The sequence below is a fragment of the Eschrichtius robustus genome, chromosome 20, assembly GCF_028021215.1.
Source record: "Eschrichtius robustus isolate mEscRob2 chromosome 20, mEscRob2.pri, whole genome shotgun sequence".
In the NCBI taxonomy this organism is placed as follows: domain Eukaryota; kingdom Metazoa; phylum Chordata; class Mammalia; order Artiodactyla; family Eschrichtiidae; genus Eschrichtius; species Eschrichtius robustus.
Window position 1 is genome coordinate 45,799,795 of NC_090843.1, and position 70,390 is coordinate 45,870,184.

General features: G+C 46.8%; 4 protein-coding genes and 1 pseudogene across 4 annotated transcripts in view; all 5 read left to right on the forward strand.

Annotated features, from left to right (window-relative positions):
- Positions 1-5,923: 5,923 nt before the first annotated feature.
- On the forward strand, positions 5,924-9,603 carry LOC137754846 (C-C motif chemokine 15-like). Its single transcript, XM_068530751.1, has 4 exons — positions 5,924-6,086; positions 8,113-8,160; positions 8,657-8,768; positions 9,174-9,603. Exons 1-4 carry the CDS (start codon positions 6,029-6,031, stop codon positions 9,367-9,369), a joined length of 414 nt encoding a protein of 137 aa, XP_068386852.1. The 5' UTR covers positions 5,924-6,028; the 3' UTR covers positions 9,370-9,603.
- Positions 9,604-22,505: 12,902 nt separating this feature from the next.
- LOC137755323 (C-C motif chemokine 14-like) lies at positions 22,506-26,219 on the forward strand. Its single transcript, XM_068531434.1, has 3 exons — positions 22,506-22,691; positions 25,235-25,349; positions 25,784-26,219. The coding sequence occupies exons 1-3, from the start codon at positions 22,607-22,609 to the stop codon at positions 25,884-25,886; spliced, it is 303 nt and encodes a 100-aa protein (XP_068387535.1). The 5' UTR covers positions 22,506-22,606; the 3' UTR covers positions 25,887-26,219.
- Positions 26,220-28,268: 2,049 nt separating this feature from the next.
- Positions 28,269-32,179, forward strand: CCL16 (C-C motif chemokine ligand 16). Its single transcript, XM_068531432.1, has 3 exons — positions 28,269-28,440; positions 30,729-30,849; positions 31,278-32,179. Exons 1-3 carry the CDS (start codon positions 28,305-28,307, stop codon positions 31,387-31,389), a joined length of 369 nt encoding a protein of 122 aa, XP_068387533.1. The 5' UTR covers positions 28,269-28,304; the 3' UTR covers positions 31,390-32,179.
- Positions 32,180-51,067: 18,888 nt separating this feature from the next.
- LOC137755137 (glycine cleavage system H protein, mitochondrial-like) lies at positions 51,068-51,590 on the forward strand (annotated as a pseudogene).
- A 15,141-nt stretch (positions 51,591-66,731) lies between these two features.
- The window catches only part of CCL5 (C-C motif chemokine ligand 5), a 6,208-nt gene continuing 2,549 nt past the window's right edge, over positions 66,732-70,390 (forward strand). Inside the window, exons 1-2 of the mRNA XM_068530683.1 lie at positions 66,732-66,917; positions 68,327-68,438. Coding sequence (XP_068386784.1) covers positions 66,842-66,917; positions 68,327-68,438 — 188 coding nt within the window. The 5' untranslated portion in view covers positions 66,732-66,841. The remainder of the gene's footprint in view (positions 66,918-68,326; positions 68,439-70,390) is intronic.

The window sequence follows — 70,390 nt, forward strand, 5'->3', positions numbered from 1 at the left end:
GCAAGGAAAGATTCTGACAAGCTAGCTGGCTTATCTTTTCTCCTACCTAAAGGCTTCTGCGGTTCAGATCTTCCCCGCGGTCCGAAGGGCTGTCGGCCTCCAGTGCTGGCAGTGGCAACCCATCAGCCTTCACAGCCTTTGGACTCACAGCCTTTCAGAGACATAGGGCAGGGCTTCCCTGGTGGCGCAGTGGTTGAGAATCTGCCTGCCAATGCAGGGACACGGGTTCGAGCCCTGCTCTAGGAAGATCCCACATGCCGCGGAGCAACTGGGCCCGTGAGCCACAACTACTGAGCCTGCGCGTCTGGAGCCTGTGCTCCGCAACAAGAGAGGCCGTGACAGTGAGAGGCCCACGCACCGCGATGAAGAGTGGCCCCCGCTTGCCACAACTAGAGAAAGCCCTCGCACAGAAACGAAGACCCAACACAGCCATAAATTAATTAATTAATTAATTTTAAAAACAAAAAAACAAAGACATAGGGCAGGAGAGGTGGAAAAGCATTTTTCCCTTGAGGCATGAACTGTGTTTGTCACAAGAGTAGATGTTTAGTATTGAAGGTCATGCCAGGCCAGCCCTGAGTACCACATCCCAAGAGACAGAGGTTCCTTTGTGTTCTCTGATGAATTTATTTAGTGTGTGTTTGCGATATGAAGAATGCTCCGAAGCATGGGGTCCAGGCATAGTCCCCTCCTGTCTGGGTCTTAAAGGAGTACCAGTCCTGGCACTTTGAAAGTTGGGACGTGTTAGGCAGGTGATATAACTGTTGTCTGCCACCAGGAGCAGCCGTCCCAGGATGTCACCCTACGGCATGGTTTGTGCCAGAGTTGCCACAAAGGACACAACTTACACAGGCGCTGGATGGAACACTTTACTCACATAGAGAAGAGACAGAGCAAGATCAGCTTCAACAGTGAGTGTCGGTCCTCCCCACAGGCAGTGGGTACCATCTTGCAGCCAACTTAGGAGAATGATCTGCACGCATCCCTCTTGGGCTACAAGTGAAGGGTCCCATTCCCTCCCCACTGGGAACAGGTAGTAGGAGGGTTGGCCTGGTGCCCTATGTCGTACAAGCTTAGGCAAAACAAAGGAGCACACGTTGAGTCCAGAACACAGAAAGATAATCCCACATAAGGCAATAAACCCAGCACAGCTGTGCAGCGCTTTATCTCTTGGGAAGGAAGTGTTCCAGCCCCAAGGCCTCTCTTCTGTGGCCCTGAAGGGGTTGAAAGATCGCGTACCCCAGAATGCCTTTCCCAGTGGGATGTGCATCTGGCCTGAGAGAGAACTAGATCGCTACCTCACCTTTGCTTGGGACAACAACCTGAACGCAAGGGACCTTCCTTACTCACCACACATCCATCAGATGAGGCCAGACACCTGGGATGGTTTCACTTGGAAACTCAAGGAACAGCAGGGAAGAACCACAACTTCAGGCCTCTCTCCTGAAAAGGGACCTGTGCATGGAACGCCATCCAGATTTCAAGACCTGCCCAGCATGCAGACACATAACACATGGAGTGATGAGATAGGAGTGAGGGGAAAGGTGAAAATAACAGCAGAAAATTCCCGTAGACTAAGTGCAGGTCTGAGAAAGAAGATGAGCTAACCCCAGCGAGGGGGCATCTTAGCTCAAATATGCTAACTTTGTAACAGGAGAGGGCAGCTCAGGTTATGCTGGACAAACGTATTGTGCAAGTGCAGATGGTGGAATGTGGCAAGAGCAGTGTTTACAGGCAGAGATGACAGGATATTTGGTATCTCTAATGGAAGAAGCTAGCGGGCGTGCTAAGCAGTATTGTGAAATAATTATAGTAAGTGCTTCATGTAGCAAACGCCTCGTCTCAAAGGAACTGCCCAAAGCACAGTTCCTGGAGCGTAGTAAGTGTTCAGGAAGCATTGGCTGTTGTTATCATCAGCTCTGGAAGACCGCCTAGGCTGGAGCAGCTTATGCGGAGATGCACAGCCCGCTCCCTCGGCTATGCCAAGCTAAGTAGCAAATAGAGCTGATGTGATTCTTAAATGTCACCAATGATGCTTGGTGGTGGAGGGGAGGAAAATCAATAAAAGACTCAGGAAGTACACAAAAACCACTCACAAAATGTTTTCTACACCAGCGAGGTCAAGAAACGGCAGTATATTGTGAAATTGGACATTTGCGCCTTCATTGTTTCTTTTGCTGAACAAACATGCGTTCGGTACTGTGTCAGACACCTCTGCACACACCACTTTAGTCCGTCAGTGCCATCTCTTACTCTGGCCACCACTACAGCAACCAGTCCTGCACAGCAGGCCTTGTCCAGCTCCACATAGGTATAATCTGACAACACCTCACCTTGCCATCACGCATACCCCTCTTTTCCTGTATCAGGGACTCTCTGTTGCTGAAATAGAGAACCTGAAGGAATCTGTTCGGTACTCAGGCGTGTGCAACTTAGAGGTACTGGGCAAGGACTCATGACTACAGGGACTTGGAAGTCACTGGGTAACATCTACAACAAAGGAGAAAGTCAGCAAGTGGATAGAATGACTTGTCCCATGGAAGCCAGCCAGCCTCTTCCCTCAGCCATGACAGTGCTAGTGCAACAAGCCCTTGGCTGTGGTGGCAAGGACGGTGGCTATGCGTGGGCCCAACAGTGTGGGCTCTCTCTCGTCAAGACCCATTTAACTATCGCCACTGCTGAATGCCTAACCTTCCAGCAGCAGAAGTAGATGTCAAGTCTCAATATGGCACCCACCTCCAAGGAGAAAATACAGCCATACGGTGACCTGTTGATTATCTTGGACCTCTGCCACCCTGCAAGGGAGAACAATCCAACCTTTGCAGGACTGACACGTACTCCAGATGTGGGTTTTTTTTTTCCCTACCAGCAGTACCTCTGCCAATGGTCCAAGCACTTACAGAATGTCTGATCACTCAGTATGGTATTTGTACAAGATGGCTCAAGTCAAGGGATCCATATTATAGCAAATGGTGTGAGTCAGTGGGTATATGGGATCCACTGGTATTACCATATACTTAATCACCCAGAAGCAGCCAGATCAAGAGAATGGTGGGCTGTTAATAATTTAGCTGAGGCAACAACAAACTTCAGGGTTGGGACCTTCCCAGAATGCAGTATATGCACTGAATCAAAGGCTGTCAGATGATGCTATGTCACCAGTGGCTAAAACACTCAGGAACCAAGGGGTTGGCCCCTCTCTCCATAATTCCCAGTCATCTATTTGTGGTTCCCATCCCTGCAACATTAGGCTCTGCTGGATTCCTGGGGAGAAGGCAGGGGTGGGGAGTAGAGATGTACTAGTATGAGTACACAGTATGGGTTCTTTTGAACCTGAAAGAACTAATACAACCATCTTGAAGGAGGCTTTGTGACGGATTAGACATAATAAAAGCACAAACACACTGGAGGGAAGCAAAGGGTGGACCATATTGTGTATTACTTCACATCTTTGCAACCTCACCCTTTTACTCAGCCACTGCTCAGTCATCACTTTTCTTAGATTTACACAAGCTTCATGCAGGTCTCTTGCCTCATAACTCTAGCTTCCTGCCCTGGGGCTTCTCTGATCCTTAGCTGTGGAAATCATGATAGAATATAACACACATGCATTAGCACACCAGAAGTGTGAAGATTTTAATATTTGTGATCCACCACTGGCCAGTGAAGGGTTGTCCCCACCATCTGTTGCTGTGTAACAAACCACCCAAAGCTTAGTGGAATAAAATGACTACGATTGTATTCTGCTCACAAATTCTATGGGTCAGAAATTCATACAGGGCACAGCCCAGATGGCTTATCTCTGCTGATGATGCCTGGGGCATGCTTGGGAAGACACAATTAGCAAGAAATGACTCAAAGGGTTGGGGAACCATCTAGAGCAGTGCTGTCCAATAAAAATACAATGCAAGTCACATATGTAAATTTAAATTTTTTAGTAGCCGTATTTAAAAAGGAAAACAGGGGAATTCCCTGGCAGTCCAGTGGTTAGGACTCGGCACTTTCACTGCCTTGGCCCAGGTTCAATCCCTGGTTGGGGAATTAAGAGCCTGCAAGCCACGTGGCATGGCTTAAAAAAAAAAAAAAAAAGGTAAAACAGATGAAATAATTTTCATAATGTATTTTCTTTAATCCAATATATCCCAAACCTTATCATTTCCACATGTAATCGATATAAAAAATTATTGAGTTTTTTTATATTTTGGGGGGTACTAAATCTTTGAAACCCAGTGTATAGTTTATACTTTCAGAATATCTCAATTTAGATTAACCCCATTTAAAGTGCTCAGTAGCCACATGTGGCTAGTAGTTGCTATATTGGACAGTGCAGATCTACAGGCTTCCTCACTCCCATGTCTGGCACTTAGGCTGGGATGACTTGAAGACTATGCTCATTTGGGACTGTCTACCAGAACACCTGCATGTAGTTTGGGCTTCCTCACAGCATGGCAGCCTCAAGCTAGTCACTCTTCTTAAATGGTGGCTCAGGGCTCCAAGAGTAAGTGTCCCCAGTGATCAAGGTTGAAGCCCCATGGTTTTTCACACCCTAGCTTCAGAGGTCACATGGCATGCTCCATTGATGGAACCAGTCAAAGCCCCCTCTGCTTCAAGGGGAGAAAACAGACCCCACTGTTTGATGAGAAGCATGTCAACGAATATGTGGCCATATTTTAAAATGCCACAGGGATGAAAGCCAGGAGATAAATGTTTCTCCTTTCTTCCTCCAGGCAAAATATTCTGCAATGCATTCATAAGGCACTTCAAAAAGTCCCAGCAGAATCAAATGCTAATCCCCACCAACTGGGCCAGGCTCTCATTCCTGCTCCTAGGAATACTTCCCAAATTATCAAGCTTCACCCCATAGTTCTCATGCTCTGCTTTCAGGGGAATCTAAACTAGGAACAAAGATACAAAAATCCCTGCTCTCATGGAGTTTATGTTCTAGAAGAAGAGACAGATACTAAAAGATTTACAAGTAAAGTATATAGTATATTAGATAGTGTTAAGTGCACAGGAGAAAAAATTAAGACAAGAAATTTGGGCAGAGGGAGGTTATAATTTTAGATAGAGTGTCCCAGAAAGACTAACCAGAAAAATAACATTTGAGTAAGGAGCTGAAGGAAGTTGGGGAGAAAGTAATACAGTAATTTAAGGCAAGAGTAACGAAGGCAGAGGGAACAAAAGTCTCTGAACCAGCCTGTATAACTGAAGCAGAATGAGTGAGGGGAAGTAATAGGGCCTGAAAACAGAGAGAAAACAGGGACCAGAGCACATAGGGGCTTGTAGGCTATTAGAAGGATTGGGCTTTACACTGGGGAGATTAAAAAGCCATCGGCAGCGGCGTTTAAACAGGATTGACTTGATCTGATTTATATTTTAACAGGATCACTCTGGCTGCAAAGTTGAGAATGAAGTGAAACAGGGCAAGGGCAGAGGAAGGAAACAAATTAGGAGGTTTTGCAAGAATCCTGGTGAGAGATAAGGTTGGCTCGGACAAGATGGAGAGGGTAGATGTGGTGAAAAATAATAAGATTCTGGACACATTTTTGAAAGTAGACCCAATCGTATTTATTAATGGATTGGATGTGGGGGTGAAACAAAGAGAGGAGTCACATGACTGGGTTCACACGTTAGAGCGTCCTCTCTGGTCACCCCTGATAACAGGCTGTTCATGCCCTTGAATGGGGTTAACTCCCGAGGAAAAAGTTCTGATTAAAGTATTCAGTGAACCTCCTAGAGGAAGTATCCTTCATAAACTAGTCCCTCCCTTTGCCTGTGTCCATTGGGCAGTTGGGAAAGCCTCAAGTCATCCTTGCCCTCTACTTCCTGTTGCCTTCCCAGCCTCGTTCCCTTTTTTAGAAATAGTGTGTTGTCTGTTATTCAGCCAAAGAACAGCATTCTGACCTCTGCCCTGTGACTTCCTGGTCCCCCTCTTCTTATAAATACAAGGGCAGAGCTGGGGTCTGGGGGAGTCAGAGAGCAGAGAGCCCAAGAGTTCTCAGGCTGGTACTGGCTGTGCACGGGGAAGATGAAGACCTCAATAGCTGCCCTCTCCTGCCTCATCCTTGCTGCCCAGGCTGCAGTTGGTGAGTTCAGTGAGCCTTCTCACAGGTGGGCAGGTTGATGGTAACGCGCAGTCCAGGGAGGAGACGCAGAGGGACACCTTTGTCCCAACAGGGATGTGATACTTGGTTAAAAGCAGCAGCAGTAGGTATAGACCTCTCCCTGCAGCCTTCGATCCCTGGGGAAAACTGTATACAGGTGACTGGTCCCACCTGGGGAAACAATTCTCTCCCTTTCATGGCCAGAATTATCTGACACTTTCTCTTAGCTGATATAGGACCATTATGGGCTAGATCAAGAGAATTGTAGTCAAATTGTAAATGTGTAGAAAGAGGTATAGAATTCTATGATGTTAGAGCTATTATATACCCTCTGGTGTAAAACTATCATTTCAGGGAGGAAATTGGACAAGCCAGGCAAGTGACTCACCCAAGTCTACTTAATCATATTTATTTATCTAACAAATAAATATCTAGTACTTCCTACGTGAAAGCAAGCACTGTTCTAAGCATCTTATAGATATTAATACATTGGATCCTCCTAACAATGCTGTGGGGTAGACTATCAGCAAATTATATGGTTTTGCTTATTATTATTATTATTCTCATTTTACAAATGAGAAAGCTGAGGCATAGAAACCCTAGATAACTTGCTCAAGATCACACAGCCGTAAGTGGTGGCGTTAGGATACAAGCTAGTTAACAAGCTGTTATGGAAAGACATGTCATTTAAGACTTTTGCAAGCCCCCCACACATCATATCAAGCATGTTGAAGTGTGTGCACATGCCTCATTTAATATAATTCATATGTAACTATATAAGAAATGAGCTAAAAGTTTAGTTGTGTTTGCCTAATTAGCATAGTACAGGTCTACAACCCCTGATCAAAATCTCTGGGGCTAGATGTATTTTGGAATGCAGAATTTTTCAGGTTTTAAAAAGATAATAAAATATGACCCAGCAATTCCTTTTCTTGATATACCCAAAAAACTGAAAGCAGATACATGAAGAGATACCTGTACAACCATGCTAACAGCAGCATGAATTTTAATCGCCAAAAGGGGGAAGCAACCCAAGTGTCCATTGACAAACAAATGGATTGAAAAACAGGGTATATACATACAATGGAATATTATTCAGCCTGAAAAAATATGGAAATTCTGATACATGCTACAACATGGATGAATATTGAAGACATAATGATAAGTGAGATAAGCCAGTCACAAAAGGACAAATAGTATAATTCCACTCATATGAGGTACTTCAAGCAGTTAAATTCAGAGACAGAAAGTCGAATGGCGGTGGCCCAGGGGATGGGGTAGGGGCAAATGGGGAGTTATTGTTTAATGGGTACAGAGTTTCAGTTTTGCAAGATGAAAGAAGTTCCATGGATGGATTGTGATGAGTTGCACAATATGCGAATGTACTTAATGTTACTGAACTGTACACTTAGAGATGATTAAAATTGTATGCTTTATATTATGTACATTTTATCACATTCTGAAAATATATATTTTTAAAAAGGTAACACATACCTGGACATTACTTAACATCCCTGACAGAGTCTGAGAGACACATTAACCAAACACAGTAATATTTCTGCAGCAAACACATTTACTCCTATGTTAAAGGAGTAAATAAAGCCTGTAGATAGCCTCACTTCACTTTGGGTGACATTGTGCCACCAAATCATTTAATGAAAAATTTGTCTGCTTCCAGAGTCCTGTGAATTCCAAAAATGTGTAGAAAGCTTTGTGGACTGTATCACATTATGCAGCTAATCAACTGATTTATTTGTGTTGGATTTGCAATTTGCTTTTTGTATTCAAGTCAATAGAATGTTTTCATGTCTCAAACTTTTTCAAAAGTTCCCTGAGAAGTCTCAGGGCCTTGATAGAGAAAATGGGCCTGGAGGCAGGTCTGGTCCAGTGTTCCAGCATCCTTGCCTCCCTACCAGGGGATGGGGTTGAGGAATGAGATAGATGGAGATGTTGAAACAACTGCTTCCCAGTAATTTTTCTTCCCTTCTCTACTGTTTCTCTCAAATAGAACACCTGATGCCGAACCTGAAGAATGAACACTCAATAACTCAAGGAGGTAAAATTTTGTTACGGTATATATTTAAAAACAGCCAGCAGGTACAGATCTGCTCAATGGCTTCAGTCTACCTCGTTTACAGGGCCTGGGGGGAGAGGAGGGTCCTGTGGGTGGTGAACATCTCCAAGGAAGTTCAGGATGGGCCATGGGTCCATAGATGGCCTCTTCTGTAGATGACTTCTATTCCACCTGGCTGTGGCTCATCTGGGGGAGGGGGGAGGGGTGCTCTCTGGTGCCCCCTGCAGGCCTCAGACCCTTCCTCTTCTGGGAGGAATGGTCCTGCTCTGTTGTGGCCCTGCCTGGATGCCCTCAGACACACAGCTCAACCCTGGGGAGAGTGAAGCAAGGAGACACCAGCAAGTGCCGGCAGACAAGGAAAACATCCCTTTCGAGTCCTGCACCTTCTTACCCTTCCCAGTACTCAGGAGCAAAGGGGGAAATGATCTAGTTTTCCTCAGACTCAGTCCTTAAGAAGTGACCCTTTCTCTTGCTGTAGGCTTTCACCGTCCCACTGACTGCTGCATGTCTTACACCTCACGAAAGATCCGATGTGTATTCATGAAAGATTATGTAGAAACGACCAGTGCGTGTTCCCGGCCTGCCGTCATGTAAGTGCCAAGCTCACTGGCCATGTCTGGGGGTGTTGGGGGAGGCACCTGATGGATGGATGTCCAGAAAAGTCCCACCTTCTGGATCCTGCCAGGTCAGCTGAGGCTTATGTCCTCATAAGCCTGCAGGGCATCAGGTATGAGATGTTCCCGGGGAAGAGGGAAGCTAGGGAAGGAAGGAGAGAGCAGGAGCGACGCCGCCCAAGGAAACTCCATGAGTCACTAAGGGAGTCTCGGAGGCTGAGGGAGGGTCTCAGAGAGGGGCCACTCTGAGCTCCTGCAGCAGAGCAAGGAAAGAACAGGCTGGGCCGAGTGGGGAATCTGAGGGGCAGGGAGGATGGGCCTCCCCATCCCCATTTGCTGAACCCTCCTCTGTTTGTAATCTTTCCCTCCTTTGCTTCCCAGCTTCATCACCAAGAGGGAGCAGCATGTCTGTGCTAACCCCAAAGATGAGCGAGTTCAGAAATGCGTGTTGCACCTGAAGCTAAAATCAGCAATCAAGGACCTGAGAACGCTATTTCTTGAGAAGGGATACTTGGAGTCGGCCCCCTCACCTCCATCTCTCTTTCCCCGACTACCTCCTAGGTGGGCCCTGGCCTGAATTATTTTTTAAAAAGCAACAATTACTGTTCTGTTCTGTTCTGGTTACAAAAGCAGTGCATTAATATAGAGTATCCAATTTAACTTTAAGAGGAAAAAGAATCTGTCGGAATTGCTGAACTTTGGATTTGTGTTTTTGTCAAAACAAGACATCATAGTATAATTTTTTAAAAGCTAAAAACATGACATTCAAATATAGATTGAATGTGTGTCAAAGATGTATTTAACCCATTAATGAAGGAACAATTAAACTGATTCAAAGATCATCTGAGGAACAGAGGTTTATATAGTTATTGGGGATGGCATTCTGAAATGTTAAGTTAGAGACAAACAAATTAATATCCTATAGGGCAGGGGTCCCCAACTCCTGGGCTGTGGACCGGTACCAGTCCGCAGCCTGTTAGGAACCTGGCTGCACAGCAGGAGGCAAGTGGCAGGTGAGCAAGAGAGCGAAGCTTCTGCCGCTCCCCATCGCTCCCCAGTGCACGCATTGCCACCTGAACCATCTCCCCCGCACCCCATCTGTAGAAAAACTGTCTTCCACAAAACCGGTCCATGGTGCCAAAAAGGTTGGGGACCGCTGCTATAGGGCAATAGATCTGTAACTTTGGGGATTCTCTTTTCGACTAGACAAAAATCCCTTGCATCTGTGCTTGGTAAAAAGCTACAAGTTACAAGACATAAAGAAGGAACCACAATAAGACATGTAGGGGGGCAGACTTATGATACAGTCAAGTCCCATACTCCCTGGTAGGTGACCCACAGACTGGAGAATAATTCCATTGCAGAGGTTTTCCCACAGGAGTGAGCGGTTTGAGCCCCACATCAGGCTCCCCAGCCCAGGGGTCCTGAACCAGGAAGACAAGCCCCCAGAGCATTTGGCTTTGAAGGCCAGCAGGGCTTAATTTTGGCAGTCCCAGAGAACTGGGGGAAATAGAGACTTTACTCTTTAAGGGCACACACAAAATCTCACAGGCCTTGGGACCCAGAGCAAAAGCAAACATTTGATAGGAGCCTGGGTCAGACCTACCTGCTGATCTTGGGGAGCCTCCCAGAGAGGCAGGAGGCAACTGAAGCTCACCCTGGGGACATAGACACTGGTAGCAGCTATTCTTGGGAGCTCCTTCTACCACGTGGACACTGGTGCTGGGGGGCACCACTGTGGAATCTTCCCTCTAGCTTATTGCTCCAGGATCCAGCCCTGCCCTGGCCCAACAGCTTGTAGGCACCACTGCTGGCACACCTCAGGCCAAGCAAGTCACTGGGTGGGAACACAGCCTCATCATCAGCAGACAGGCTGCCTTAAGACCCCCTGAGCCTACAGCCACCTCTGGACATGGCCTCACCCACCAGAGTTCCAGAACCCAGCTCCACTCACCAGTGGGCAGGCACCAGCCCCAGAATCCTCAGGGCCCCAGCTCTGCGCTACAGGAAGCCTGCTTTAGCCTCTGGACAAGCCTCACCCACCAGGGGGCAGACACTACATGCAAGAAAACCACAATCCCACAGCCTACAAAACCAGCCTGCCCACCAGCAGGCCAGATCCTACCTTGGGACCAGCTGGGCCTCAATCTTGCCCACTAGCAGGCCAATACAAGCTTTGGGACAACCCGGACATCATCATAGCCACTTGTATCAGGAACTGCTCACCCCCACCACCAGTGATCTGACACCAGCTCTGGGACCCCTGAGCCCTGCAACCAGACTCCAGGATCCAGCTCTGCCTGCCAGTAGTCTGGCACTAACTCCAAGACCTGGCTTCGCCCACCAGTAGGCAGATAACACCCTGGAGTCTTCTAGATTCTGACTCTGCCCACCAGTGAGCCAGCACTAGCCCTGGGGCTCCCTGGAGTTCTGCAGTCAGCAGCCCTGTGACCAGGCCCTACTAACCAGCAGCCAACAGCTCCATACAATGCAGAACCTGGCAAACAAACAGACCAGGGCCAACCAAGTCTATCAGACACCCACATAGCCCGCCACAACAGAAGGAAGCACACAGCCCTCATAGGGGGAACCCCTAGAGCATACAGCTTGGATGATGAGAGGGGCATGTACTGCTGGGATGCTGGGACGTCTCCTGCAGAAGGCCACTTCTCCAAGGTTAAGAAATATAACTCGGGCTTCCCTGGTGGTGCAGTGGTTGAGAATCTGCCTGCCAATGCAGGGGACACGGGTTCGAGCCCTGGTCTGGGAAGATCCCACATGCCGCGGAGCGACTAGGCCCGTGAGCCACAACCACTGAGCCTGCGCGTCTGGAGCCTGTGCTCCGCAACAAGAGAGGCCGCGACAGTGAGAGGCCCGCGCACCACGATGAAGAGTGGACCCCGCTTGCCGCAACTAGAGAAAGCCCTTCCACAGAAACGAAGACCCAACACAGCCAAAAATTAATTAATTAATTAATTAATTTAAAAAAAAAAAAAAAGAAATATAACTCATGTACCAGATACATAAAAATACAAACAGCAACTTAGGCAAAATGAGGTGACAGAGGAAGATGCACCAGACAAAGCAACAAGATTAAACCTCAGAAGAAGAACTAAGTGAAGTGGAGATAGGCAATCTACCCAAGAAAGAGTAGGGTAGCGACTGTAAAGATGACCAAAGAACCTGGGAGAAGAATGAATGCACAGAGCAAGAAGTGAGAAGTCTTTCACAATGAGTTAGAAAATATAAAGTAAACCCAAAAAGAGATGAAGAATACAACAACAGAAATGAAAAACACACTAGAAGGCGTCAACAGTAGACTAAATGATACAGAGGAATGGATCAGCCAGCTGGAAGAGAGTAGTGGAAATAACTGATGCCAAACAGAAAAAAAGAAAAAGAATTAGAGAAATGAGGACAGTTTAAGAGAACTCTGGGACAATATCAAACACACAAATATTCACATTACAGGGGTCCCAGAAGAAGAAAAGCAAGAGAAAGCGGATGAGAACATATTTGAAGACATAGTAGCTGAAAATGTCCCTAACCTGGGAAAGGAAACAAATACCCAAGTCCAGGAAGCACAGAGAGTCCCACACAGGATTAACCAAAGAGGAACACACCAAGACACATTGTATCAATAATTAAAATTTAAAGATAAACAGAAAATATTAAAAGCAGCAAAGGGGGGCTTTTCTGGCAGTCCAGGGGTTAAGACTCCACTCTTCCACTGCAGAGGGAGCAGGTTTGATCCCTGGTCAGGAAACTAAGATCCCACATGCTGCACGGTGTGGCCAAAAAAAAGAAAAAAAGAGAGAGAGAGAGAGTGCATTGGAATAGTCGAGGGTGGAATTTCAACCAGGATGTTCAGGGAGAAATAAATTGACACCTGAAAATTACAAAAACAAAATAAACATCATGAAAATAAACTTTAAAAATATATTTAAAAAAATAAAGACAACAAAGGAAAAGCAAAAAACGACATACAAGGGAACCCCCATAAGGCTATTCGCTGACTTTTCAGCAGACACTCTACAGGCCAGAAGGGAGTGACACAATATATTCAAAGTAATGAAAGGGAAATACTTACAAAAAAGAATACTCTACCCAGAAAGACTCTCATTCAGATTTGACGGAAAGACCAGTACGTTTACAGACAAGCAGAAACTAAAAGAGTTCAGCACCACCAAACCACCTTTACAAGAAATGTTAAAGGGACATCTCCAAGTGAAAAAGAAAAGGCCGCAATTAGAAACATGAAAATTATGACCTGCTCCGTTTCCGACCTGGGCCGGTTCACCCCTCCTTAGGCAACCTGGTGGTCCCCCGCTCCCGGGAGGTCACCATATTGATGCCGAACTTAGTGCGGACACCCGATCGGCATAGCGCACTACAGCCCAAAACTCCTGGGCTCAAGCGATCCTCCTGCCTCAGCCTCCCGAGTAGCTGGGACTACAGGCGCGCGCCACCGCGCCCGGCGAAACATGAAAATTATGAAAGGAAATAGTTCATCATTAAATGCAAATATATAGTAAAGAATCAACCATGTACAAAACTAGTCAGAAGGTTAAAAGACAAAACTAGAAAAATCATCTATATCCACAATTAGCAATTAAGGGATAAACAAAACTGTTAGATGTAAAATATGATATCAAAATCAGTAATCATGGGGGTGGAGAGTACAAATGCAGGGTTGTTAAAATGCATTTGAAATGAGAGATCAGCAACTTAAAACAATCATGTATACATATATACATTGCTATATAAAAACCTCATAGTAACCACAAACCAAAAATCTATAATAAGTATACACACACACAAATGAAAAAGGAATCCAAACATAACAATAAAGATAGTCATCAAATCACAAGGAAAGAGAACAAAGCCAGAAGAAAGGAACAAAAAAGGCCAACAAAACAACTCCAAAACAATTAACAAAATGGAAATAAGAAGATACATATCAATAATTACTTTAAATGTAAATGGACTAAATGCTCCAATCAAAACACATAGAGTGGCCCAATAGACACAAAAACAAGATCCATACATACGCTGCCTACAAGAGACCCACTTCAGATCTAAAGACACACACGGACTGAAAGTGAGGGTATGGGAAAAGGTATTCCACACAAATGGAAATCAAAAGAAAGCCAGGGTAGCAATACTTATATCATACAAAATAGACTTTAAAATAAAGACTCTTACAAGAGACAAAGAAGGACATTATCCAATGATCAAGGGATTAAGTCAAGAAGAAGATATAAACAATCGTAAAAATATATGCACCCAATATAGGAGCACCTAAATAGATAAAGCAAATGTTAATGGACATAAAGGGAGAAATTGACAGTAACACAATAATAGTAGGAAACTTTAACATCCCAATTACATGAACAGAGAGACCCTCCAAACAGAAAATCAACAAGGAAACACTGGCCATAAATGACACATTAGACCTAATAGATATATAGATAGATAGATAGATATAGATATAGGTATAGAACATTCCATCCAATTGCAGCAGAACACATTCTTTTCAAGTGCACACAGAACATTCTCCAGGATAGATCACATGCTAGGCCACAAAATAAGCCTTGGTAAATTTAAGAAAACTGAAATCATATCAACCATCTTTTCCAACCACAACGCTATGAGACTAGAAATCAACTACAAGAAAAAAGCCCCAAAAAACACAAAACGTGGAGACCAAAAAACATGCTACTAAACAGTCAATGGATTACTGAAGAAATCAAGAGGAAATCAAAAAATACCTAGAGACAAATGAAAATGAAAACACGACGATCTAGAACCTATGAGACACAGCAAAAGCAGTTCTAAGAGGGAAGTTTATAGCAATACAAGCTTACCTTAGGAAACAAGAAAAAATATCACATAAACAACCTAACCTTACAATTAAAGAAAATAAAAAAGAAGAACAAACAAAGGTAGTAGAAAGAAAGAAATCATAATGATCACAGCAGAAATAAGTGAAATAGAGACTAAAAAAATAGAAAAGATTAATGAAACAAAGAGCTAGTTCTTTGAAAAGATTTTTAAAAATGATAAACCTTTAGCCAGATTCTTCAAGAAAAAAAGGGAGAGGGCCCAAATCAATAAAATCAGAAACTAAAAAGGAGAAGTTACAACTGAAACTATAGAAATACAAAGGATCATAAGAAACTACTATGAAAAACTATATGCTGTTAAAATGGACAACCTAGAAAAAATGGACAAATTCTTAGGAATGTACAAACTCCCAAGACTGAATCAGGAAGAAGTAGAAAATATGAACAGACAAATTATCAGTAATGAAGTTGAATCAGTAATTTTTAAACTCCCAACAAACAAAAGTCCAAGACCAGGTGAATTCTACCAAACATTTAGAGAAGAGTTAACATCTCTCCATCTCAAACTATTCCAAAAAGTTGCAGAGGGAGGAACACTCCCAAACTCATTCTATGAGGCCAGCATTACCCTGATACCAAAACCAAAGGCATCACAAAGAAAGAAAATTACAGGCCAATATCACTGATGAACATAGATGCAAAAATTGTCAACAAAATCCTAGCAAACCAAAATCAACAATACCCACTCCTGGGTATATATCCGAAAAAATTAAAACACTAGTTTGAAAAGATACTTGCATCCTAATGTTCCACAGCATTATTTACAATTGCCAAGATATGAAATCAGCCTAAGTGTCCATCAACAGATGAATGGATTATGAAGATGTCATATAGGGACTTCCCTGGTGGTCCAGTGGTCAGGACTCTGTGCTCCAAATGTGGGGGTCTTGAGTTCAATCCCTGGTCGGGAAACTAGATCCCACAGGCCACAACTAAAAAAAAAAGCCCACATGCCACAACTAAAAGATCCCACATGCTGCAACTAAGGAGCCTGCATGCTGCAACTAAAAAAGATCCCACATGCCACAATGAGGATCCCATGTGCTGCAACTGAGACCTGGCACAGCCAAATAAATAAATAAATATTTTTTTTAAAAGATGTGGTATATATATATACAAAGGAACACTATTCAGCCTTAGAAGAAGAATGAAATTTTGACGTTTGCAACAACATGGGTGAACTTGGAGGGTATTATGCTAAGTGAAATAAGTCAGAGAGAGAAAGACAAATACTGTGATATCACTTATATGTGGAATATAAAAAATACAACAAACTTGTGAATATAAGAAAAAAAAATAAACTCACAGATGGAGAGAACAAATTAGTGGTTACCAGTGGGGTGAGTGAAGCGAGGAGGGGCAATATAGGCATAGAGGTTTAACAGGTACAAACTATCATGCATAAAATAATCTACAAGGGGACTTCCATGGCAGTCCAGTGGTTAAGACTCCGTGTTCCCAAGGCAGGGGGCACGAGTTCAATCCCTGGTCGGGGAACTAAGATCCCACATGCCAAACGGTGCAGCCTAAAAAATTAAAAATAAAAATAAAATTAAAATAAGCTGTAAGGATACATTGTACAACACAGGGAATATAGCCAATGTCTTAAAACAACCATAAATGGAGTATAACCTTTAAAAATTGTGAATCACTACATTGTACTCCTATAGCTTATATAATGTTGTACATCATCTATACTACAATCAACAAAAATCTCAAAAAAATATTTAAAAACCCACAGATTCATAGTTCGTCTCATCTTATCCTCCCTACTAAAATAGCTAACCTTTGACTACAGTTTAGAACATTTTCTTTTACTCCATCATTTGGGAGATGATTGGGGGGGTGGTCAGGGGTAAAGCACAGATGCATACAATTTAAATAAGCATTACAGGTGATTCGTATGCAGGTGGTCCTAGAACCTCACTTAGAGATACCATTTTAGGAGGTATGGGTAAGCAGGTTGGAAGGCTAGCTGGTGGACCAGTGAAGGGGAAGAGTGCCTTAGTGTATTTTACTCCTTCAGGGATACCTTTCTTTTTTCCCAGCATAAGTGGAAACCCCTAGTTCCCTAGTGGTAAATGCAGATTCTAATTATTATTATTATTATTATATTATTATATTATTATTATTATTATTATTATTATTATTACTTCACTTGCCACTGGCTGTGGCGAGTGAAAAGGAAGGAGGGGTGCGACCAGTCGGGCTTTCAGAGGTTGTCAGAGAGCTTCATTTCTAAGGGGCAGAGAGAGGTGGGGCTTCTTGTCTTTGACCAGAAGTTATCCAGGTCACAGCCCAATTCTCTCTCTGGCCCATAATCTCCTCTGGAAGACTCCCACAGCAGATACCCTTCTTTATTATTTTTTTTAATTTTTATTGGGGTATAATTGATTTACAATGTTGTGTTAGTTTCAGGTGTACAGCAAAGTGAATCTGTTATACATATACACGTATCCACTCTTTTTTAGATTCTTTTCCCATATAGACCTTTACAGAGGATATCCTTCTTTAGTTAGAGAACCGTGCTTGCAGCTTTATCCTGGGGGCAAACCCCTGACTGTCCTAAAGCGGGGACTGGCAAGGTCCTAGCTTGTTCTTTGGACCCAAGCTTCTTCTCCTAATACCCCCCAACTCCGATTTTTGGGTTACCCGGGGTCCTGTTGGAAAAATATTTTCTCAATGATCTTCTCCATCACCTATGTGAGGATACAAGTTTTTCAGCCGCCTTGTGTTTTGCCATTGAGTTGACAAATGTCCTTTATATAGAACAGAAATTTCTCACCTTATGGTCAGTTTTCTGTCATCTTTTCTGATTCTCTGCTACTACTATGAATTCATTTTTAATAAATTTTTTATTTTCATACTTATTCTGTCATTTCAGTGGGATTGGGGGAGGTAAAAGAAGCAAACACAGATGCTCAGGGTTCTGGCCTGTATTTTGACCCAATTATGATCTTTCCTGTTGCTCTCATTACTTGTGGTGGCAACAGCAGCTTTTGGCTTCTCCGTTGAGATTTTGTTTCAGAGGCTTGAAGATCTCAAAGAGTTACTGGATTTAAAAATGCTAGGCCTAAGGGCAATGTGTGTGGTTTCTTTGGTCGAGTTGTTAGCTCAGTAGAATGAATGGCGAGCACAGGCCACCTGAGCAGTGTGGACAGCAGAGGGCCAGGTATCCCCTGATCGAGGCTTTTGGTCACGACACTAGCAGCTGGAAAGAAATGAGGGGTGGAAACTGAGAATTTCCTTTCTGACCAAGCATCTGGTCAATCACAACAGTTCTCCGAGCTCTTTGAGGAGAAAATGGCATGTTATGTTAGGTCAATTATGTAATACTCTCTTTTCAGAGTTCCTCAAAAAAAAAATGTTCTCTTTCGCTTCCTTGATTTCTGTGGTGCTTCTTCCAGAAATGCTCCTCCTCTCAGCCTTCTCAGAAAAACTCAACCCATCCTGCATGGCTCAGTTTAGATGCCACCAGAAAACCTTCCCCTACTATCCCAGCCAGAGCAGCTCTCTCCCTTTCTCTGGAATCCTGAAACAGATATTTATCGTCACTCAAACAGATAATGATTGAGCGACTACTTTATGTTATACATTATGGTAGGCATTAGGAAAACCATGAGACCAAAACAAACTACATTCCTGCCCTTCAAGTATATTTCAGTGTATAAGAGGAGAATATGATACAGTGACTTTCATAAAGTTAGAATATTTATTCAGAAATTGGTTCTGAACTCCTATTATATGTCAAGTACTCTTTTAGGCACTGGGGAGATGTATGGTGAAAAGGACAGAATCACTGTCTTGCATGAGCTTGCAGTGTTATTCAACTGTCATTAACCCCCTTTGTCCAATGACTTATTCAATGACTTTAATAAAATTCCATCAACAAAGTAAAAAAAAAAAGACTATTTCAGGGTATAGAGAAGACTGAAAATAAGACTAAGATATGATATCTGTGTGCAAAAATCATATCTAATTCATCACTAAATCTCTAAATTATTATGCAACACTGGATTACAATGATGAGTTTTTTTGTACTGGGGGCAACCAGCCTGGGACTCTGGCCTACCCCGCCCCAGTCAGGAGGCCCAAAGGCTGAAGAGACCAGTACAGTAAAGTACACCAGTTAGGAAGCTGTGCTATAGTTCAGGGCTTCTGAAATTTTGCATGCATAAGAATCACCTGGAGGGCTTTTTAAAACACAGAAATTCTGATTCAGTAGGACTAGGTGGGGCAAGGAATCAGCATTTCCACCAAGTTCCCAGGTAATGCTGATGCTGCAGGAGTGGAAATTTGAAGAGGAACTCTCACTCTCAACTCTGTAACTTCAGCATTGTTTGCAACTTTTTTGTTGTTTTTAATTTATTTATTTATTATATTTTATTTTTGGCTGTGTTGGGTCTTCATTTCTGTGCGAGGGCTTTCTCCAGTTGCGGAGAGCGGGGGCCGCTCCTCATCACCGTGCACGGGCCTCTCAGTGTCACGGCCTCTCCTGTTGCAGAGCACAGGCTCCAGACGCGCGGGCTCAGTAGTTGTGGCTCACGGGCCCAGCTGCTCCGCGGCATGTGGGATCTTCCCAGACCAGGGCTCGAACCCGTGTCCCCTGCATTGGCAGGCGGATTCTTAACCACTGTGCCACCAGGGAAGCCCCTGCAACTTTTATATAAAGCACATATTTCTTTAGTAACCAAAAAATAATTTCAAAGAATTGAAAAAAAAAATGAATCTTCATTGTCTTTTCAAGGACAAACAACAAAATGGGCCGGCTTTTGACTTGTGTTAATTCTTGATTTTTTTCATGATGAAGCTTATCAAAGCTACTTAATTATAAAAGAAATATACAATTGGGAAAAGTTTAAATATGGCTAAATAAGTCTGACAACCAATTTTGAATTTTTAAAAGTAAAAATCTTAGAAGTGCAAAATAGCTAGAAAAATATGTGCTTTAAAGTTGTAAAAAAAAAAAACCCATATTTTTACTATTTCACTTTTAGAACCACAGACAAGATTTTTAAAGTAAAGAAAAAAAGATTTTAAAAGTAATATAGCTCATTCCCTTTTCTCTTGGTGTGAGCCAGTGCTTGGACAGAGGGCATGACCCACTTGGTTGAGGCCAGTGGGGCTGGAAGACTTCTCACACACAGGCAATGAAGCAAAGAAGTAAACATATTAAGGGTCCCACACACCCTTTCCATATTATTCAATTTTTTTAAATCAGTGCATATGTGTTGCTCTGAAAAACATTTTTAACATTTTTTTAAATAATTTTATTTCTTTATTTTTGGCTGCATTGGGTCTGCATTGCTGAGCGCTGGCTTTCTCTAGTTGTGGCGAGCGGGGGCTACTCTTCATAGCAGTGCGTGGGCTTCTCATTGCGGTGGCTTCTCTTGTTGTGGAGCACGGGTTCTAGACACATAGGCTTCAGTAGCTGTGGCATGTGGGCTCAGTAGTTGTGGTGCACGGGCTTAGTTGCTCCACGGCATGTGGGATCTTCACGGACCAGGGCTTGAACCCATGTCCCCTGCACTGGCAAGCAGAGTCTTAACCACTGCACCACCAGGGAAATCCGATTTTTTAACATTTTTTAAAGAGGCACTGCATACTCACCAGTGGGGAACAGGAGAACCTTTAAGGTCTCTGATTATGTTGCCACCGAAGGCCATTCACCCCATTGTTTTGCAATTTTCATTTACTTTTTTGAGTCCCTCTTCAAGCTATGAGTCCTCTGAGGTCAGGGTCACCTCCAAGCCTAGCCCATGATATTATGGCAAAGAAGTGATGTGGTCACTAAACGCATTCTCTCTTCTCCCTGGGCACACAGATGATCTATATTTTACTTACCTTTGTCATTAAGTTGGAGCCAGGTGACTTCATTCTGGCCATGGAGTGTAAGTGAAAGTAACTTATACTATTTCCAGAACTAGGTCATAAAAATCTGCCCATCCCTCTCTGCTTCTCCCCTTTTGTAGTAAACTTGGAGGCCTCTTGTGGAAAATGGCGGCATTCTAAGATAGAGGAAGACTTTGTCCCTGAATGGGTGCATGAAACAGCCTTCTCCAACACACTCACCCTCGTCCCACTGCTGGCCCACACTGGACTGTGGCATGAGCAAGAAATAAACCTTCATTTAATGAATCCCCTGAGATTTAGGGGTTGTTCATTATAGCAGTGAGCGTAACCAGACTAATGCGGGTAGGAATTCAATAACTGCTTGAAAAATAAAGGACTTTCCTGTAAAGATCCTAGCCACAACTTGGCAAGCAGGCTAGTCTCCACAAAAACAAAGAAGTAATCATTCTTTCTTCCCAACTCATATTCTTCCCAGAAACATCTCGTTTCCTTAGATTGTTCCTAACGACAATCGTTATCACTTGACTTGAGGAGTTTAAATAGTGTTATTATTGATAACAAATACAGAACATTTCAAATAAATTACTGTCTTGGCACCTAAGCATGAGAATTCGGCTGTTTCCTGTGAGATATACATACTTGGACCAGCTCAATTCACCCTTCTTCTAAAACATATACTTACAGATCACTTGCTATCTGCTAGGCCTGCCCTGCCCTGATGAGTGGAGGAGAGAAGATGGAAACAGCCTTCTAACCACAACAGCAAGAAGAATAGGGCAAGTTCCCCCAGGAAGGGCACGGTCAAGGCCACTGGACGGAGAGTGTGAAGAGGTGGGTCTGTCCTGCATCCAAATCATTCTGTGAACATGAGCAAGTCTCTGGCCCTTCCCGAGCTCCAATTCCTCCTCAGTAAATAGCCTGTTTAGACAAATCTAAGGATGACGCAAGCTGCACCTTCACAGAAAGCACATCAGTCACATGATGCATGGACATGGCCTCAGAACCATTTCCAACACTGAGCGCCAGCCCAGCACTAATCAATGAAACCTGCGAGCCATCCCTGAATGAAGCATTTTCTAGGTTCCCATCAAGCTTTTCTGTAATGAAAGTCAGAAACTGGGAGAAGGTCCCAAAGGGATCCACCCCCTGAACTCAGAAAGGTCTCAGAATAAAGGTTTTCTAGAGAAGCCAAGCCAGGCAGGACAGTTTTAGAGACAGCTCGTTGGGGGCTCCCGTGTTTCTTCTCCACAGCAGAGTGATTAAGGACACAGACTTGGGAGCCAGACTGCCTGAGTTTGAAGCCCGATTCCACTTATCAACTGTCAAATCTCGGGGGAGTAATGGATGCTTTTTGTGCCTCAGTTTCCTCAACTACTGATAAAAGGCTTAAAAGGGCTAATATTCATGAAGCGTTTGGGACAGCAGCTATTGTGTATAGCAACCCTTAAAGTATAATGCTTGTTAAATAAATGATCTGCTGAGCACCATGACACTTCTTCACCCCAGGGGACAGTGAAAGGACGGGGATGAGGTAGGGAGCCAATGGTTCTGCTGAAGAGCTTAAGTGAGGATTTCTTAGACCTGATGTGGGGGCTCCAGACCTCATCCTGTTACCCCAGATCCCCTCCAATCTCCAGCCCCCATACGGCCTTGTTCTGAGGCCAGGAACCAGAATTGGCACAGGACACATCCCAGCCTTTGAGATCTTTCACTAAATCTGAGACAGTCTCCTCTACCCCCTGTGCTCATGGTCGTCCTACGACTAAAGAAGAGCTTATATCAAAGGGTTAAACGTATTCGCACTGGGGATGGAGGTCAATTTCCTCCCTGAAATCTCGGCTCTCTGTGCTTCCTTCACTCCACCCTCAACAAATGTGCAGGATATGAAATTGCTGAGGAATCTACTGCTTCCTACTTCCCTTTGAAATCTTAGTTCCCTTATTTTAAAAAAATATTTTGCCTCAATGAACATTTCTCAAAACTTCCTCAGCCCAGGAGCCTCCAAAGCCCCTACCAGGCCAGCTCTCCTCCTGCAGCCACTCCCTTCACAGGAGGATGAAGGTCTCCACGGCAGCCATCTCCCTCCTCCTCCTCGTCGTCATTACCGTCACCCTGGGGTCCAAGACTGAATCATATTCAGGTGAGTGCAATACCTTCCAACCTGGTTCTTGTGGGGAAACAAGCACGAGTAGGGCTGCCGGGGATACAGGGAGAAAGGGGCTCTAGAAGGAGGTCTGGTGTCTTCTTTTTTGTGTTATTGAAGTATAGTTGCTGTACAATGTTATGTGACTTACAGGTGTACGATAGAGTGATTCACAATGTTTAAAGGTTATACTCCATTTATAGTTATAAAATATTGACTGTATTCCCCATGTTGTGAAATATATCCTTGTAGCTTGTCTTATACCTAATAGTTTGTACCTCTTAACCCCCTACCTCTACCTTTCCCCTCCCCACTTCTCTCTCCCCACTGGTAACCACTAGTTTGTTCTCTGTATCTGTGAGTCTGCTTCTTTTTTGTTATATTTACTAGTTTGTTATATTTTTTAGATTCCACATATAAGAGATATCCTACAGTTATTTTTCTTTCTCTGTCTGACTTATTTCACTTAGCGTAATGCCCTCCAAGTCCATCCATGTTGCTGCAAATGTCAAATTTTCATTCTTTTTTATGGCTGAGTAGTATTCCATTGTATGTATATAAGGTCTGGTGTCTTCTTAAACTGGTTTCATCCTCATCCTGCCCGGGATGAGTCCCCTTCCTGTCAATGCCATGCAGTCATGCCAGGCTATCTCTTCACTCCCTCGATTCACCTCTCTTCGCCATTAAGCAAAAGACTGGCCCATCCCATTTGGGGTCATTATCCCCAGGGAGACTGGGGAACAGTATTTGGAGCCTCTCGAGGCCACTGTGTCCATTTACCTCCTGGGATTTGGACCCAGGCTGCTTCCAGGGTCCGCCCTACCCCACGAGTGCAGTATCGCTTAGTTATGTGGTAGGGGGAAATGCGACAGTAGGGGGCGTCCCCAGGCCACCTTTTCTCAGCTTACTTCTCAGGATGAGCTGCCTTTACAGACAGCCAAAACTATTCCTCACTCTGCAATTTTACTTTATTTCCTTTTCAGAAACTGAAGGGAAACATAGAACGTTGTTGAAATAAAACTAGACTAAAGTTGACGGAATCTGGACAGTTTGATTTGCCTCTCTGAGAATTCACTCAGACAGCTCAGAGGAATGCAGTGGCAGTGGTTCCCGGGGACCAGCGGGCCCCTTGTTTCACTCTTTGGGGAGTGAGGATGCTGCTGGCAATGGTGCTGGATGAGAGGACCAGCCCTTCCCTTTCCACCCAAGCACCCGGTCACCGTCGGTGACCCCGAGGTCATCGCTGTGCACACCCACATTTCTGTCCAGGTTGGTCACGTAACATGCACAGCCCCAATCACTGCACCCGATAACTGCAGGGCCCTTGATCTGAAACGCCCTTCCTGCTACCCCCATAATTCAATCTTGGTGTGACTTTGCTGTCACCCCCTTGCACCTCCTGTAAGAGCCATGAAATTTCAGAATGAAAAAATAACTGAAAAATAGTGATTTTTTAAAAAGTGTTTTAGGTCAGGAAACCTTCTCTTCAAGCAAAATCTTACACAGGAGGCCCAAAATGTAAAACAGACAAAAAGGCTGATGGGGTCTTATACCCAAGACTGAACTCCCAAGTGCATCAGTGCCTCCAGGAAACTTCATGTAAAACCACCAATCCAGTTAACCACCTCTTCACAGATGAGGAGACTGAGGAGGGAACGAGGGGTGATGGGTGCAAAGCCAGCAGAGGCGAGGTGGGGTGTCCTGCAGATCTGGGTGTCCTGGCTCCCGGGCCATTGTCCTTGGGGCTTGGTATGGGCATCCTGCCCTCTTTGCAGTGCACGGGCAGGATGGGGACACTGGGAGGGGCAGGGTCTGCATTCCCAAGTGGCATGCATCCCAATCCCTGTTGGGATTTCTTCCCATATCCCTCCTTTTTGGAGCATCTCTGCCAGCTGCCCCCAGGGATGGCCTGTGCTCGCTGAGATCTGGGCTTTGCTGCTCTTGCATCCGGAGTTCAAAGTCATCAGACAGTCCTTCTGGGGTGGGGATGGGGGTGGAGAATGGAAAGCAGAGTGATCACTAATGAAGGAGGAGGGAAAGGGGAGCCCCGGGAAGAGTCTGAAAGGGAGACCAGAGGACTGAGTTTTTTCTACAGCCCTCTCTTGGAATTCTGGGGGCTGTCCCCTCCTTCCTTCCCTCTTCCACCGGCTCGGGGGCAGAGGCAGCCAGCAGCTGTCACCTTTAACAAGTGTCCTGATCTGGGACTTCCCTGGTGGCACAGTGGTTAAGAATCCGCCTGCCAATGCAGGGGACACGGGTTCGAGCCCTGGTCTGGGAAGATCCCACATGCCGCAGAGTAATAAGCCCGTGCGCCACAACTACTGAAGCCCACGCGCCTAGAGCCTGTGCTCCGCAACAAGAGAAGCCCCCGCTCACCGCAACTAGAGAAAGCCCGCGTGCAGCTTTCTCTAGTTTCTCTTTCTTCTCATTGTGAAGACCCAACGCAGCCAAAAAGAAACAAATAAAATAAATAAATTTAGGAAAAAAAAACAAACAAACAAGTGCCCTGATCTCAGCTTCCCTCCATGCTTTCTCCTCAGGAGGACCTTACCACCCCACCGAGTGCTGCTTCAAATACGTGATCCGGCCAGTCAGGCGACAGTGGATTTCAGGCTATTATGAGACCAGCAGCCAGTGCTCCAAGCCTGGAATTGTGTAGGTGGCACCCATACACCACACTGGGGGAGGGGGAGCCAGCAGGGCCCGCGTAGGGGAGAGGGGGGCAGGGAGAACACAGAATGGGGGCTCCCCAGGGTACTTCTCAGGTATGTCCACGCAGGGAGAGGCAGCCGGGAGGCAACCTGGGGGCTTCTGGGCTGTCTGGGGCCCGCTGGGGCCAGGAGGAAGCTGGTGCCATGGATGGGGAGGTGTGGGGGAGGGGAAGGGGAGGCAAGGGGCACTTCCTGGGTGGGGACACTGAGGGGCTGAAGGGCATGCCTCAGAAAGGACGCTGGCCCTGGGCTACCTCTCCCTAAGGAAGGAGAACCAGTCTGGGTTGGATGAGGAATTCGTGAGGAAGGGAGGATGGGCTCTTGCTTCCTGGCTGCCGGACCCTTGGTTTGTCATCCTTCTCCCCTCTTGTTTCACAGCTTCATCACCAGAAAGGGCCATCACATCTGTGCCAACCCCAGCGATGATTGGGTCCAGGACTGTATCAAGGCGCTGGAGGAGATCGGAGTGACCCGGAAGTAGTGGAGAAGGACACAGCTCAGAATTTAAAGAGACGGGGCTGAACCCCACTCCCAACTCAGCCCCAGACACCTCCTGGGAGCTGCCCTGCCTTGAATTAAAGAGCATCGTGCCCTTCCCTGCCCTCGTTCATTTCTACTAAATTGCCCGTTGGCAGTAGACTTGAGGACACTGGTGAGCCCAGCTCAGGGTGGCACTCTCAGCCTCAAGCTTCACTCTGCAAAAGTTTGGCCAGAGCCTGGTGCCAAAAAATGGGTCAGGCCTGCGATGGAGGTAGAGGAAAACTGAGCAGAAGATGAGGAAGACAGTGTAAAAGCTACCTTTACACAATAATAACCACAATAATAACAGATACCATTTTTGTAGCGCTTTCTATATTCTAAGCACTCTGCTAAGCAGTTTATGTACATTATCTTATTTAAGCTTCACAAGTGTAAAGCTAAGAATTATCACCTGATTTTGCAGGTAAATCTTCATAAAGGCCTCTCTATAGCAAACTCCATAGTCTTTTCCTGGGCTGGTCTCAAGACCTCTGTTCCCTGCTGACTGGGATAGGAATGACTCATGGACATATTTTATCCAATTCTTCCCCATCCACTTACATACATCAGGTTGCACTCTACTGTTTTACTCAGTTTTGTGTCCTGCACAAGGCATAGCAAAAAGCCCACACCAGGTGCTCAGGAAATGGATAGATGGATGGATGGATGGATGGATGGATGGATGGATGGATGGATGGTGGATGCATAGACAGATGGGTAGATGGATGGATGGGTGGGTGGATAGATGGATGGGTGGATGGATGGATGGATGGGTGGGTGGATAGATGGATGGGTGGATGGATGGATGGATGGGTGGGTGGATAGATGGGTAGATGGATGGATGAATGGATGGTGGATGGATGGGTGGATGGATGGGTAGATGGATGGATGCGTGGATAGATGGAATGATTCAGGAGTCAAGAGGAAGCTTATGCTCCAGGAATAACACTCAGCTGCCCCCAAAGGGTGAGATGCCCCCAACTTCCAGGTTCAAGAAGGAGCTCTGCATACAAAGAGGAAGAGCACATCCAGTGTAGGCACTATGACCACCCTTCCTGGCCTCCAGCCCTCCACAGACAAGGGCCAAGAGGGTGCCTGCACAGTAAAGGTATAGCAGACTTCCTCAGACCCTCTCTCCTCCATAAACAGAGGTCAATGGGGTATCTCAGTACGTACCCTCCCTAGCTTCATAAAAAGCCACAGCTTCACCACCACAGACTGCCTTGAACACACCAGGACTAATTGCATTGTATGTTTTTTTCCTGTTTATAAGCAGTCATGCCAAACAGCAAGCCCCACAGGGATCTTCGTAGTCCTTGTTTTTCCCCTGCCTCCCTCTACTCCCACCTCCTGAAACACTCCCTCAGGTCTCTAAAACTCACAGGCCATCAAAGGCAAAATCCCCTCTATCTTTCATTTCTTCTCTGAACGCTGCCTTCAGCCTGGAGCAGGGTTCTGAGGCAGTCTGAAGAGCTAAGATGCTGAGGGGCAGGTCCAGGCTTAGCCAAAGTGGGGGTGGGCCGCAGCTGGAATGCCGGACCCAGAAGCAGGTTGTCAGGTTCATGATGTTGGGATGCCCTCTGCTGGCCATGATTGGCCATGGTGGCAGATTGGATTAATCCACACTGAGGGCACCCAGAAGGGATCAGCCAATTAGACGTAAAACTGGTTCCGGGTCCAAGGTCCAAAGAGATAAATGAGAACATTGACAAATAAGCCAAACATTTCAGCAACAAACAGGGACCCAAGGATCAGGCACTTTGGGGGCTGGGGGGGTATTAGCAGCATAATCTGTGACAAGAAAGGGTGTGAGCTCAATCATGTGTCCTTGGCTGGGGGGGCTTGGACACCCATCCTTTTCCGAGGGCACTAACCCTACCCTTGCCTCGGTCTGTGCTCTCTCTAATCCTGCTTTCTGTTTGCCCTCCCAAAGACTGATCACCTGGGGAAATAGTCGGTTCAACCCTCCTCCCTCCTCTTTCCCCAACATAGAGATGGGGGCAGGGAACATGGTGAAACCACACGGATCTGGTTTTCAGGACTGCCTATCTGCCTCCTACCCATGTGACCTTGGACAATTTATTTAACCTCTCTAAGCCTCAGTGGCTTCATCTGCAAAATGGGAGTGAAAATCTCTACTCCCCGTTGAGAGGATTAGGTGAAATAGGGCATGCGAGGTGCTGACACATGGCACGTTCTCCACACTTTCCCTTTCTCTCTTTTTTCCTTCACACGGATCCAAACCTTACCGAATTCAACTCTGCTCCAGACCCCACCCTCCACCGCCCTCCCTTTCAGCAAACACTGAGGGAGGTCCGTTGTCTCTCCTCCTCCACCCGCTGAAGTGGTCAGAGTCCAGAGAGCTGAGGGCCCAGCGTGGATGACCAGAAAGGAGACTGTCTCCGTTCAGCCTCCGAAGCCTAACTGCCCCACTGAGAGGATGAAAGTCTCCGTGGTTGCCCTCTCTCTCCTCATCCTCATCCTCACCATTACTTCTGCTGTTCACAGCCAGCCAAGTGAGTGCACCTGTCCTCGTAGGGCGGCAGTGAGAAAAGCGAACGGGGCAGCAGGCAGCGAGGTGGTGCTAGGAGTGCTGTCATCAGCCCTGGGGCCTCTCCCCTCCTGCACACAGAGCTGCTGTCCTCAAACTCTTCCCTTTGTAAGTAGAGCTGAGCTGTGGTCCAGATCCTTCTGGGGTTGGGCAGTTTCAGGAAGCTGGGTCAGGGTTACATCAGGAATCCCAAAGACAGACAGCAGGAATGATCATTTAGGAGGAATAGCCAAGGAAGAAGCAGAAGAGATAATAATAAATGTATGCGATGAGGAGGAAGGCAAGGCAAGTGGATGAAAAAAGCCATAGATCCTCTGGGGGGGCAGGATGAAGGGAGTCAGGGACGAGTAATGTTTGGGGCTAAGCCCGGGAACAGGGAGTCTGAACCTAGACACCCCTTGCTGGCAGGGTCTGTTGTAGTTTGCTGGGACTATCACGGCAGCCAAAAGAAGTCCTGGTGGGATGCCCACGTGTACCATTTGCAGATTTCTGGGCCCCTATCTCCATCCCCCAGCCTAGAGCTAAATAAAGTCTGTAGAAAAGAGAAAAGGGGTTGAAGGAAGTTGAGAGGTTTTGGAACTATGGGATGCTTGGGACCTATGGAGAATGGGGTTTGTTTTGCCCACTCCCTACCCCTGCCTCTACCATCATTTATGAGGGTTGGTGACAGGGAAGGGACCAAGACACTCAGGCCTTCTACATACCCGCCTCCAACTGCCCCAGCCCTTCCCTTGTCCCTAAGGCTGCCCTTGGCATATAGTCTGGCCGGATTCTGCCTGTGTAAACACTCAGGGGAGCGAGGGTCACACACACCATGTAATCTGCCCACACGCTCTCAGGGTGCCCCTGGTCTTTGTAAACGTTGCCTTGAGAACCAGGGTCACTGTGGGTAGAGGTGCCTCTGGTGGGTGGGAGGGGGCAACAGTGCCCTTCGGGAAGGTCAAGCAGGAAGAGAAAATGGCCCACCCAAAGCATGGATCAGCCAAATGGTTCTCTCAAGAAGTCTCAGGCTTTGCCACCAGCTGGAAGCAAGGGTCAGGGATTTGCACTCTGCAGGTTTGGGGGCCGGGTGAGGTGATATCCCCAACTGATGAGCAATCAGGGGAGCCCAAGGGAGACACAATGATAACCTAGCCGAGTCTCGTATCCTGCGAGCATCAAAGAGAGGGGGAAAGAGCCATTTCCAGGCCAGAAGAGTGGCCATTACAACCATTAGCTCTTAATTACAGCAAGCACTGAGTCTTTCTGTGCCAGACTCTGAGTTAAGGGCTTTACAAGCATTCTCTCAACTAATCCTCACCACGATCCTAGGACGTAATTTTTTACCCTCGTTTAACGGGTAAAGACACCCAGAGAGATTAAGAAATTTGCCCATGATTCAAGCCACTTAGTCGAGACTCCAACCCAAGCTGTCTGACTCTGAAGCCTAAATATAAGCCTTTTCCTCCTGCCCTGACTTCTCCTGCTCATCTCTCCATCTCAACCTCCTCCCTGACCTCAGCCTCTCTGGTGCTTCTAGCACAGAATCCAGTCTCCCTATCACAGCTCAGAAGAGGTGTGGCCCTCCCCTCCCTCTTCAATATCCTCTCTTCCTACGTCTTCCTTCCCACCCTGCATTGCAGCCTCCTGGAACTGTTCCGTGCCCCCCAGACACACTGGGCTTCCCCCACCTCAGGCCTCCATACATTTCTTTTTTCCAGATCCCACAACCCCTCTGTCTGCCTAAATCCTACTCATCCTTCAGGAATCAACTCAGGCACCACCTGCTGTGGGACTTCTTCCTCAACCACCCAGGCAGGGTTAGGTACCCCTCATTCTGTTCCCATAGCATCTTGTGTCAAATTCTACTCTACCCCAGACCACGTTCTATTGTAGCGTTTATCTTTTCACTTTCCCTTTTTACCCAGACTTGTCTGTAAGGTACACAAGAGTAGTGACTGTGTCTTCCTCATGTTCTGAACCCCATAGAGCCTGGCATGTAATAGGAGCTCAATATGTGTTTGCCAAGTCAAGTTCATCAGCAAATGTGATTACCCCAGTCCTCTGTACTTGGTGACACTCAGTCCAGAGGCTGAAGGTTCTACAGAAGGTTCATCTTTTTCACTTTCTCTATTATCCATCAAGCTACCATCAGTCCCTGCTGATAGATGGCTTTGCCATCAGAAAAACGGAATGCAAGAGATGGGACATGGAAGTGGGCAGCCATGGGCTCCCTCTACCTCCTTGGCTCAGCTTTCAATGTCATTCCCTCAGAAATTCCTGAGTCGGTGAACCCTCCACCCACCTGCTGCCTGAAGTATCATGAGAAAGTATTGCCAAGAAAAATGGTGGTGAGATACAGAAAGGCCCTCAACTGTTACCTGCCAGCAATCATGTAAGCACCGCTCTGCAGACATTTCTATGGAGAGGGAAGGGGAGCCCAAGGCTGGAGTGGGGTGCACAGAACCAAGTCTCCATGCTAGAACAGGAGAACAGTGGTTAAGGGCCTGGGCTTTGACTCTCACGGGACAGGCCTGGGTTTCGTTCTTGATTTTTGCCACTTACAGTTGTGTGGCCCAAGAAAGGGTGGCCATAATGAAACCCAAGCCTGAGGGTCTAGGCTGAGTGGGGAAGGGGCTGAATGAAGAGATGATGAGGTCTAGAGGCCAGAGAGGGAGGTCTTCTGAGGGGACCCAGATGGGGGAGGCCTAGGGAGGTGCTACAGGGCATGAGGCAAGCCCGCTGTGAGCTAGAAATGGGGGAGTGTGGACTGGACCCCCAACATACTCTATGACCCATGACAGTCTAACTCTGCCCCCACAGCTTCATCACCAGAAGGAAACGAGAGATCTGTACCAACCCCAAAGACGAATGGGTCCAAGAATACATCAAGGATCCCAGACTACCTTTGCATCCTTCCAGGAAGTTGGTCTAGGTTAACATTATTCAATCTGAGAAAGGTCAACCCCAGATCCTCAACTCCCCATGGCGGTCAGGCCTCAGCGGGAGCCCAAGTTTGGGGGAAAAAAAGGTGTAACCCTGTGAAAATGCAGACAGCCTTGTGGTCTGAATGACAGAGTTACATTCAGAGAAGCAGGCCAGTGATCCCACAACGTAATTTAAAGTGTTTCAAATATATTCTCAATCTCTGGAGGAAATGCCAAAGTTAAGGGAGGAGAGCAGGGATACATTCTTAATGCACAGGAAAGCATCTTTCACATCCCCTCCTTGCTCTGCTTTCAGAGCCTCACATCACTCCAGCCATTCTAAATGATCAGACCACCTCTGGCCTCTCACTCATTGAGACCCAGAGGACTCTAGACTTTTCCTGTCCACCCTTACCCCTTTTCTAGGTCTCTTTTTTCTTCTATTATCTTTTCTTTTAAAACATAACTTTTTTCTTTGCAGGCCAGGGTGGGAATATTCAAATACTAGTGATTTTTGTCGCTGTTGCAGAGGTTTTGCTGGATCCCCTGATATTGGGTCTTTCCCAGGGTGACGTGTGTACAGACAGTGCCAAAACAGAAAAGGAGGTGTGAATCCCTAGCTCCCACTCTAAGCTTTGCATGGCAAGGGAAGGGCATTAGACCAGGTTGGGGATAAAAATCTTGATCTAAAACGCAACCATTCAATAAATAAAATTTCCTTTATTGCCAACTTGATTTCTAATTTCCTGCCTGCTTTCTGCTAGGGTGGCAGAAACTTAATCACAGTTTTTTCAGGGGCTTCTCCACATTCCCCTGAGAAATTTGTCAATTTGGGGGACTGGAAAGTTTACATGGTACCAAGGCCAGACATATATACTCAATCTCCCCTTCTCCCTACCCCTCTGTCCCCAGCTCAACAACAGGGAGGGGGCTCAAACAAAATCCAACATTCCCCCAAAACGGTGTTATGCAGGCAAAGCAAAATCAGGCAACTAAAGCTATTTAATTAGAGAAACAAATAAATTTGCTGAAGTGATCATTCTGAGGACTGGCCATCCAATGACTTGGATTCTGATAAACTGACCCATGCCTGCCCCCAGTGGCCCGTAGTGGTACTGCATCATCCTGCCTCCCTGCCTCCCCACCACAACTGAAGCTAATCTATCCAGATGGCCACCTGACTCCAGATGGCCAGTGAGACTCTCTCTTAGAAAGATGAAATTTGGACCAGAGAAACGAGTACTGGTTGCTGTTCGAGCATCGTCCCAAGGGAAGTTCATTGTCCCTGTGAACTCATCCACTGAAGCCCCTGGAGCTGCCCTACTTCCTGTCCCCACTCCAGGCTTGGAGATTTGGTTAATCTCAGTTCCATGAGATGCCCCAGCATTCTTCCCACTATTCCTGTTTTGTTTTAATTCCTAAAGGGCCATGGTGGCATTTAGCACCTCTGGAATAACTTTTTGTTGGTTTAGGTCAGTTCTGGCTTGTGTGTGTTAAAACATACGCAACATTTTTACCATGTTTAAGTGTACAATTCAGTGGCACTAAGTACTTTCACACTGCTGTGCAACCATCACCACTAGCCATCTCCAGAACGTTTTCATCATCCCAAGCTGAAACTCTGTACCAGTAAACAACAACTTCCCACTCCTCCCTTCCCAGAGCCCTTAGGAACCACTATTCTACTTTCTGTCTCTATGAACCTGACTCCTCTAGGTACCTCATATAAGTGGAATCATACAGTATTTGACGTTTTGTGACTGGCTTATTTCACTTAGCGTAATGTTTTCCAAATTTATCCATGTTGTCAGGATTTCATTCCTTTCTAGGCCTGAATAATATTTCATTGTATGTATCTACCCTGTTTTGTTCATTCATTAATCTGTCCACGGGTATCTGAGTATCCCCTTTTCTTTACATGGGACAGAGTTAGCAGGTCTTGGGTTCTGTTACTTGTGCCAAAATCACTTTAACTTGTGCAGTGACCTGTCAATCACCACACTGACCAGGCAGGGGCTCGGGGCAGGTAAGGGACCAAGGCTCTGACCTTCCCCTTGTTGCCCCACAGGGGTCAGTGCTACCTGCTCTAATCCCTCCCAGGCTGTGAGCTCCTGCTCCTGGATCCAGGGATTTCTCTCCACCCTCCCTGCGATCAAAGCTGAGAGCTTACAGCTGACTGTGACCAAACATCCTCCAGGAGCTCACATCCCAGGGATGACAGAATCACCAACAAATACAATATAGCCAGGCTGGACCTTTGCTTGCAGGGGCCAGAGTGAACATAGAGGGGTGGCAGGGCTTGGACTGACACAGGAGCCAGACTAAGTTCAGTGTGTACACCCAAGCAGGAGGTTTCAAAGTCCTTAGCCAGCGCGAGGGTCAAAATCAGGGAACCCGAGTTCAAAGGCCTAAGGGACAAACTGAGGCTGCAAACAAGATACAAAGGCCAGGGCCAGGATTCTGGCAAGCTGGAACGGAAATGTCATTATTTGTCTTTTTTATTTTTTGCTTTTTTGGTCTATCAGAGGAGTTCAGGGTTGAGATGTCAGTCCAAAAACCTAATTGAAAATCTATATACAAAGTCAAATTCTTATCCTAGCACATAATATAAAGCTTGCCAGAAACTCCTAATAGTTCAGGACCAAAAGGACTTATCTCAGGTGCATTCAATTGTTTCTTGTTGGGTTTTTTTCTTTGTTTTTATTTTTTGGCCGCTCCGCTCTGCATGTGGGATCTTAGTTCCCCCACCAGGGATCGAACCTGTGCCCCCTGCAGTGGAAGCACGGAGCCCTAACCACTGGACCACCAGGGAAGTCCCTCAATTGTTTTTAAAGAGGGCTATTCCTAGGCTTTTCAAGGTAGATACATGCCTGGCTTTAAACATTCACGTGCATGAACACAGACACACACACAGGAAGGACCTCCTCGTTCTGACACATAGGGGTCTCCCAGCCCTGATCATCCTAAAGTGAAGACCTCACCCACATTAGCCTATGCCCAGACAGCTTACGTGACTGTCAGCCTTGTGGATGAAGGTGATCGACTGGAAGCGGGTGGGCAATAAGGCCTGAATAGTGGGGTTTCCACTCCTTTGCCAGAGAAAGGGGTAGTAAGGGGTGAAGGCCACACACAGCAACGTGAGGAACCAGTGGGTGGGACAGGAAGGGAAGAAAGTGAGGAAGCAGCTCTGGGCAGTACAAAGAGCATTCTACCTGGCACCGAGAGGTCTGGCCGCATGCCCCCTCCCGTGCATCGATCTAGTGCAAGTGAGGATTTGCACGGGACAACCAGACGTCCCGCGGCTAGCTCTGGCTGGCCTGTAAGAAATGCTATTCGGCCTTCGGAGCAGCCTCCTGAGACGGGCCAGACGAGCAAGCATTTCCCCTGCAGAAAGTACCCGTGTGCCTGCACCTGTATGTGAGTAACCACTGAAAGTCACCAGCCGCCTCAATGAGGATATGGGGGACACGGTTGATGCAATGGTTTAAAAGCACTGGCTCCACACTCAGCAGACAAATCCAGGTTCAGATCCCAACTCTGCCTCTTACCGTGACAGTAAAATGCTGTTAGTCTTTTAGCAGATAGAACAAGAATCCCTCCCGTGGAGGAAACAACCATTGTTTAGAAAATGTGTCTGTAACCCCAGTGAAGGCAGGAAACTCTCCCAGGACATAGACTGGGACCAAGATTTCAGGGGAAGGGATGAAATTGCTCTGCGTGAACCAAGAAAAGTGACTGTTTTGCCTTTGAAAGCCAGAGGTGTGAGACAGGGCCAGCACCTCTAGACCAGAGATTGGAAAATGTGAAGTAAGTCACTGGGGATTCACAGAAGTCTTCTGGAAGCTTTGGATTCCCCTAGACTGTAAGAACTGGAGAAGTGGAAAGACTCCCAAAGCAGCTCTCAAGATCCAGGGACATGACTGGATGGCTACTTTAGGTGGGGTGGTGAGGAAAGGCCTTACTTTGGGGGTGACATGCTCCTTGAAAGCTAAATGACCAGAGCAAATCAGCCACGTGAGGACCGGGGGAAGAAAACTTTCCAGGCAGAAGGCACAACCAGTGCAAAAGCCCTAGGCAGGAGCCAGCTTGGCCCAGGGGACAGTGTGGCTGGAGCACAGAGGTGAGAAGGAGACCAGCATGAGCAGTGACACAGGCAAAGGCAGGGCAGTGGTGCTTTGTAAGCCAGGGTAAGGAGCATGCAATTTATTCCAAGGGTGCTGGAAAGCCATCCGGGACTTTTTTAAGCAGCCAAGTGAGATCGTCTGATTTACATTTGAAGAATCACCAGCAGCTGCACAGACACAGATTCCTGGGGGGCGAGGGAGACCCCTGCAGCAGTCCAGGCTACAGGCGACAGTGGCTTGGGCCAGGGAGGAAGTGATGGTGGCAGAGGACATTAGGGACATCTTTGGGAGACAGAACTGAAAAGACATACTGAGAAAGATGGGCTTGAGCAACTGGGTAGCTGTTGGTGCAATTTATAGAAATGGGGAAGAGTAAATGTGGTGGCAGGGGGGAGATCAAGAGCTCTGTTTGGCCCATGTTAATTTTAAGATGCTGGTCAAGTGTCCATGAGGCTGTGTTGAGGAGGGAGTTGGCTGTGTGAGTCTGGAAGGCCAGGGAAAGGTCGAGCTGGAGATATAAAACCATGGGACCGGGCAGGGTCATCTGGGGAGAGTGGGTAGTGGGTAGTGAGTAATGGGCTCAGGGGCGTTCAAACATTTAGCGAGAGAACAGAGCAGAAGTAACACATAAATGGACTGGAGGAATGGCCAGTGAAATGGCAGGAAACCCCAGGTCGTGTGGTAACCTGTCAGCCAAGAGAATAAAATAATTCAATCAAGAGGAAGTCATCGAAGGTGCTGAGTGCTGCCAAGAGATAAAGGAAGCGCAGAGAAAAGGCCTTTGGAGTTGACCTTTGAAGATCATCAGTGAGCTCGATGAGAAGAATCAGTGGAAAACAGTGATAGAAGCCCACCAAAAGGGGTAGAGGGAGTGTGGGAAATGGGGCCCAGGACTCTACAGAGGCAGCTCTTCTAAGGACTTTTTTATGAAGGGAAGCCAAATTTAGGGCAAGAGCCAGAAGGAGGAATGGGTTCAAGGGAGGATTTTTAAAGATGTGAGCATTTAGAGCATGTTTGTGTGTTGATGTGTGAAGTATTCAACCTCCCTGAGCTTCAGTTTTCTTTGCTATAAAACGGAGACCAAAACACCCACGACTGCAGGTTATTAGAAGAATCACACCAGTTCATATAATACATTAAAAGGCCCCGTGCCATGCCTGGTCTCACAGCAGAGACTCAGCACTTGTGGGCTCTCCTCCTGGAGCCAGAATGCTTGAGCCCAGCAGGTTCTCCCTGGTGGAGGCAAGACGACTGCTCTCAGTTTTCACATTGCCGATTACAACAGAGGAGAAGCTGGTGGGAAAACAGCCATGTTGTGAATGGAGGATCAAGAAATCGTGTGTGGGTGGGCCCAGCTATGTTCACCCTAAACATACACTCAGAGCTTTCTCTTCTCCCACTGGCATTCCTCCCAGAAAGGAGCCTTCCCCTCCAGACTCTACAACATGGAGTTTCTCGTCTGAACCACAGAACACGGACAACTTGAGTGACTGTTTTCTCAATTTTCCAAGAATGATGCAAACGATCATCACCATTCTAGATGCAAAGGAGAGACGTTCATCCTCTACATCCAATGCATGTCTTTGAGCCCAGCTGAAAGGGCTGCCTTAGAGGGCAGGGACCACCACTTCTAATTCACCCTGTTCCTACCAGGGAGGGTCCTTGGCCCCTGTTGGGCTTCCCTAAATGTCTACTCATGAAGTTAACAGAGGACTGGGGGCGGGGGCAACACGTGTTTAGAAGTCAGTGTGATGGACCCCTTCTGGCTGCCAGTCAGGGAGTGAGGGCAGGAACCGGTCACCATGGAGATGGCATTTTAAACAAGGGTCCTGGAGGGTGAGGGTTTGCAGCCACTGAAAAGGAGTTCTACTCTGACCTGATCTTGGGAAAATTAGTGGACAGCGTCACCCAGCGGTTAAAAATCACAATGACTAGCCATTGTGTATTCTTAAAGGGCTAGCACACGTGGTTGTGTCTAGGAAGGAAAACCCACCTGCGCGTCAGCCCAGCTGCTGATAAGGCCCCTCCTCGTGCCCACACCTTCCCATCTCTCCCAGATTTCTCCCCTTTTACAGGGAGCTGAGGCTTTCGGTCCACGCCAAGGCAGAACAGATAAAGATCCTGCTCTCATAGAACTTACATTTTAATGGGGAGAAGGAGAGACTACACACAAATATAGACAACATCAGGCAGTGATAGTTCTATAAGAAGAAGAAAGCAGAGTAAAGATGATGGTAAGAGGTACAAAAGACAACTTGGTGCTATTTGATAGGACCCACCAAGAACAATTTGACTTAAACTTGTCACCCTAGAGAATGTTCTGCTTCCAGCCTGGAGAATTGAGCATCTAACACACCCAACAAACGGATCAATCTGCAAATAGGTGCTATGAACTCAGGAAAAAATTTTTTAAATACAGTTGAGAGCACAAGAGATTGTATAAAAGAAGGCAGGTTTTGGAGGGATGTTGAAAATTGGAACAAGCAACAGGCATGGAGTGAGTCCCTAATTTTTGTGGCTTTGGCCTGAGGTCAACTGCAGTTGCTCCAACTGCAGTGGAGGATGCCGCAGGGTTGGCTAAAACTCTGGTAAGAAAGTCTGTGGTCTTTTTGGCCAAGTGAACCAGGGGAAGGCAACAGTGACCACTAGAGAGTGAGGAGGAACCCCAGAAGGAAAAAAAGTCAGGAAAAGGGAATCCCAAATTCTTTATATAAAATTAGCCCAAGTTTTTAACCCTGACCCCTGAACCATACTTACTTGGGGAAAACTGAAAGCAGCTTGCAGCTAAAACTTAAAGAACTAAACTAAGATCTGAGTCACCATCCACTGCAGGCATAAAAGATCGCAGTTTGAATCTAACTAAGTGAATTGCCTGATGAAATAAAAATAGTAACACTCTTCAGAGCAGTACAACAGAAGTCAGTCTCGACAACATAACATCCACAATGCCCAAGATATAATCCAAAATCGTTCAACACATGAAAAGCCAGGGTGTGACCCAGTCTCAAGAGAATAGGCAATCAATAGATGCCAGCCCTAAGATGAACCAGATAATGGAATTATCAGACAAGGATTTTAAGGGAGCTATAATAACTATATTTAGTGAGGTAAAGAAAAACATGTTCATTATGAATGCAACGATAGGAAATCTCAGCAGAGAAACAGAAAATATTTTTTAAAACAAGTGGAAATTTTAGAGCGAAATAGCTCTTTAAAAATAGCATGAAAATATATGTGAAGTTTAAAAATTCACTGGGTGAACTTAATAGTAGAATGGTGATGACAGAGGCGTAAGAGACACGATCTCAACAGTACATGCACTTTTCAAGCCTTTCTTGGTCTCCTCTGCTAAGAGCTCATTGTCCAAATCAAGTTCCATGGCTGAGCCTCGAGTCAAGAGGTGAAAAAATACACCACAAAGTCACATGGTAAAGATGTATTCACCAATTCCTGGAAAAGAGTGAACAACTGGAACAATCATCCATTTACCCTGGGCAAAGTATGACCCTGAGCAAGTCCGTTACATTCTTGGCTTCGTTTTCCTCTATCTGTGTAATAGTCCCTAGATTGCAAAGGATTAAATAAATTAATATAAAGAACATATTTCTCTGGGGCTTCCCTGGTGGCGCAGTGGTTGAGAGTCTGCCTGCCAATGCAGGGGACACGGGTTCGAGCCCTGGTCTGGGAAGATCCCACGTGCCGCGGAGCAACTAGGCCCTTGAGCCACAACTACTGAGCCTGCGCGTCTGGAGCCTGTGCTCCGCAACAAGAGAGGCCGCGATAGTGAGAGGCCCACGCACCGCGATGAAGAGTGGCTCCCGCTTGCCGCAACTAGAGAAAGCCCTCGCACAGAAACGAAGACCCAACACAGCCAAAAATAAATAAATAAATAAATAAATTTATGAAAAAACCCCACAAAAAACAGCCATTACCATCTCCAACCACAAAGAGGCAACTCTGAGGCTTTCTCAGCATGGCTGGGTTCTGTCATATCTGGATCCCAAATTATAGCCTTATAGCAAACCCCCTATATGAGGCTCTAAAGGGAGAAGAAAGGGAACCCCTTCAATGGAATAAGGACCACCAGCGGGCCTTTGAGACTCTAAAGCCTGAGTTGAGTAGAGCACCAGAACTGGGGCTTCCACATTTGGACAAGCCCTTTGCCCTATACATTCACGAGAGGTCAGGGACAGCACTAGGAGTCCTGACCCAAAAGCTGGGACAGGATCAGAGACCAGGGGCTTACTTTTCAAAACAACTGGACTCAGTGGCCCTGGGATGGCCAAGCTGCCTGCGGGCAGTAACAGCCACAGCCCTGTTGGTTAATGAGGCTTCCAAGCTCACCCTGGGACAACATTTAGATGTGTTAACCCCTCATCAGGTACAACCTGTACTGGAAGTCAAAGGACATCATTGGTTGACTGGAGGAAGGTTAACAAGATATCAGGCCCTCCTAATGGACACCCCCGACGTTACCTTAAAGGTGTGCCAAACCCTGAACCCAGCAACTCTGCTTCCAGAGGTCGAGAGTGGAGACATTGCATCAGTGTAAAGAGACCAGAGAACGAACTTACTCCAGCAGGCCTGATCTTCTAGACGAGCCTCTCGACAGTCCTGAGGTCGAATGGTTTACTGACGGGAGCAGTTCTGTAGAAATGGGAGCCCAAAAGGCGGAGTATGCCATAGTTAGTCTAGATGAAGTCACAGAAGCCAAGGCCCTGCCACCCCAGACATCAGCCCAGAAGGCTGAACTAATTGCAGGAATGAGAGCTTTGCAATTAGGGAAGGAAAAGAAATTAAATATTTTTACTGACTCTAAGTATGCGTTCCACGTGCTACATGCCCATGCTGCCATTTGGAAAGAAAGAGGAATGTTAACCACTAGAAATTCCCCCATAAAACATAAAGATTTGATTCTGGCTCTTTTAGAAGCAGTGCAGCTTCCGACCCAGGTAGCAGTAATCCACTGTAGGGGCCATCAGAGGGATGGATCTTTTGTGAGCCAAGGGAACAGCAAAGCTGATCAACTTGCAAAACAGGCAGCTTGATTGCAGGAACCTGAACAAGTTATGGCTCTAGTGATTGGCCCCCCTGAACTCCCTAGCCTTCCCCAGTATTCCCCACAGGAAAAAGAAAATGCTGAGAAATGGGGCTATGAGAAGGGAAGCACAGACTGGTATAAAAAGGAGGATAAGTTTCTAATCCCTGAGGCCCAAAAATGGAAACTCACTAAGAGCTTACATAATGCCACCCATTATGGGAGGGATGCGCTACGGAACTTGATGCAAAAGGCTTTTTCAGGGAAGGGGCTTAAAAGAACAGTAAAACAAGTAACACTTGCCTGTGATTTATGTGCCCATAATAACCCACAGGCTCATCCAATCCTCCTGTCATTACTCAGGCCAATTCAACACCGAGGGACATACCCGGGGGAAGACTGGCAGTTAGATTTCACCCAAATGCCCCCATGATCAGGATATAATTATCTTCTGGTGTTTGTTGATACTTTCACAGGATGAGTTGAAGTCTTCCACACCTGATCTGAAAAGGCTATGGACTTCTGTAAGTCCCTTTTAAAAGAAATAATTCCTCGGTTTGGACTTCCAAAGTCCCTCCAGAACGATAATGGGCCCTCTTTTATAGCCAGAATCACACAGGGGCTCACAACAGCTCTAGGGATAGACTACAAACTACACACCTCTTGGCATCCCCAGTCTTCAGGGAAGGTAGAGAAAGTGAACCACCCTTTAAAGAAAACCTTAGCAAAGCTCTGCCAAGAGACTCATGACCCTGGACCAACTTGCTCCCTATTGCACTCCTCAGGGTCTGTGTAGCCCCCCAGGGGTGGTCTGAGACTCAGCCCATTTGAAATGACCTATGGGAGACCTTTTCTTACTACTGACATTCTACTGGATGAGGACATGAACTAGGCCCTGAGATATATTATGAATCCAGGACAAGTTCAAAAGGCAATCCAGGACTAGGCCCACAAGGCACTGCCGGCTCCCACTAAAAATACAGAGGAAGGAGCAGTTCCTTCACAAATAAACCCAAGTTCTTCTTAAAACCTGGAAAGAGGAGTTCCCCACAAGACCAACTATTGCCAAAATGGAAGGGCCCCTAGAAAGTAATTTTAGCCACCCCTACTGCTGTCAAACTGCAAGGGGTATCTAGTTGGGTACATTTGTCCAGACTAAAGCTTTTACCTCCAGGTCACAACAGAAAAACAATACACCTGTGAGCTAGTGAAAGATCTGAGATACCTATTCAAAAGACAGGCACCATCAACAGGTAAGTAAAATGATGTAGTGTGTTGGCTCCTATCTGAAGCCTTAACGGGACTTGGGACCTCTCTTATTTCCTTGGCTGATATGGTTCTTGACAACTGTCTGACCCTTGAGTACCTTCTGGCAGAACAAGGCAGAGTTTGTGTAACAACTAATACTTCCTGCTGTGCTTGGATCAATGTGACAGGACAGGTAAAAGTTAATATTAAGGAAATATACGCCCAGGCAGAGTGGCTTCACAATTTCGGCAAGGGGCAATATCGCCTCCCTTGTCTGGTCAGCAATTAAGGAAGCCCAAAGTTAACGTGGTTCCTTCCCTTTCTAAGCCCTTTAATGGCTATTGTTGTTCTTCTTTTTAGCCCTTCTTTGTTTAACCTTTTGGTTAAGTTTGTGTCTTTTAGGCTCCAACAGTTTGAAGTAAGACTCACGATGGCTCAAGGAATTTAGCCCATTCCAGTGGAAAGTGGCCCAGGTCTCTACAGGTCCTTGGAACAGTCAGCGAGGGACTTCTACACCTCTAGGGTAGGCTAGAGTCTGAGACCCCTGTCCAGCAGGAAGCAGTTTCAGAAGAAGAGAACTTCGGCCCCTTACCCCTTAAGAATAAGGGTGTAGAGTCTCTCGGGGGGAATGAGACAGGTTGGGACCTGGGACCCTTTGCTGCAGTGCTGCAATGCTTGTACCTGGACACACCTCTCCTCCAGCAACAAAATACAAAGAAACTGTATGGGACTGAAAATAACTACATTCCTGCGCAGTTGGGGCAAATTCTGGACAAAAGATACAAAGAGACCAAAAAACCCAACTGCCAATTTTGAAGAGCCTGGAGCAAAAGCAGGGTACTGCGCATGCCCCCTGCACACAACACTACCTAAGGGGTGGGTAAAACACCTAAGCCACCCCTCCGGCCCGACACCTGGACACACCCATACCCTCACCCGCTGTAAGGAACAAGCTACATCCCCCCCGGCCCCGCCCACCCAGGAGCGAGCAAGCAAGGGAAACTGTTGTTTGTTCTGGCTCCCCCCTGCTGCAGCAGGGGCCCCAATAAAGCCTTGCGGGGGGGTGGGGGGGGATGGGGGACAATACTCAAAGAGATTGAGTGACTCACCCAGGGTCACATACCTGGTAAGAGGGGGAATGTACCCGACTCACCCCACTCCACATTTCTCAGTGAAGTCACAGGTTGGTATGATAGAGTTTGGCTTGAAAAGATAGTTTGGGGTCAGATTGTCAAGACTTTGAATGCCACAAAGAGAGGTCTGAATTTTATTTTCTTATGAAATGAGTTATTGAATAAAATTTATTGAAGAAAAATCTGGTTTCAAATCATGTTCCAGTAATTCATTGCTGTATAACAAATCACCCCAAAACTTGGTGGTTGAAAACAACATGACTTATTATCTCTAATAGTTTTTGCGGGTTAGGAATTCAAGAAAGGCTTAGCTAGGAGGTTCTGGTTTGGGGTCTCTCTTGTGGTTACAATCAGATATCCTCTCTCTCTCTCTCTCTCTCTCTCTCTGTCTCTCTTCTTCTCCCTCTATATCTATCTATCTATCTATCTATCTATCATCTATCTTTCTGTCTCTCTCTCCACATGGTCTCTCCGGCATGGCAGCCTCAGAGTAGCTACACTTCAAAGGTTGCCAGAGTGAGTATCTCAAAACGAACAGCAAGAAGCTGCATAATCTTTCTCTAATCTAACCTTGATTCACTCATATCTACCTGTTGATACCATCACAAAGGTCCACCCAGATTCAAGGACAGAGGGCATACGCCTCCTCTTGATGGGAGAAACATCAAAGAACTTACGGACATGTTTTTAAACCACCACCTCTATATATCAGGAAGAATAATAACAATAGCTATCTCAGGAGGGCTGGTGTGAGACTTATATAAAGTATACCTGGTAAACAGTATATTATCATAACTCCAGCTCTATGTGACTTACAGGCAATTTGATTAGCCTCACTGCACCCCAGTGCCCTCACCTATAACATGAAACTAGTACTTGTAACTGGAATGAGACCAGAAGCCCAGTCCTGCAAAATGGTATATGCCCTTGGTGGATGGATGGGGAGACACCAAGGAAAGACGCAGGCTTAGAATTCAGAGCAAGACAGGACCTCAGTCCTCTCAGAGAACAAGTAACAGGAACTCAAAACCAAGGTCAAAGTAGGAGCCATGTTCTTTTAACTGGATCCTGTAGCAAGAAACAGGTGAACACAGGGAGTAGTAATAATTGCTATTTACTGAGCATCTTTTATGTGCCAAACGTGGTACTAGGTACCTGGGGGTGAGGCGTGTGACTTGGAGCCCAGGGACCTGTGCTGGGGCATTGCATCTAGGGTCTGACTTTAAAAAGCACCCCCCCCCAGGCCCTAGGTATCCTCAAGTCAGCCTTGATTTGCTCACCAAGGAGCAAATGAGCCTGCAGGTAGAAATCAGCTAGTCCAGCTGTGGGAAGCCAGGGTGAAAAGTGGAGCTGGGGGACGGTTCCTCTCGCTGCCCCTCATACTACACTTTATATTTGGCTGTGACTTTGCATCTCCACAAGGGCTATGTCTGTAATGAAAACATAAAAACAAAATTTTTCCTGGGGTCACCTTTAAATTACATTTGCAGAGCATTCAGGTGTTAGAGAAATGTAATAACTTTCAGCATCAAGATGGGTATAATTTAAACTCCAGCTGTATCAATAGCACATTGCCAGTCGTCTGACAAGTAGATGTTCAATTTGGATACAACCAGTGTTGACACTCAGCCAGCTCCCCTCTGGAGCTGCTGGAGCTTTGACACATAGTAATAAATTAAAATGTAACCAGCTCCTTCTCCCCAGTGAATTCCATTAACTCACAGCAAGTCTGCCCACAGAGTCCCCATTGATCCAGGTTCTGGCCTAGGGCTGGCCTCATCTGAAGGTGATACAGTAAAATGAAAACACCAGTTATCCTGTAGGCTGGCACCAGAGTTGTTCTTTAAAAAGGAATTGCTTTCGTTTAGGAAATTACCTTGAAAAGTCAATTAAAGAGTGAATGGGGGGCTTCCCTAGTGGCTCAGTGGTTGAGAATCTGCCTGCCGATGCGGGGGACATGGGTTCAAGCCCTGGTCTGGGAGGCTCCTACATGCCGCGGAGGGATTAGGCCCGTGAGCCACAATTGCTGAGCCTGCGCGTCTGGAGCCTGTGCTCCGCAACAAGAGAGGCCGCGATAGTGAGAGGCCCACGCACCGCGACTAAGAGTGGCCCCCGCTTGCCACAACTAGAGAAGGTGCTCGCACAGAAACGAAGACCCAACACAGCTATAAATAAATAAATATTTTAAGAAAATAGTGAATGGAAGGAAGGTGGGAGTCATTGCACATGGGTTGGAAGGGAGAAAAGACACAAAAGTGAAAGCTAAGCTATTCTACATACAAAGTGGACAGGAAGTTGAGAGGAAAGCAGAGAAAAGAGGAGAGAAAAGATCAGACAGCACAGGAGACTGATTAGCAGAAAGGAAGTCTAAGCGACAGGGAGACAAGAGGACATCTAAGACCAAGGCTGTCTATTCCATTCTCGGTTGTTTGCATCGCTGCAATGTAAACCGCTCAACGCCTCCCCAAAACGCTCAGGGAAGTCTGATATGTCCCTACACCCTTGCTGGTAGTATTATGGGAAGTAAAGCGTCAGGATAGTAAAGTGTGTCCTACCCTACTTTCACCCCTGACAGTGAAGATGGACAGTTTTGTGTCTGCCCACCACGTGGTCCTAATGGCATTGTCTGTCTCCAGGGTCCCTCCCACACCTAACCATAAAGATTGGTCCACGAGGTGGACATACAACCCACACAGGGCCAGACCAAGTCCCTCCCCCACCCCCCACCCCCAGAGATTGGTAATGAATACTTGGAAAAAGAAGCTTGCTCTTTTCTGGGGTTGGCTGAGCTAGAATGACAAAAGGTTCGAACAACGTTGGTATGGCTTTGTCCCTTTCTCCCATCTCTCCATAAAGGAAGCCCATCGGGCGACATGCAGAAGAAGCAGAGATGAAAAGTGGAGTGCAAGAAACCCCTGATGACACTGAGCCTATGGATCAAGCCAGACCTGAAGCCTGGAACTTCTTGCACTTTCCAGTTCCATGAGTCATTAAGTTTCCTTTTTGATTAAGCTCATTTAAACTAGATTTCTGCCACTTTAAATCAAAAATTAATAACTCCTCCACTGATGCCCAGGTAGAGGTAGGAGGATCCTCATGAGAGAGAAGGAGGCAAAGAATCACACACTGGACCAGCAGCAGAGCGAATGGTGGCCCTTCGCATTCCCAAAAGGACAGAGGTGCAGCTGCACTTGAAGGTGACACAAAAGCAGAGGTGGGACAGACCACTTTTCCCAAACCTACTATAGGAAGGTTAACTTCGAAAGAAAAAAGTTTGACTAGGAATTGGCAAGGCTGAATCATTGCTCAGGCAAATTGTGAGCTGGGTTACAGTGTAATGGTATAATCTGGGCTGCAGCAGGATTGCCTGGGAGGAGAGGGGTTGGCATGGAACTTGAAGTCATGTTGAGGAGCCCCATGCCCATACCTCACCAGGGTCATATCGACTTGTCATGTGCCTGTCATCCATCTATTGGCACTTCAGTTTGGGGGCCAGGTATACTGTTTTTAAATGCTAGCACCTTTAGGAAACGAATACACTTGCTGGTGCTGTCCATTAACACCATGCTTAGAGATGGAAAGTTTTGGAAAATAGGAAGTGAGAGTAATTATGGATTATGGGGGATTTCCTGGAGAGGTCAGGCTTAAATTAGGCATTTAAATGAGGGTTCCTGGAAACAGAAAGTTTCCGAGGGAGAGGTATCCATATCTGCCACAGTCCGGTTCTCATCCTGACCTCTGCAGACAAACTCGTCCCTTCCCAGTGTTGCCTGGGGGGTATCAGTGAGATGTGTCCTACTGCTCAGTGGGGTCCAGAAATAGTCGTCTGCTCAGAAGCTCTCTAATACCCCCAGAAGGCCATCCTAGCCTTTGGCTAGGGCCTCCTGGGGACAGGGATCTCCCAAGTGAAGACCTGTTCTCCCATCCAGCAGCCATAGCCCGCTTCCCCAGCTCAGTCCTGCCAGCCTTTTCCAAGTCCTTTCTGAGTCAGTCCTCCTTGCCCTGCTTTGACAGGCTAGGAACCAAGGTGACCCCTGTTCTTGAGCATCCTTGTACGCAAAAAGACTCCAGCTCGAGGTCCCCAACCTCTGGGAGAGCTGATTAAACTTGGTGCAACCCCAATGCCACAGCCTTGTGGAAGTTCAGGACCACCCCCTCCACTGCCAAGATTTCCTTCTGTTCCTTTGGCCTGTTTTCTCCCTCTCCAATCTCCCTCCCCAATCAGGAGTCCCACACAAGCTCAGCAGCAGGTATCACCTTGCTGGATCTCCTCCTTGGTAAACCAGTTTCTCTCCCTGCCCAAGAAAGAAGGTAGGGCCAGTGCCTCCTCAGAAGGAGGAAGGCATGATGTAGAGACAGGCGGAGAACCTAGAAACCCTGCCCCTTCCACCCCAAGAGGAGTGGCAGAGGAGTAGAGGGTGAGAGCTCAAGACAAACAACCAGAGAGCAGTGTATCATGAAATTCTCCCTTCAGACCAGAGGTTGGAGGGAAACCTGAATTCAGAGAACCTTGTGTCCAGCCTTAGTAATTGTGGTGCATCCATACAATGGGATACTACACAGCAAACCACTGATAAATGCAATATGAAAGGATTTCACAGATGTGATTTGGACCAGAAGAGTCAGACCCATAAGAGTAAATACTATGTGTCCATTTACATGAAATTCAAGGACAGCCAAGTCATAGACATCAAATAGTGGTTACCTTTGGGGGATGGATATTCCCTACAAGAGAACGTGAGGGGGGGATTTCCCTGGTGGTCCAGTGGTTAGGACTCTGCACTTCTACTGCCAGGGGCCCAGTTCAGGGAACTAAGATCCCACAAGCCCTGTGGCGTGGCCAAAAAGAAAAAGAGAGAGAGAGCGAGAACATGAGAGAAACTTCTGGGATGCTGAAAATGAGTCTGGGTGATGGCTGCACAAGTATTGATATATCCATGTGCCAAAATTCATCAAGCTGTAAGAGTTATGCACTTTGCTCTATGCAACTTACACCTCAATAATCTTTTTAATAAGGAGTTGGGGGAGTGGTAAAGCAGAGACAGCAGTTTTGTACTCTGCTCCCTTGGGAGCTGCACATCTATCAAGATAAAAACAGCTGGGATTGTGCAGAGGGCGCTGATGTAACCACACGTGACTGTCCGGCCATATTCTACTGCTCCCAGTAGTATATTCTACACTGTACTTTACATGGCATTTTTAAATGGGAAAGGGGGTATGGGGAGGAGATGGAGAAATGCCCCTGGCTATAGAGGGGCATGACCCTCTTAGGGACTAACCCAGGTTACCAAATCTACACACATGCAAATGCAGGACACACCACTCACAGGAATTAACAGTGGGGAAGGGAGCCCTATTGGAAGGCAGGCTTCCACATTTTATTCCCTGATAGGATATTTTGGGCTATTTTCCCATTGTTATCCCCTCTTCCCTTCCCTCATTCAAGCAGATAGTCTCCACCATGCAGCTCCTGCATCCCTCTCAGGGGAGAGAGAAGGCAGGGCAGAGAGCAAAACTGAAGGTCTCTTTGGCTTGTGTGTTCTAAAAGCTTAAGCCCCCTGCACAAAGAATAAAACAAGATTCAAAGCATATTTCCTTAATGTCTTCACCAGAACTATTAAAGAGTATGGATTTCTTCCAGGACGAAAAGAGAGTCCTGCTGGGAGTTTGGGGTTAGTAGATGCAAACTATTACATTTAGAATGCATAAACAGGGATTTCCCTGGTTGTGCAGTGGTTAGGACTCCACGCTTCCACCACAGGGGGACAGAGGTTCGATCCCTGGTTGGGGAACTAAGATCCCACATGCCGCATGGCGCAGTCAAAAATAATAGAATGGGCTTCCCTGCTTGTGCAGTGGTCGAGAATCTGCCTGCCAATTCAGGGGACACGGGTTCGAGCCCTGGTCTGGGAAGATCCCACATGCCGCGGAGCAACTAGGCCCGTGAGCCACAACTGCTGAGCCTGCGCGTCTGGAGCCTGTGCTCCGCAACAAGAGAGGCCGCGATGGTGAGAGGCCCGCGCACCGCGATGAAGAGTGGCCCCCGCTTGCCCCAACTGGAGAAAGCCCTCGCACAGAAACGAAGATCCAACACAGCCATAAATAAGTAAATAAATAAATAAATAAGAGATACAGGCGCCCTGGAGAAGACTCCAATGTATACAATAAACCAAAGGTATAATAACTTATCATAATAAAAAAAAATAATAGAATGGATATACAACAAGTTCCGACTGTATAGCACAGGGAACTATATCCAATCTCCTGGGATAAACCATAATGGAAAAGAATATAAAAAAGAATGTGTATCTGTGTATAACTGAGTCACTTCGCTGGACAGCAGAAATTAACACAACATTGTAAATCAACGATATTTCAAGTTAAAAAAAAAAGATAATGAAACACTCTTTAAAAAAAAAAAACAGGGCTTCCCTGGTGGCGCGGTGGTTGGGAGTCCGCCTGCCAATGCAGGGGACACGGGTTCGGGCCCTGGTCTGGGAAGATCCCACATGCCGCGGAGCAACTAGGCCCGTGAGCCACAATTTACTGAGCCTGCGCGTCTGGAGCCTGTGCTCCGCAGCAAGAGAGGCCACGACAGTGAGAGGCCCGCGCACCGTGATGAGGAGTGGCCCCCACTTGCCGCAACTGGAGAAAGCCCTTGCACAGAAACGAAGACCCACCACAGCCATAAATAAATAAATAAGTAAACCCAAAAGTTAAAAAAAAAAAAGTAAATGCTTTTAAAAAAAAACAACAGGGACTTCCCTGCCGGTCCAGTGGTTAGGATTCCAGGCTTTCACTGCCAGCAACCCGGGTTCAATCCCTGGTCAGGGAACTAAGATTCCGCAAGGCACGCAGAGTGGCTGAAAAAAAAGAGAGTCTTGGTTTGGGCTGGAGGGAGGCAGGTGCAGCCTGGGCATTCCAGCATCACTGCCAGGAAGCAGGTGTAAACAAAGATAAACAAAGAGCACTGCTCACCACCCAGTTCTACAAGGATTAGGTCATAACCCACAGCAGTCGCTGGCTGACAGCACACTCTGAGAGGAAATTAAGACAACAACAGGATGAGGCACTCTGTGCTTCGGACAAGCAGGCCCCTTTGTCAGCTAGATATTTATCTCAGGAAGAATTTTAATGAACCCAGATTCTCACATCTTCCCATACACAGAAAAGCACTAGAATCGTTAACCTGAGATACCTGTTCTTTGTGACTAGCAGTAATCTTTTACCAAGATGTCTCCTTGACCGCATGTATTCTCTAGCCAGAAATCATACATGTACCGCTTTCTCCCCCACCTCTTCAGAGCAGTTTTCTCAGAGCGGCTGAGAGGTTGTCTCCCAGGCTATAGTCCTCAGTAAGTCCCGGAATGAAACTTGAACTCACAACTCTTTTTTTTTTTTTTTAATTTATTTTATGTACCTTGGGCTGCTTTGGGTCTTTTTTTTTAAGTTATTTTATTTTTATTTTTTTAAGATTTATTTACTTATTTATTTTTATTTTTGCCTGCATTGGGTCTTCGTTGCTGTGTGCGGGCTTTCTCTAGTTGCGGCGAGAGGGGGCTGCTCTTCATTGCCGTCCTTGGGCTTCTCATTGTGGTGGCTTCTCTTGTTGCAGAGCACGGGCTGTAGGCACACAGGCTTCAGTAGTTGTGGCATGTGGGCTCAGTAGTTGTGGCACACGGGCTTAGTTGCTCCGTGGCATGTGGGATCTTCGCGGACCAGGGCTCGAACCCATGTCTCCTGCACTGGCAGGCGGATTCTTAACCACTGCGCCACCAGGGAAGCCCAAACTCACAGCACTTAACACTGTGTGTTTTTCTTGAAGTCGGCACAGGGAGACCCGAAGAAGAAGGGCTGTGGAGAACGTCCAGGCAGATGGGCCACAGCAGCCCTGGGGCAGGTCTCTGTGTCCTCAAGTGTGACCCCAAACTATCGGAACACCACCGGACCCCCAGTAACCCCAGGGAGGATGACTCAGCAGTAACTGGTGGGGACAGATCATCACATGGGCCCCCCAATGCCTGGAACACCCCAGAAAGGCTGAGGTTAAAGTGTCCCACCAGGCCAGCAAAAAGGCAGGCTAAAAACACACATCAGGGGGTGCTCTAGATGCTGCGCGGAGACCCTCTGCACCCCTGCGAACATGGCGCTGCGAGTGTCGCGGAGCGTGCGGGCCGCGGTCCGCAGCCTGCGCGCCATCTCTGCGCCCAACGCGCCCTGCCCGCCGCGGCCCTGGGGACTGCGGGCGGGCGCCGTCCGGGCGCTGCGCACCGGCCCCGCTCTGCTGTCGGGTCGTAAATTCACAGACAAACATGAATGGGTAACAACAGAAAACGGTGTTGGAACAGTGGGAATCAGCAATTTTGCACAGGAAGCTTTGGGAGATGTTGTTTACTGTAGTCGGCCTGAAGTTGGGACAAAATTGAACAAACAAGAGGAATTTGGTGCTTTGGAAAGTGTGAAAGCTGCTAGTGAACTCTATTCTCCTCTATCAGGAGAAGTAACTGAAATTAATGAAGCTCTAGCAGAAAATCCAGGACTTGTCAACAAATCTTTGTTATGAAGATGGTTGGCTGATCAAGATGACACTCAGTAACCCTGCAGAACTAGATGAACTAATGAGTGAAGAGGCATATGAGAAATACATAAAATCTATTGAGAAGTGAAAATGGAACCCCTAAATAAACTAGTTTGAAACAACTTAATCTAGCATAGTTGTCTTAAATTAGTGGTGGATAGATTTTTAAAAAGCAACTTTTAGCAAAAGAAACTACTTGAAACAATGTTGCCTGAAGAAAATACCCCTTAACTTCCTAATGATTTCAGATAAACACTATGCATCTTTTTCACAACACCCTGTGATTTTTAGGCTAGTCTCCAGTTATAATACTCAGAATTCCTGAAATTATCTGTGCTAAAACTAGTTATAAAAATTATGTAATTCAAGGATAACGTTGTTATCTTAACCTTATATAATACTGTAACTTGCTTACAGCCATCCCTGGATTTGGGTCAAAATACTCAATGAACTTGCCACTGGAAATAAATGACAGTGGAGAAAAGTTTGTTAGTTGTATAGTGTCCAGTGAAGAACATTACTATCTTAATTTTGCAATATACTGTGTTTGCTGGTGCTATTTTTATACAGTGAAGCAACAGCCTTGCAGGAAAATAAGAAACAGTTTAATAATAAAATATTCAACCTCTTAATTAAAAAAAACAAAAACAAAAACACACACACATCAGACTAGGTTATAGCGGTAAAGTTTTCTTTCCTATAAACCCGAGTCCGTGGACTTAGAGTCCAGCTACAACTCTGGGTACTTCTGCATTATTTGAATCTGTTTTGGTTATCTGAATCTTTTCTATGTTTTCGTTTTACTTGCACAATTTTCATTAACTTTTGTTACCCTGTGTCTCTGGCATGGAGACCCCCAAGGGAGGAGTCCACTGAGGGTGTTCCCACTGTGGCCTCCCTGCCACTTTGGTGTGACCGCAGACTCCCTTGACCCTTCATCCTGAGGCTGAACCACAGTGCGACCTCTGGCTGCCTCCCCCCTGGGCTCAAAGAGCAGCCTGTGGCTCCTGGCCGCAGGACTGGCAGGGTGCCTTCCCACCTGCCCTCCTACAGGACAGAGTCCCTGTCAGCACCACCGCCCCACCCTCCCCCCAGCCCCCGGGGAGAGGGGGAGGGGGAGGGTCTGTTCCTCTCCAGCCAAGCTCCAGAAATCCCCCTCTGCCTAAGCAGCCCTGGCCTTGCTTAGTCTTGTGCTTACCTCTCACAACGGCAGGGGACTCCCAATCCTGCCTGGGAGCCTGAAAAGGAAATTCTGCATCAATGAAAGTGCCTCCTCTTCCCCTTTGCTAGCTCGAGTTCTCCCCGTCACTTCCTAAGGGGCATCTGTTTCCAAACCCATTTCCGAACCTGCAACCCTGTCATAGCCCAGCTTCAAGAAGCAAGAGGCGGGGCAGTAGGAAATGAAGAGGAAAATAACATTCACTGGCCATCTTTTTATCTCAGGCACTTTACACATGTCGCTTAATCCTAATATCTACCCTGCAGGGCGGGGATTAGCTGTAGGACAGGTGAGAAAACTGTGGAGAATTCAGAGAGTTAAGCAACTTGCTCCAACTCACACAGCTAGTCAGTGACCAAGCCAAAATTCACATCTACGTCTGTCTGACTCCAAGGTTCCCAGATGGGACCAGTCAGTGCCTGAACTGCCGCCCCCGTGGTCTCTACGGGCCATCGTCATAGAATCTACCGTCCCAGCTCAGCGTCCAGGGGTACTAGCTGAGGAAGTTCTTATGCCTCCACTGCCCGGTCTGCTTCTCCATTTCCAAGGCCCCAGCAGAGGAATCTTTTCAGTCCGGCTCATCCTTTTAATCCAGGCCACACAACAGCGGGCAGTCCCTCTACCACAAGCACCTGCAACTCTGCCGCAGAGCCCACCCCCAGCAAGATGGGAATGCTGGGGAATTCACCCTGAAGTAGCCCTCGATCAATGATAGACACGCAGTGGTGAGCAAATCACTCAGCCTCTCGCCCCTGGGGGAATACTCAGAGTGCCCAGAGGTCCCCAGAGGAACTGAGTCCGAGGCGCCCCATTACAATGGTAATCTGCTCAGTAAAGAACCCTGCAGGGGCGTCCTTCTTTTTTATGCTTCATTTCTCTGTTTCCCTACTGGAAAGTCTCCGGGATCACCTCCCAGTGAAGTACTTGCACTCAAATCCTTATCTTGCGGTCTGCTTCCAGGGGAGCCCAACCTCAGAAAGGTGTGAGAGAAAGGAAAGTCAAGGATGACTCCTAGGTTGTTGGCCTGACCAGTAGATCTTCATCATCTTAGCTTAAGTAGCTACATATCCTGAGCATTTGCCACGTGCATCTGGCTGGGCCTGTGACATAGAGTTTGCCGATTAACTATCCCAGCCGCAGTGTGCAGTGTACAGGATTATCCCCGTATTACCAGTAAGGAAACAGGCTCAGGAAAGTTCAAGCCTTTGCCCAGGGTCAGACAGCTAGTAAGTGGTGGAACTGGTTTTCAAGGATCTGGAGGTGAGGGAGGGAGCAAGTCCACCCTGCTTGGGCTTGGCTGCTCAAAACGTGGGATCAAGACGACCCCTATTTCCACTAGCCAGCCCCTCACTCCCAACAGGAAAGTTCTCCTTTCCTCACAGTAGAGATTTTTAATGGTGCTACCATTCACCTTTTCACTGATGGAGGAAGTGGAGGCAAGAGAGAAAGAAAAGAGAGAGAGAGAGAGAGACCAAAAGTACGGGGGGTGGGAGAGAATAAACAAGACAATAACAGCTATTTTGCAGTGAGTGCTTACAACACGTGTGCTAAGCCCTGTTCAACTCTTTATGTCATCTCATCTTGCCAAAAGCCTTGAGGAAGGAATTGTCTAAAATTATCCCCCATTTAACAGAAGGGGGGAAAGGACAAGCTCAACAGAACAGTAAAGAGACAATCCAGCCCACCTGACATCCCGGTGGCCTGCGTCCAGTCCCACCTCCCCGTGACTCAGCTGCTGTTTTCCATTTCTTTTCTTTCTTTCTTTCTTTTTTTTTAATCAGTCATCAATTTTATACACATCAGTGTATACATGTCAATCCCAATCGCCCAACAAAACAGTTTCACATCCTACTTTCTGAGCATTTCCTGCCTGGTCCCGGGGGTGGCGGGAGGGGGGAGTTTAGGCAATTAAGCCTCTGAAAGAGGACTGAAGCTACATGTCAAAGGACAGCCACATGACGTAAAAACCTTCGTGCTTTCAGCAGCACCAGCAGGGCTTTGGAGAGAGAAATGCCGGGGGTCTGAGCATCTGCAGCACTGAGGAAGGAGAGCAGCCTGTGTGTCTGCAACATGGGAGGGTGGTTTTGTGGCTGAAGGGTGTGCATCTGTGACAGCGGGGGTGATTCTTATCCATGCATCATGTGGCAGTGTCAAAAATGTACGCGTCACCACTTAGATATACCCCCAGAAGGGTTGTTCTCTTTATTTTCAGTAACTGATCTCACACTGGAAGATCCATTCCCACCAATGATGGAAGAAGATGGGAAACCCTCTCCAAGATGGCCTCAGGATGCAGGGGGCACTTCAGCAGCCTCGAGGCCCTGGCTGGGGGTGAGGGACATGGCTCTCATCCTGCTGGTTCTCGTTAATGCCGCATTGAGGTGTGGCTCCTCTCACCTTGCTCTGAACCCTCCCGGCTGCCACACTGCTGCAGCCGCGGGACTCATGGTCTGCTCACTGGGTGTGGCCAGGGCCCCCGGTCCCTCACTTGCTGCCTCTGCCCCACCATGTTCTCATTGACCTGAGTCTCAGCACATCCTCCCTCCTTTTTAAGCCACCCACTTGGCAGCCTCTGCTCTGGGGTCATCCGCAGCCTCACCAAAATATCCCCAAACCCGTTCCATCCTGCATCTCAGAGACTGCGAGCAGTCAGGAGTCTCAGCCCATCCACATCCCCCAGGAGAACCAAAGGCTAGTGCTGGATCCTGGCACCTCTCCCTCCAAGTCCCAGCTTCTACTGAATTCTCTCTTCCTTCACATGCTGCTTCACCCACCACGGGTCAGGGCCCCCATTCCCCCAAAACAATCCTGGTGTGAGCTATTGGGTGTTAACAGATGTTTACTGGAAATTTGGGCATAAGATAGGTTCTGAATGTAGCACAGAATGATTTGGTGAGAACTTGAAATTGGATGTTAGCCATAAAAATCCCTGCCTTAAAAATCCACTGGCCATTCCCTGCCAGAAGGAATTAGCCTCTCCCTGACCTGACTTTCTTCCCAACACCTGGGACCCCTGCCCATCTCCCCTCTTCTCCCTCACAACCCCACACCAACTCTCACACTGACCATTAAAGACTCCCAATCCTATTTCTTTCTTTTGCAGAACAATTAGCCCTCTCTAGGCAATATAGGTAGGGGTGGGATAAGGTAGGGGGTCTCCCCCTTTATTATCGAACACGTCCATTATGCATTTTTCCCCTAAGCCCAAGAGTAATTCCCCCCCTAAGATTTTTGCCCTCATTTTAGACCAGTCAGCTCAACTTTAACCAGCTCTACTAAAACAACATTTTTGTACTGCCTCATACATTTCTTTGAATCCTCACAGTGAAAAGTAGGCAATATTATTATCCCCATTTCACAGACAAGGAAACCGAGGCTCAGCAAAGTTAAAGAATACAGCCACTGAGTGAATCAACAGCCAGGCAAGAACTCAAACCCAGGTCTGCCTTACTCTAAACGCCATGCTCTCCACCACTGCCCATCCTGGGAGGAGCTATGTTTCTGCAGCTGGGAGGAGAACCCCATTTTCAGAACAATTCCCACGCTGCAGGAAAGGCCAGTATGCTGCAGGGTCATCTGTGGAGCCAGGAGATAAGAACCCCTGACGCTGGGGGAGGCTGCTCCCCTACAGGTCCGACACCCCATCTTCACAGAGCAGCTTCCAGAACTTCCTGAGTCAGCCTCTTCCCTGGCCAGAGAGTCACCACTGCGAACACCAGGGCAAGTCCCATCCTGCAAACAGTCACCTTGGGGCCGACCATACTGTCTCTAGACCTCAGAGCTACAGAGAGGAAGCTGCAAACTCGAGGCTCTCCCAGACCATCTAATCAGCGTGCACCCCTGGTGGGCAGGCACCGAGCCTCTTTCACCTCTACTGGGGAAAGGGACCAAGCCCAGGAGGCCATCAGTTCCAACCAAGACTGTTTCTTCCCCCCCTCATGAGAAAGGGCCCCAGCAGGAGGCCCTGACTTTGCGACAACGTGCACAGCTGTGACCATTCACTGAGTGCCTGCTGTGTGCCAGGCATTGTACACAATGCCCTCCCCTCATCTTTCCAGTCCCAGGGCTCAGTAGTATTGGGTTGGCCAAAAAGTTTGTTCGAATTTTTCCATAACACCGTACGGAAAAACCCGAACGAACATTTTGGCCAACCCAATAGTTGGCCCATTTTACACATAAGCAAACCATCTAGCAAGATCACGGCAGTTTCTTGAGTTTTTGCAGCTTCAGCAGCAGAAGCCGAAATTTGAACCAAAGTTTGTGCAACTCTGAAGCCTGTGACGTTTCCACTTCAACACCCTCTGTCGGAGGAGATAGATAGTGATCTGCCCCCCCTTCCCTGGGTCCAACCATCAGTCTTCTTTTAGGGGAAGGCACATAAGGCTGTGTTTTCGGTGTCAAAGTGTGATTCTAAAAGCCCAGTCACCTGATGGGACGAGGGGTGGGGTGAGAGGCGGCAGCAAGGATGAGCCACTGGGTGAGTCATCCCGCTTCGGAGAACCCCACTGAGAGGACCTGGGTCTCTCACTGGACTCAGGGATAAAAGAGGTTCTGAGACTGAGAAACGCCAAGGGAATTCCTCCTGGACACCTGGGCACATCCTGCAGGTGACTCTTTATAAATAAACCAAACACGCACATGATACAAATTCTGAAGATGCAAAATAGTATCCCTCTGGGGGAGGAGGGATAAATTGGGACTTTGGGATTGACATATACACACTACTATATTTAAAATAGATAATCAACAAGGACCTACTGATAGCACAGGGAACTCAGCTCAATATTCTGTAATAAGCTAAATAGGAAAAGAATTTGAAAAAGAATAGATACATGTGTATGTATAACTGAATCACTTTGCTGTACACCTGAAACTAACACAATATTGTTAAACAACTATACTCCAAAATAAAATAAAAATTTTCAAAAAAAAAAAAATCAAGCAAGCTAAATGGGATCTGGTTGAAGGATTCATGTAAAAAAAAAAAAAATATATATATATATATATATATATATATATATATATATATTTTTTTTTTTTTAACCAGAAATTGAAAATATATACTAATTTTGAATAGTTATATTGGTTAGAATGATATATATCAATTTTTCAAAACATATTTTTTGTCCTAAGTAAACTGACATTTTAAATGTCTAAAAGCTTTAAAGAAATAGTATCCCTCCTACCCCTGTTCCCAGGCCTCCCTCCTGTTCCCCTTCCTAATAGGAAGGGAAGGTAATTGTTACCAGTTTCTTACAAGCCTCCAAAAGAGAATCTATACATATGAGTCCTTTTTTTTTTCACACACGTAGCACACTACATAGACTATTCTGTTTCTCTTTTTTTTTTTTTTTTAATTATTTATTTACTTGGCTGCGCCGGGTCTTAGTTGCAGCACGCGAGACCTTCGCTGCGGCGTGCAGGATCTTTTTAGTTGCGGCATGCGAAGTCTTAGTTGCAGCATGTGGAATCTAGTTCCCTGACCAGGGATTGAACCCGGGCCCCCTGCATTGGGAGCACAGAGTCTTAGCCACTGGACCACCAGGGAAGTCCCTATTCTGTTTCTTACTTCTTGTATCTTAGAGATCATTCCATATCTGCGCGTAGGGAGCTACATCATTCTTTTTAGTAGCTGCCTGACATTCCATTGCATGGAAGTGCCAAATCAGTTAATCAGTCCCTTACTGATAGACAGTCTCCAGCCTTCATTATTACAAACCATGACTATCTTGTATATATTAGGTCATGCCTGTGTGCATATGTATGTAAGATAAATTCCTAGAAGTAGAATTGCTAGTGCTTATTAAATACAATATATGCTTTAAAAATTCAAATGGAGTTTGCCAAACTGCCCTCCATAGAGGTTGCAGCAATGTGTAGCCCACCAACAGTGAAAGGCAGTACAGGGAGTGCTTTCTATATGAGGAAAGACCTTTAGCTGGCAGAGACAAGATGGGGGCAGACAGGCAGGCCTGTGCCTAGCCAGACATTCGTCCTAGGACACGTGACAAAGATGAGCCAGCACCACCAACAGGCTGCTCCCTGCAGGCAAACCACCCATTTCACAGATGAGAAAACAGGCCCTGAGAGTTGACATGCCTCACCCAGGAACCAGGACCTGCTCCCACACATACACACTCACCCAGCTGCTGTTTCCAGCCTACTTGGAGCCCACAGATTCCTGACCATCCACAGCTCTGAGCTGGGTAGCAGTGATTACCCTGCACATTCATCCACCAGCCTAAAGAACAAAAAATCTCAACAGACCCTCTCCACGGTTACTGCTGGGCGGTGGGCAGTGAGGGCAGGAAAGAAGTGAGAGTAACACATGAGCCATGGGTGTTCTCATCAGCCACTCTGGAGACATAAGTAAGCATGGCAAAAACAGTTCTCTATCTTTGTACTTGGAAAGTACCTTCACATCCACTAACTCATTCCACCTCCACAGCAGTTCTCTGAGTTACACAGGGCAGGGATTCTTATATTCATTTTCCCTGTTTTACAGATTTTAAAAATGAAGTACGACTTGCCCATTGCTAGAGAGGAAAAGAGACTAGAGGCAGACCTTGGGTTTCTGGTGCCTAATCCTGGCCACATCCTGTTGTGCACCTACGTAAACAATCTCCTGTGATATATGTCCACAAAAACCCCCCCTTATCTGCCCACATCCAGGATGAGTCACCCTGTCCCCAGAAATGTTGTTTGGGACCCTCCAATGCATGGATATACAAGAATTCCTTTCTCTGGGTCCTCATCTTTATTTCAGCTCCATAGATACATCCTTTGTGAGGAGACTCTTGGGATGTTTCTGATGGGTGGATTTGTACTGTATCTAAGTGTCTGGTGTGGCCTCTGCAACATGATGGGTGCTCAAGAAAAATGTGTTTCCTGGTTGGCTGAGAGGCTGGATAGATGAATGGATGGATGGATGGATGGATGGGTGGATGGGTGGGTGGAGTATTGGTTTAATTTATTTCTTTATTTTGTTTGTTTTTTTAATTTTCTTACACAGCATCCATTCCCCCTTCCAAATATTGCCTTGACATCCTTTTGTGGAATTACTTCTCCCCCAGAGTATATAGTCTCAGTGGTACTGCAAATCAGGTGCTCCAGCCCCTCCCAGCCAAGAAGCAAGCAAACGACACCAGCTTGGCTGGTTATCCTACCACCCAAGGACTCTGAATCCTTAATAGATTGAGATGTGGATAGGAAAAATGGCTGGAGTACATTTATTTCAACAGTGGTGGCCTGATGAGACTATCAAGCAGTAGCTGCTGCCCAAACACCCAGATAGTTTCTCACCTGTCCTTTTTCCAAGTCAGGCTCTCCAACGCTCTATCCATTCTAATAGCTACTCAGCGTTACCCCCAGTACATTACCCTCCTGCTTAAGTTAGCCAGAGTTGCTTTCTGCACTTATAAGCAAAGAATCTTAAATGACACAGATGTAGAGATGAAGGTATGGGTGGATGGGTGGAGGAATGGAAGGAGTGAAGGAGTGAGTGAAGTGAAAGGGTCGAGCAGTGAGCAAGTGGACGAATGCAGTACTGCCCATGGAAGGACTTCATGAGCTAAGTGGTAAGGTGAGTGCCAGGCCTTGGAAAGACGGGAGGTAAGAAGGGGTAATAATGATAACCCCTCAGCCTTACCTGCAGGAGGAGTGATATGAACCAATTTTAGGGGCAATAAGACACCTATCCCCAGATCTCCTCCGGGACACTACAGATCCTCTAGTTTTGTATCTTTTAACTGAGAATGGCCTCAGAAATAATACTGTCAAACCTCCATTCCCTAGATGAGGAAACTGAGGGCCACAAAAGGCAAGAGGTTTGCCAAAATCTCACAACTAGGTTTGGCGCTGAACTGGGACTAGAGCACAGGTCTCCTAATTCCCTGTCCCTTGCTCTTTTCACTGCCCAAAGCTGCCTCTGTTAGGAATGACTAAGGTGCAGAATTTCCAAATCCCATTTTGAGGAAATTCCCCAAGGGGACTTCCACTCCTAGGCTGAAGGTCCTAAAAAACGCAAATGGCTCAGGAGGTGCTAAGGTCCATCCTGTTGTGGCCTGAATGATCTGCGGTGGGGGGATGCACAGGGGAGGCAAGGCGAGAGACTGCAGACCCCCAGCCCCGGGATTGGACGCAACAGCCAAGAATCCAGGGGGCTTCTCGGGACCAGCTCAAAAAGGGGGCAGAATCCAGGTCACAGCCACAAGAATCCTGTAAGATTCTGAAACTTGTGTCACTTCCTTTGTAAGCCTGTCTGTGAAACTCTTTGAAAAAGGGTCTGCGTGCTGACCTGCAGGGACAGCCAGGAAGGGGGAAGAGGTGACCAGGTCTCGCCCCATGGCCAGGCTCAGAGAGAGAGAAACCCAGAGAAGGGCAGAGCACAGGGCCTGAGTCTCTGAAGTCTGCCACACAGAGGGCAGGAGAGCTCAAGGCAGGCCTGAGTCATCATTGTTTTCTATGTGTTTTCTTCCTAGTCAGTGAAATAATGCCTAAAATATCTAGCACAGCGCCTAATAGCTAGTAGAAAATCACCGTCAACTCCCCTCGCCTGCCCTCATGCCTCCTGACACTGAGCTGAGATGAACACCTCTCCTGGACAGAGGGGGGAACATTGAGGGAAGAAATGCTAGAGCCTGGACATCTGGGGAAAGAAAGAGAAGGCATCATCTTCTGAGTATGTACTTGTGCCAGGAATGGTGCCAAGCAGTCCACTGGTTGCCTCATTTCATCCTCTGCGCTGTCCCAGGAGCTAGGATTCTCTGCCCTATTTCTAGAAAGGAAGCCAAAGTGTAGACTAGTTAATAACGTGACCAAAGACACACAGAGAGTAAGTGATGTGTCTGATTTCGGCCCCAAGTTTGTCCCCCTTCACCAGCCTTTCTCCTGGGGGCTGGGGACAGCAGAAGGGAGGGGCTGCCGTCCTCTGAATGTATGCACAGAGAAAGGGGAAGCCACCGACAAACAGGCAGAGGAAAACAAAAACAAAAAACAGACTCCGAAGTGTCAGGAGGGGGAGGCCCTGAAATCGTCTGCCCACCTCACCCACAACCCCCCACCCCCGGCAGTTTTGGAAGAACTGATGCTTCTGCCTGGGCCTCGCTCCCACAGCTGCCCCCCCGCCCGCCAGGGTGTCTTGCAGTGGGTTCCTCCAGTCCCCCGAAGCAAGTGAGCACATCAGCAAACACACCGCCTGTGGTCTCCAGCTGCAGAAAACAAGTGGGGCGTACACAGCCCCTGAACTGTGTGGTGAAGGTGCGAGAGGCCGGGGAGGCCAAGCTGCAGCCCTCCAGCCTGACTGTGTTTGAACAGGAGAACGGTCGTCACAGTTGGTACCCTGACACAGTGAAATGTAGCAGGGGATGGGGAAGGGAAGGGAGGCACAGAATAGAATGACATAGGATGAACAAACCGGAGCTGGACCAAAAGGCAAGGGCAGGCTGTAGCAGGAAAAGTCTTGAAGAGGGGTTCAAATCCTGTCCCCACCTGGGCAGATCCCCTGAGCCTGCTGGAAGGCCTCCCCTTGCACCTTCACACTGCCGTCCCCTACAGACCTCCACCAGCACTAACGGAGCACCTACCCCAAGCAGGGCCCTGTAGGCACAAGGAAGGGGGAGACGGCAGCTCACTGGCTCAGGTGGGACACATGTTAACAAGGGCAGAGGAGGGACACAACCGGAGAGCAAATCTCCAATTTGTGAATGGAGAAAATTAAGGCTCATCAGGAGGAAATGACTTTGCCTCAGGCTTCTCTTGGGGCCCAGACTGGGATTCCTAGAGGATGGAGGGAATTTCCCTGCTTTGGACATTTTTTTTTTAAAGCAGCCAAAAAAGCCAGAGCTGCTCCCCACACAGTCATGGGGGGAACTCCAGGTCAGAGTAAAGCTTCAGAATCCAGATAGGATGAGGTTTCACTTTCTTTGCCTGCTTTTGGTTTCCTAACATCACAGTGGGAGGAGGCTGAGCAGGCAGCCAGCTTCGCTTAGGAAATGAAATGAAACAGGAAAAAGGAAGACTGGGCCAGGAGGGCAGGGGAGGAGCTGCAGCAGGCTGGGGCGGAGTGCGCGTCTGGCTTCAGCGTGGGATGTGCTAGGAAAAGGGGTGCAGGACGGAGGAAGGGTGATGAGAACCAGCCCTCTGAACTCGAGAGGCCCATCAGTGAGCCTGCTGGGTCTATGAACCTCTTATATGCAAAAATTACATGTGTGAGTGTTTGGGTAGGTCTCCACATGTTTGTGGAAAGCGCTCACAGCTTTCATCAGATTCTTAAAGGGCTCCATTCCCCAAAACAGGTTAGAATCAATCTCTCACTCGACAGATGAAGAAACTTAGTCCCAGAGAAAGTAAGCAACTTGCTCCAAGCCAGAATTAATAATACAGCTGGGTTTTGAACCCAGGAGTCAGACACTAGAGAGCCCGTGAACTTAAATCAAGATGCTGTAAGACGTTATCAAGACTAAAGCAGCATTAATTTAAGCATCTATCATGTCCAAGACATTTGTTGGAATGCAGGGGGAGAATACAAAAAACAAATAGAAAAAAAAGAAAAAAAAGCATAGGACATTGTTACTGTGTTCAGGGAGTTAAGACAAGACCAGTGAAAAGTTGACTCACAGTAAAGGAGTATGTTTTCCCTTGTTCTGGGTGAGCTCTCCCCTCCCCCACACACAAACAGACACTCCAGAGGGCAGGTCTTTGGCTCACATGGTGTCCTCAGCGCCTAGAGGGCTGCCTGGGTCACAGCAATTCTCAGTGACAATTTGCGGAGGCAGCAAGGAATGATGGAGCGGTGTAGGCCAACCACACTGGCGGGATAGGGAGGATAGAGACAGCTTCGTGACGTTTTCACCTCACCTGACGGTGCCCTAAGCACGTCCACTGTCATCACTCCCCTTGATCCTCTCGACCGCCAGTGTGGTGAGTCAGACAGGCAGCCGTTCCTGGTTTTCAGGAACACAGAATGCCAGGTAAATCATAATGACAGTTGCCATTCATTGGACACCCACCCTGTACCAGGTACTGTACTGTTTACACAGGCGCTCTGATTTCCTCATGGAATCAGTACTTTAGTGCCAGAGAATATACTGATTCCGTGAGTCTGAACTCTGATTCTGCACAGGAGAAAGTGAGTGGCAGAAATGGAATTACAGTCAGGTTCTTCTCTCTCCTCTGCACACCCACAATCCACTGGAACCACCAAAAGGGAAGAAAAATACTCCTGATGTACCCACTGCCTATACCTGCTTAGCAACCCTGCCATCCTACCCCCTCCCTATTCCCACTACCATTTATACACAGACATGCACACACATTTACACACAGCAGAAACGTTCACTGGGATTTAAAGATGGGGATGAGGTTGGTCGTCTGTGGTTCCCTCAGCTCTGTCCTCAGCTCGTGTCCCAACTCAGCGTACTTGGTATCCAGAAAAGTACTTTCCTTTCTTCCTTAAAGAAGGAAACTGAGATCAAGGAAAGGCAACAGAAATAGAGCTCACAAGGAAAAACAGCCTTAGCAAAAGTTTCGGGATTTCTCTAGAAACAACGCAGTGTGGTAGGAAGCTAGGAACCAAGACAGACTTGGGTTCCATGTTGAATTCTTATCACTTTAGGAAATGTGACCTTAAGCAAGTCATTTAACCTCTCTAAGCCTCAACTGACCCACCTGCTTAAAAATAATCTTCGTATGAGAGTTCACTAATCCACATCAACTGGGGTCCAGGGCAGGGTGGGGGGGTGGGGTCTAGATTGCCGAAAAACCTGCAGTATAGAATATCCTTAAAGGGACTGCCATTTTCTTACTCAATAATAACACGATAATAATAGCTAATGTTATTAAGTGCTTAACAGTGTCAGGCATTGTACTTAAGAGCTTTACAAGCATGAGCACATTTATGGCAACTTAATTGTCTCAACAGCTGTGAGTGGGGCCACTATTATTATCCCTGATTTATAGATGAGGAAACTGAGACCAGAGAGATGAAGTAACTTGTAGGAGGCCACCTGGCTTGTAAATGAAACACCAAAGCCCCTGCTCTTAACCACTAGGCCGCACAGCCTCCCACATGTTTGCTGACTAAGAGGATTACATGAAGGGAACAATTCAAACAGGCAGATCATTTTTGTGCAGATGGTTGGATGTTTCTTAAGTGCTTACAATGTATTTCTTTAAATGAGATGGGCCATGGTTTCCAAAGCTGTGCTTCTATTGGTAATTGGTTAACAAGTCAGGAGGGAATGAGAGGATTCTTATGACAAGTTTAGAACAGCACCTGGCACCTAGAGAGGATAAAGAACAGCTTAACTGCCTGAATGATGTGCGTCAGTGGAAAGAGCTTGAGCCTGGTCATCAGAAGCACTTGGGTTCATAAATTGGTACAGTCACTAGGGAGAACAGTATGGAAGTTCCTTAAAAAACTGAAAATAGAGTTACCATATGATCCAGCAATCTCACTCCTGGGCATGTATCCGGAAAAGACAAAAACTCTAATTTGAAAAGATACCTGTTGTTCATAACAGCACTATTTACAATAGCCAAGACATGGAAGTAACCTAAGTGTCCATCAACAGATGAATGGATAAAGATGTAGTATATATGCAATGGAATATTACTCAGACATAAAAAACAATGAAATATTGTCATTTTGCAGCAATATGGATGGACCTAAAGATTATCATACTAAGTGAAGTAAGTCAGACATCACAGATTATCATACTAAGTCAGAGAAAGATAAATATTATATGATATCAATTATATGTGGAATCTAAAAAATGATACAAATGAACTTATTGACAAAACAGAAACAGACTGACAGACATAGAAAACAAATTTATGGTTACCAAAGGGAAAGGGCAGAGGGAGGGATAAATTAGGAGTTTGGGATTAACAGATACACACTACTATATATAAAATAGATAAACAACAAGGAACTACTGTATAGCACAGGGAACTATATTCAATAGCTTGCAATAACCTACAATGGAAAAGAATCTGAAAAAGAATATGTATATATATAGATATATATGTATCTATACATATACATATATCTGAATCACTTTGCTGTATACCTAAAACTAACACAATTTGTAAGTCAACTATGGTTCAATTTCTTTTTTTAAGTCAATCCGAAAAAAAAAAAGAAATACTTGGGTTCAAATCTCACTTATTGCTGTGTGACCTCGAGGACCTTAATGACCTCTTCTGAGGCACAGTTTCCACTTCTATAAAAGGAGAATAATAACCATCCTGCCTCAAAGTCTTTGGGTGGAAGAAATGAGACAAGTTCTCCCCATTCTGGGTGATTCAGTCACCCTCAGCCACCAAGTTACATATATGACAATAGCTAGCAAAAAGCATCCTTGGTGTAAGATTACGTTTTTTTTAAATTACGCTTTTTTTAATGTGTTTGCCTTTGTTACTGTCAATAGACACTTTTAGATAATTCAGAAGTCAACTTCAGCCCAACCCAGCCAAATTGTCACTAATTCTGAATTATCCAAATAGGAATTGATGAAGATTGACTGCATCCAATTCTTTGGAATGGAGGAAGGACCTCGGCTCTAATCCAGACCACCACTTCGTTCAGTTCGAAGGATGTCCCAACCATGAACCTTTTCATGGTGAGCAGTACTTAGCGGACCGAGCACTGCAGCGAGAGCCAGGGCACCTGGGCTCTGATCTTGTCGTACTGCCCCTCCTCCTGTCCCCAGGGAAGCAGCTTCCTGACCTCTGGGAGGACCCCTGCCTTGGCAGACGAAGCTGAGGATGGCAGCAGAGGAAGAGATTTTTCCACCACCGCTGCTTGTGCTGGTTCTTCTCAAGGGCAAAGAGGGAAGCGATGAGCTCAGTCTGGATTGGAGGGCAGTGAAGAGAGGTGCGAGGGAGAGAGAGAGAGAGACTCAAATTTCCGGAGGCTATTTCAGTTTTCTTTTCTGTTTTGTGCAATTTCACCGATGATATCAGCCAGTGTGTGGCTGCTCTTTCGGAAACTCCCCTAGTGAGGGCGCCCCCTCTGCTGGCCGGGCTTCCTATAAAGGGCCAGCCTGAGCTGCAGAGGATCCCTGCCGAGGATCCTGAGACAGCACGTGGATCTCCCACAGCCTCTGCTCGCAGCTGCCATGAAGGTCTCCGCCGCCGCCCTCGCTGTCATCCTCGCCATGGCTGCCCTCTGCGCTCCTGCATCTGCCTCCCCATGTAAGTCCAGGTCCTGACCACCACAGCCCCCGGGGTCCGACCCTTAGACTGGCCCAGACCTCGCCCTCTTTTCAACTGTAGCATTTATACCATCTGAACCCTATGATTTACATTCTCCTGTACTGCTTTACCCAGATGTTCAGGTGTCCCTGATAGATCTCAAAGCCACTTCATGGCAGGGACCCTCTGAACAACTTGTATGTGTCATCAAGGTCTACACCCCAAGCCCTACAGGTGCTCGCTGAGTGTGGACTGATGCTGGGGATACTAGCAGGCAGGGGCAGCTCGAGCTGACCTCCAAACACGACTAACTCATGTCTAGCAGCAGCAGGGGTTCTAAGAAGCTCCTAAGCACTTAAGTAAAACTCTCCTGGGACAGTCACATTCCCCCCCATTTCACAGATGGAAAAAAATGGGGCTTGATAAAGGATAACAAAATCTAATTAAATGCCCACTCTGGGTCAAGCATCGTGCTGATTGCTTTGCAAATATCATCTTATTTAACGCTCACGTCTACTCTTTGAGTAGCTGTCCTCGACTTATAGAAGCCCAGAGAGGTTAAGTGACTTGTCCAAGGTCACGCAACTAGGAAGTAAGGAAAGCAGTGTTCAAACCCAGCTCTGTATGGCTCTGAAACACCACTACTCTGCTGGGAAATGGCAACTGACACTTCCCGGGGCCATCCTGAATTAAATGACCAACAAAAAGTCCTCCTTCTCTGTTCAGAGCCCTTCTCAGTATGCCTCAGCCAGAGGGTCCCAGGATAAAATATGCATCTTCAGGCCTCTCTTAGGGGTCCTGGCTCAGTCATGAAGTCTAAGTTTTGGAAACCTCCCCGCAACCCACCCTAGGTCTCAAAGAAACCAAGTTCTGAATCCATTGAGGATCCTAGGAGAGCAAAAATAAGGGCAGAAGACCTAAGACAAGCCCGGAGGAAACGCAGGATGCCCTCAGAGTCAAAGGCATGGGGTCGTGGTATAGAGGGAAGGCTCAAGGATTAGGTGAGGGAATCCCCACTCTGGCACTGTGTGTCCATGGCCAAGTGACTTTACCTCTCTGAGCCTCAGTTTCAGCCAAAGGATGATAATAGTCTGTTCAAGATAAATCATATAGGGACTTCCCTGATGGCCCGGTGGCTAAGACTCCGTGCTCCCAATGCCGGGGGCCCGGGTTTGATCCCTGGTCGGGGAACTAGATCCCACATGCCGCAACTAAGATTTCGCACGAGTCAACGAAGATCCCATGTGCTGCAACTAAGACCCGGCACAGCCAAATAAATAAATAAGTGTTTTAAAAACAAAAAAAAAACCCAAAAAACTTTAAAAAAGATAATTCATATAAAGCACCTAGCACCATACCCAGTGTGCGCTGGCAATGAATCCAGGAGTCTTCTTTCTTCCCTCTCCCAGATGCCTCGGACACCACACCCTGCTGCTTTGCCTACCTCTCCCGCCCGCTGCCCCGCGCCCACCTCCGGGAATATTTCTACACCAGCAGCAAGTGCTCCATGGCAGCAGTCGTGTGAGTCTCAGCCCTGTGGAACCCTCCAGGGGGTGAGGGAGGGACACCTTTTGCCCCAGAGCCAGTCCCCCGGCCATGAGCCCTCAGAGATGGTGCCCCATCCACTCCCACCCACCCTCCGGCTGCTCAAATAGCCATGGGTCCGCCCTCTCTAGCTTCAGATCCCCCAGCTATCGTGGAAAAAGGCTAGACAAGGTGTTCCTGAACCATCCTCCCCACTCTGATGGGCTAGGTTAGGTCCCTGATCTTTACGGATGTGACCGTTACTTGAACCTGGTCTGCCATGCCCCTGGCTGGAGAAGATCGACTCAGTCAACCCTTTCCAGTTAAGAACCCCGCCGTCCCCCATATCCGACACCCAATCAAATCCACCTGCAACTTCAAAAGGAACTAAAGAGGAGAGGTCAGAGGTCAAGGCCCTAGTTGCAGTCAAGCGTGTTAAAAAACAATGAGTTATTGATTGATGAAGAAATAATGAAATGAGATTCTCCTTTAAATACGTAGGCTACCACATTTAGAAAAATAGTAATCCTTGCTACCTAGGAAGTGCCTACTGTGTGTCAAATATCTTACATGCATTATCTCTACATTTTATCATAACATCCCTGACAGGTATTCGTAATTTTCTCCACATTTCAGATAATGAAAGTGAGACCCAGAGAGGTCTGGCGACTTGCCCAAGGTTGCACAGTAAGTCAGGGAGGGATGGAGCCTGTTTCTGGAGCCTCCTCTTTCTACCCTAGCAAGGTCATTAGCGATAGTGGCTTAAGAAGTTTAAGATGATAGAGACTTAAAGAATGAAAATGGGGCAATCATGAAGTTTTCCATATAACGATGAAGTTTTTTAATCCAAAAATTTCTGTGACACTGGCAAAGTTACAGGTATTCAGATTTGGCCTTTGGTCCTGATGAATCTTTCTAAGTATAGTAATAATATTGAGCACTACTGGGACTTCCCTGGCGGTCCAGTGGTTAAGACTCCGAGTGCGGGTTCCATCCCTGGTCAGGGAACTAAGATCCTACATGTTACGTGGCACAGCCAAAAACAATGTAGCACTACTAATTTTATCTCTGCAAACAAGTATTGTTCAAAAGGAAAAAAAATCCTTCTTTGAGCACCTATTATGGGCAGGCAGAGTGGAGTAAACCACCATCCCTGCCCTTCTGGGGCTCACAGTCTAAGACAGATGTAGCAATGACCAGGGCACCCTGCATACGAATGTTACAAAAGGAAAGACGGAACACACCGCAATTCAGGGCTTAGCTAAGAGAAGGGATTTAGGCAAAGTTTGCTGCAAAAAGTGCTGTTTGACTTGGGATTGGACTGAGGGACGGGGTGTATGAGGCAGAGGGGATGTCGCCAAGACTCTCCTCTGGTTTTTGTAGAGTCTCGGTTTAGGAAAGCACTGAGGGCCTTGAGTGTCAGCCCAATGAAGCAAAAGTGTGAAATGAGCTGGAACGGCGAAAGTCTAGACAAGAGAGGTCCAGTGGAGAGGCTGCTGTTGTCCACATGAGTGGTACTGAGGCTAAACAGCACCTGAAGGGAAGGAGAGACGGGGTGAGGAAGCTTCCGAGGCGGAATCAGCAAGCCCTGGCAGGTGCTGTGAGGTCGGTAGCAAGGAAGAGAGAGGGCTTGAGTGTGATGCTGAGGTTTCAACCCAGACGTGGAGAAGGGGGAAGGTGGAGCCCCCTGAAGTCCTGAGGAAGAGCTGTTTAAAAAGGAAAGGACCGAAGACCCAACACAGCCAAAAATTAATTAATTAATTAATAAAAATTTAAAAAATTTTTTAAAAAAAGGAAAGGACCGAGGTGCCAGCACAACAACTCTAAGGAAAGTCCAGCAGGGAATGTAAGATGAAGGGTTTGTAGCTGAGGAAAGGGTGCTGGGGCCGGAGATGTGACATTTTTTTATAGGAGGAAGGGGTCTCCTGATGTCATAGTGGCAGGAATAC

What these genes read in the sequence shown, in the direction of transcription:
- LOC137754846 (XM_068530751.1), top strand. Translation starts at nt 6,029, where the DNA reads ATGAAGACCTCAATAGCTGCCCTCTCCTGCCTCATCCTTGCTGCCCAG. An exon ending in TGCTGCCCAGGCTGCAGTTG is followed by an intron (nt 6,087 to 8,112) that starts GTGAGTTCAGTG and finishes TCTCTCAAATAG; the next exon opens with AACACCTGATGCCGAACCTG. An exon ending in ACACTCAATAACTCAAGGAG is followed by an intron (nt 8,161 to 8,656) that starts GTAAAATTTTGT and finishes CTCTTGCTGTAG; the next exon opens with GCTTTCACCGTCCCACTGAC.
- LOC137755323 (XM_068531434.1), top strand. Translation starts at nt 22,607, where the DNA reads ATGAAGGTCTCCACGGCAGCCATCTCCCTCCTCCTCCTCGTCGTCATT. An exon ending in CAAGACTGAATCATATTCAG is followed by an intron (nt 22,692 to 25,234) that starts GTGAGTGCAATA and finishes CTTTCTCCTCAG; the next exon opens with GAGGACCTTACCACCCCACC. An exon ending in TGCTCCAAGCCTGGAATTGT is followed by an intron (nt 25,350 to 25,783) that starts GTAGGTGGCACC and finishes CTTGTTTCACAG; the next exon opens with CTTCATCACCAGAAAGGGCC.
- CCL16 (XM_068531432.1), top strand. Translation starts at nt 28,305, where the DNA reads ATGACCAGAAAGGAGACTGTCTCCGTTCAGCCTCCGAAGCCTAACTGC. An exon ending in TGCTGTTCACAGCCAGCCAA is followed by an intron (nt 28,441 to 30,728) that starts GTGAGTGCACCT and finishes TCATTCCCTCAG; the next exon opens with AAATTCCTGAGTCGGTGAAC. An exon ending in TGTTACCTGCCAGCAATCAT is followed by an intron (nt 30,850 to 31,277) that starts GTAAGCACCGCT and finishes CTGCCCCCACAG; the next exon opens with CTTCATCACCAGAAGGAAAC.